This window comes from Rhipicephalus microplus, chromosome 3 (assembly GCF_043290135.1).
Source record: "Rhipicephalus microplus isolate Deutch F79 chromosome 3, USDA_Rmic, whole genome shotgun sequence".
In the NCBI taxonomy this organism is placed as follows: domain Eukaryota; kingdom Metazoa; phylum Arthropoda; class Arachnida; order Ixodida; family Ixodidae; genus Rhipicephalus; species Rhipicephalus microplus.
This window is the reverse complement of record NC_134702.1, coordinates 221,500,479-221,572,567: the sequence shown is the minus strand read 5'-3', so window position 1 is coordinate 221,572,567 and position 72,089 is coordinate 221,500,479. Positions and strand designations below refer to the sequence as shown.

The following is a 72,089-nucleotide window of genomic DNA, read 5'->3' as shown; positions in this document are numbered from 1 at the left end:
GAACCCACGCCTTAGCATTGTCGATAGGTTTCGATACGTCCGATCTCTCTTAGACGACACTGCGGCAAAGGTTAATGCAGGCATAGTCACAGCGGAGACAATATAAAAATTGCCGTTTCACTGATGGAGCGGTTCAGGAACATGCGAAATATGGAGCAGAGGCACCAAAAAAATCTTTGCACTTGACTTGCGGTCACTGGATCAACGAATGCTACTGCCTTGAGAAGTGTTTATGACTTTCTCCAAGTAAGTATAAGAAGACTCAAAGGCCTCGACGTGTCGAAGTCGAACTACGCTGCGATGCTGTGCGACGTGCTTGTGAAACAATTCCACAACATGTAATTGTGAAATATCACAGACAATACGACTTTATCCATCTAATACAAAGAAGTGTCTGAACTTGAGAAGGAATACTTCAGCAATCGCTCACGTATCTTCGCATTGCGCCCAAGTGCAGATAACTGACCAACTTTCAACGACCGGTGTTGTACAGCAATGAACAACAGATATCTAGAAGCTAGAACAGCCAATCAATGGCAGCAACGGCCGTCATAAACAGAACCGCACAAAGGTTGTGTGCCCTTTTTGCCTTCTGCCACTTTCTACCGACGAGTGGTCGCTGCTTCAGGTGTACAACAAAACGAAATTGGGCAAAACGCTGTCGACGTAAGGTGAGAGGCTCGCATTGCCAAGGGAGGCACCCTTATTCGATGTGTTCAGAAAAGCTGCTAAAACAGTTATAATAAAGACGCCACCACAACACGCAACAAGCAGTACATCGGTGTACGCGGTATCATATGAAAATAGGAGCAACCTTGATACCATACTTTTTGTAAACATTCAAAGGATGGGTAAATGGTGCGAAGGGTTTCTGCAATATAAGAGGCTATATGAATAACGGTATTTGGCGCACTTTTAACGAAAGAAGACGTTTCCCGCAAATTGACTTTTAAAGTGTTAGAAGAATTCGACATTACCATCAACGTACTTGGAATCAGAATTAAACCTGGTAGTCGACGTGCACATCGAATACTAGTTGAACTAACTTTGCAAAGCCTGAAGGATGATGTTCAGCATGTCATTTGAGCTATTAAAATACAGCACATCTCTGAAGTCGTGATTGAGGTACAAACGTATCAGAAAGCCATAAAAGGCTTTCAGAATCACTGTCAACAAGTTAATGCACAATGTTTTTCGCACATTGTACGAGAAGAAGGCACTAGTCAAATAATTGGCTCCAGAGCAATTTTGGAATATCCTTGTAGAGATCTCGCTAGGCATGATGCTTGCAACTGTGGTTGTTTCGCGGAAACTACACTGGTTTGAGCTCCTAAACGGTGAAACTATTCATACACACACAAACGCAAACGTTTGTGTACTTCGGATGAATTGCAAGATGCACGATGAACAGATGCAGGAACGCACAGACTCTGAACTAAGGAACTTTTGGCAGCTTGAAAGCTTAGAGACATGATATGCACATAAGCCATCCTCCAATGAATAAAATGTTTTCGAAGCTTTGACTGAAACCACCGACTTGCGAGGTGAAAGTTACGAAGTCTGCTTGCGTTGACCAGACCTGCCATCAGAGCTGCTGGAGGTGCGGTACTTGTCAAACAACTTCGCTACTCTTATATAGAGGTGGGTGGGTGAGTGGGTTGGTGGGTGGATGAATGAATGATTGGATGGATCTGGCTGTGCCCTTTAGATCGGGTGGGGGCTCACGCCAGCTAGCCATAAAGGGAAGTCCTATCACTGTGCATAAGGATCGAATTTCACTCACACTTCATTGTAACCACCAATCAGTTCACCAGCTCCTGGTTATTTTGTATCCGTTTAAAGTCTATTTTGCCTTATCTACACTTAAACCATAATGCTCCAAAAATTTCGTGCCACTATCTTCAACTAAAGGGTGAAGTCGTCTGCAGAACATAATCAAATGTTCAGCTGTTTTCTCCTCCTCTCCACACGCACTGCATACCGTGTTTGTGTCTTCCTATTTGGCTACGTGCGTCTTGGTCCGAAATAGTCCCGTCCTGGCCTCGAACAGCAGAGAACTACCCCGAGAATAATCGTAGATCTTTTCCCTTACAGTTTCCTGCTTGAAAGTTCAGTAGGTCTCTAGTGATGATTTTGTAATCAGGAATTCCAATATTGCAAATGTCTCTCTCTGTTTCCTTCAACTTCTTCTTAACCGATGCTTCATTTTGACTTGGTATTCTGCTGTTGTCTAAATGCTTGCTTGAAAACTTTTGAGTTCGCTTCCTGCATTTATTATTAACATTCTTCATGTACAAGTAGCTGAAAAGTTTTTTTAGCCCAACGCTCCTCTGCCATTTTTTTCAATGGCTCCTGAAAGTCTATTTTGCTGCTAGTTTCCCTGCTCACAAAGGATGTCCATCCCATGTCTGCCTGTACCCCTGATTCGGGTTATTCTCTTGCGCTCCAAACGCAAGTCTACCTATGTCACGTTGTTTATTTTCCAATCTTGCTTGAACCTCTGATTTCATGCACAAAATCACATTGTCGAATGTCAAACCCGGGACCATGACACCTGCGAATCCATCTCACAACGTCATACCTCATGTAGGTAAACAGTGCCATATTTTTCATTAAAACTGCATTCCTGTAACCATCAGTGACTACGTATCTTTTGTGCTTCTTAGGTACCCAGTCCCGTTATTTATCCATACGTCCAAATATTTCTATTTATCCACTATTCCTAGCATGACTTGCGGTGTCTTATGCCCACTTCCTTTGCTATCATTGAAATCATGATTGCCGATTTTTACCTGCCGTACTTCCATTTTAACCTATTTTCTCTTAAGCACCGATGCCTATCGATTCCTGCATATCTTTCTTGTTGTCGGCTATTATTTCTATTACATGTGCATACATCAATGCTGGTAATGATTGTTCGATGCTTTGTACTTGCTTGGCGAAAGAGAGGCTGAAGCCGAGTCGAGTCCCCCCCCCCCCCCCCTCTAACTTGGCTTCTAGTACCTGTAGATACAGCTTAAGTACCAAAGGCGACAAGGGACATTCCTGTCGAAGCCTGCGTTGCATATCTATAGGTTCACATACCTGTTCTTCTCACTTTACAACTACCTTGTTATTTTATTACATATCCTTTACAAAAAGTTATTCCATCTTCCACATTTAGTGCGTTCAGTATTCCCCACAATTCTTCTTGACTCGCACTATCATAAGCTTCCTTGGTATCTAGAAATGCCAGCCACAGTATTCTGTGTTTTTTACACTATTTCAAAACACTTCATCAATGAAAACAGGTTGTCCTCCAAACTCTTTCCTTTATAGAACCCGTTTTGAGGTTCTCCCAGCACCCCCCCAATGTCCACCCATGTATATAGTTTTTTTCTTTACTGTTTGCATCAACAGCCTGTAAACAAGTGAAGTCACTGCTATATGACGGCAGTTGTTTATATCAGTTTTTTCCTGCTTTCTTTTATGATCATGCTCATCCACTTTAGTTTCCACCCATTGGGGGCTTCACGATACATCATAACTTTGCTCACTGCCTCTCTTACTGTTCACTTAGAGTTTCTGAATTATCGTATATAGCACGTGGAGAAGGGTGTGGAATGTGCACTCTATATCCGAAAATCTCGCCAATCTGGTAGGTGTTTTTTCTTTCTTTTTTTAGCACGTTGAGAGCAGCGGTGGTTGCATGTGCAGACACTAACGTGGAGGAAGAATAACGAGTTGACGATTTCTGAAGGGGCGAAAAGGCACCTGCGTCCTTACACTGTTGTGATCAAGAAAATAAAACAAGAAAAGAATAATTTATGGCTTTTAACAATGGGTTATGGAAACTTGGAACTTAGTTCGCGAACAAGCTTCACAGTATTAGCTGCCAGTTCCACCCGTGTGAAGTGTAACTTTGAGGAGGCCGCCTTGCGCTTGTTGTGTATCCCTTCACACGGCACTTCCTTTTTTTTCTTTACAATCGCCCACGGGATTCACACGTGCAGCTCGTGTTCGTCACTTTTGATTTTTCTTGCTCTGAGGTCGGGGAAGTGAGAGCCACAATTTACGTAGACTATCTGTTTAAAAGTGAAGAAGCTACTCCGCTGCATGTGATGCAGTTGGTGCGGTACAAGGACGTTTGTGTTGGCGGAACAGCTGTTTATCAGACCCTGCATTGTAGCCTTTAAGCGGAAAAATGGACACCTCACTTGCGTGCGAGACTCTAGTGCAGCTTTCTTTCTGCAAACTGAAGAAATAGACGCCGTAACCTTGATTTCTGATCAACATTCACTATATTTGCTGGGTCTTTAAACCACGTGCCTCAGTTGATTGTTGTTTTTGAAGGTAACTTTGTCACTTTTGATTCCCTTTATACGTTCTGTTGGAAAGGCATGCGAACCGAAAAAATGTGCGTGGGATAATCTTAGAAAAGTCAACCGCGTAATTATACGGGTATACATTATTAAGCAGTTCCCTCCTAGATACTTTATTTTTATAACAAGTCCTATTTTTCTTGCATTTATCACGGGTGGACCTCACCCTAATGTACGGAAACAGGCGCTACAGCAACCAAACGATGCCAGTCGTCTCTATTGTCGTTTTGGTAAATACAAACAGATGCTAACACATCTGTATTTTACTGCTTGGGTTGAACTACTTATAAAACATCGCGCATCACTGTGTGCGTGTGTGTATGAAATTCATGTGAATTGTGTAACCATGTTTTAGTTTTTGAATATCGCCCAGCTATACTTTGTTAGAGGAACTGAGTGTGTTTTTTTATTGAAATTGGACACCAAAGAAGATTGTGTCACTTTGGTGAGCTTGGAATGATCAGCCTTCTTTTATTTCTAGCAACATTTTGAAGAATGCATTGATAGCTGTCAGTTCGGTACCGTTTTTAAAGCAAAATATTAAAATGCCAAAATTTGAACAAATCTTGCAACTAGCCCATGCGTTCCTGATTGTGAAGTCTTGACAATTTGTTAGCACGCTTGCATATCAGATGATTTTCACTGAACACCATAAGGGTTGAATTGAGACCCCCCTAAATTCTTTCCATTGAAACTTGGTACAGAAGGTCACTCGTTGGTCAATAATTCTATTTCACCCACTCAAAAGACGCTCAATTTATCCGCAAAAAATATACTTCATAAAAACAAGGTGGTAAATATTCTTCTGACATCCACTAAAAAGTCATTAGATAGATAGATACGTGGGGTTTAACGTCCCAAAACCACCACATGATTATGAGAGGCGCCGTAGTGGGGGCTCAGGAAAAATTGACAACCTGGTGTTTTTTTTAACGTGCCCCGAAATCTGAGTACACAGGCCTACAACATTTCCGCCTCCATCGGAAATACAGTCGCCGCAGCCGGGACTCAATCTCGTGACCTGCGGGTCAGCAGCCGAGTACCTTAGCCACTCAAGAGACCACCATGATGGGGCAGAAAAAGTCAATAGCTACCTAATTTAAACAAAAACATTTTATAGAGAAAAGTCAATACACTTCCCTAAATTGTTTCAATTTACACTCAGTACACACAGTCACTAGCTGGTCAATCATTTCTTTTGACTGACTGAACAAACGTTCAATTCATCCGCAAACAAATGAAATTCAATAGAAACACCGCGTTCAATCTCTTCGGAAATGTCAAAAGAAAAAGCCAAGAGACACTTAATTTGAGCACAATACATCTTATGTAGAAAAGTACATTCCCTATTGAAAAAAAAACGCCCCCCTTAGGAACGGTGGTTTTCACCATCCACCATTTTGGTGGATTATCGTGCTGGAAACGGTGCTGGCACATGGTGTATGGTGGCGTATGGTGTAGCGGATGGTGGATGGCGTGCTCCAGCGGCAATGCTGAAGTGCGAAGCAGCGTCAGAACCAGGATGACGAGCTGCCACTAAAGAAATAAAAAAAATAATTGTACGGAATTGATGTAGAAAGCATCCATAAAAAGGTGCGACAACGCGGAATTGAACCTGCTACTTTTAGAGTCCCAACCGAGCACACTAACCATTGTGCCACGCTGACAGATGCCAACAATCATGTTAAAGGAGTAAACTGACAAAATTACTGTTTAACTTCAGTTTTGTTTGTCGCTAACTCGAGATGGACGGCATCTGCACCTGCTACTAAAACTTCCACATTTCAAAAACACATACAACTGCTGCCTGTAACAATTGCCACTGCGATAATGGCGACAGCGCTATGTTTTTGTAACAAGCTACTGCCAGAAAAAAAACTTGGTGGACAGAGGAGTAGGTAGAGTTTATCGGCGGGTACTGTCAAGTTTAATATCCATTTCTCGCTACTTTCAAAGGGCGATATCTATTCAGGCTTTATGACGCTTCTATGCTCATTTGATAGATGCGCCCGCACAATTGATTGCGATGTGTTTTGCGCAACGCACAACGCAATCGTGCCAGTACACCGCTGTTGCTCTGTCATTAGGAACAACTACATAACAGCTTGGTCAAAACGAATGCAGTGCGCGAGAAACATTAAGCTATCTTATTTGTTCAGTGAGCACAGGAATCGATGAGTCTCTGTTCTCGCATAAGAGCCACTGAAGTTCCGGTGAGTGCGACCGGCGTCTGTCGGTGAGAGTTAGCGTACTATTGGCATCAAATAAGATGCGAACAGCGGAGCGCGTGGCACAAGCCTTAACAATGGCATAGTGCGCGCCGTCCACTAGTCATCGACACAGACAGGTCCGCAAATCCGGTGTGGCAGCACTGCACAATCCCCCTATAGTGCAATATTTCTGCTTGTGTTCAAGGTATGGTAGTTGAAAGGAACCAAATACAAAAAATACAGAGGTTAAACTACTGCAGCCGAAGGCGAGTAATGTAGCACTGTCTGTCATCACGGAGTCAATGATCACGGAATGCCTGGAGAATTCTATTTATAGAAGGCAAAGTTAAGTTCATAATGCTGGCAATTTCCCGTTGTTTCATTTTGTGCTGGTGAAGCGAAACAATTAGCGTGCTCTTTTCCGAAGAAACGCTTGGCATTTCCAGTCAAAATAAATATTTTTCGCGTCGTTCTCTCAAAGAAGGGTGTAGGAGAAGCAGCGCTTGTGAACGAGATGCGGGAGTCGTTTGAAAATCAACCGCAAACCGATTATATTTCTCTTTTTTGTTTTATCGTGCCAAGACACCAATTTCACTACGACGCTGAAGTAAAAGCAAGGAATTGCGAGTAATTCGATCAAAAGCGCTTGGCACCCCCACAATTTTCACCATTGTCACCATACGAAAACTAGAGCAGAAACAGAGATAACGCACTCTATGTGGATCGCGAAGCGCTGCCAAACCATATGTTCATGTCTGTAAATGGTGATGACTGGACGGCCAACACTATACTGTTTCTAATGCTTGAAACACGCGCTCTGCGGTTCGGGTTTCATTTGACGCCGATAGTTCATTTGCTGGAAGTGCTGCAAGCCCGTCGCATCATTGTTTTTCACTGATTGATTTGTGGGGTTTAACGTCCCAAAACCACCACATGATTATGAGAGACGCCGTAGTGGAGGACTCCGGAAATTTTGACCACCTGGGGTTATTTAACGTGCACCCAAATCTGAGCACACGGGCCTACGACATTCCCGCCTCCATCGGAAATGCAGCCGCCGCAGCTGGAATTTGAACCCGTGACCTGTGGGTAAGCAGCCGAATACCTTAGCCACTAGACCACCGCGGCGGGGCATTGTTTTTCACTTCTTGCGTGGACACAGTACAGAAAAAAAGGCTTCATTTAGGGTAAATGATGCCAGAGCTGTGCTGTAATATCAATTCCAGTCGTACAAATTGTGTATTCTGACACCAAGAAGCCCAATAGCACTTGAACGGGTTCTGTAAGTAGGACTAACTTTTGGTGGGAATTATGGTGGTAGAAAAGGTGAAAGTCAAATTCGCTGGGGCTCGTCTCGACGCATGTCGAAAGTGAAAGTTTATGCATAGTCGTTTGCACTTTGTTAACTTAAAAGTACGTCTCAAGCAATACAGTGTACAAAAATTGTCATGCTTGCGTTTCTAGCGTGGTGACATCAAATGACCGCTGTGTTCTGCTCTAACATTGAAAGGGGCAATTGTGAACACTAATTTCTCAAATTTGCGCGTCGATGTAAAACATTTATTGTCACTGTTCACTGCGGCACATTTAGTCATCTAAACATCGCAACAAAGAACACATCGCGAATGTCAAACTAATGTAAGTACATGCGCAAAATGTAAACATATTCATGGCGGCATATTCTACGCTCCACAAAAATTGAAGCAGTGTTCACACCACTAATATGAAAAAATAAACGTGCTGGAAAGTGTAATGAGCAGCGTTACTTTCTTTGAGCATCAACATATATCTCTGCGCATACAAGAATTAAACACTGCAAATAAGTGAATTCACATATTGTCATGTGCTCTTTCATCATAGCACCATTACCTTCCAAGCTTCCATCACGTCACTGTCATCCACCTTGCTCACCAAGCCTTCCACTAAACACGTTTTGCTTCGCCACCATTAGCCGGCACTTTACACCGTCACCACCATTGGCTTGCCACCACTACCACCACCATCTACCACCATTTTTTATATTTAGGGGTCATCAGCCGGAATTTTCCACCATCACCACTATTTGGTCGCCAGCACCACCAGCATCTGCCATCAATTTTTCTATTCTCGCCGTCATCAGCCTTTATGCCCATTACAGCTTCCGCCATATCCAGTAATATTTCCATCATATTCACCAACGATTCCAGCATTCAAAAAATCCAAGATTTTCAATGGGGTCGAGCCTCAATTAAACCTCTATAAGCAATTTTGTAAGGGGCATGCACCTAAATCTTAGCACACGGGCTGACAGCATTTTGGCCTCCAATGAAAATGTAGCCTGGCGTGTATTTCAAATGATGTCAAGTATAATAGGCTGCTTTCTGCTTTTGAAGAATTTGTAGCTGCTCTTTGAAAGTTTGCGAGTCATTACTTCTAATACTGTGACTGAAAAAGGGTGTTGGACTAAATGCTTTTATATATACTTAGAGAGAAGGTCGGTGGAGCGAACGTTTACGAGTTAACTTTTCTTCGTCATGGCAACGCCGTTTCCCTGACGAGGACTAGTCAGCTTGCCGAACCAGTTTAAAGCGACGTTCTTTCTTAAAATTCTTCTGATCGCTCCAAGCCTCTCCATGCCTCAACTATTTTTTTCATTTGGTAACAGAGTTTTGTCATGGCGCCGTCATAACGAATGTGTTTGAGTTAAATACGACGGGCCCAACTCGCAATTGTTGAAAATTTCTGCATTGTTCTGGATATTGTGTTCAATGTTTGCTCATCATTTCTGTATGTCAGTTGTATGTTAAAGCTGATTTTATAGATTGACACTTTCACACTACGTGTATGTTTTTTATTCAAAATGTCCAATAAAAAGTTTCTTCTATTTGTCTAGATTGAGTTTCTTTTAATACTGAGACATCAGTGGTCTTAACATTTGCCTCTTTAAAAGAGGTGAACAAAATTTCAAAAAAAGAATGATTTTAAAACGTTTACGAATATCCAAATCGGCCAAGCGGCCAGAGAATTTAGAGAAGGCACGAGAATATTCCACTTGTTTACGAAGTGGGGAAGAGGGCTTCCACAGCAAGCCTTCTCCTCTCGAGTTTTTATCCTTCCCCTCTATTTGGTGACCTCACCAGTGACGTCATGAAAGAAGTTTTGTGTTTGTGATTTATTTTTAATGGGATGCCCAGCACCCGCTAGCGTCAAAAGCGGCACTGGTGCTGCGTATGAGCATGTGGGAGCGAATAAAGGAGAGGTATACAGAGTTTGCACCCCCTGATAAAAACCCGTGGACCTAGTTTCCCGATGCCCGTCAGTAAGGCAAGGCCTCTTACTAAGAAGGATATTTGGTGGCAGGAACTAGCTTAATTTCCAAGAAATGAAGATTGTCTCAAACACTTGACCACCAATCCGACTGATGTTAAAGATCAAGTAAATGAATTCAAAAGCAGACACGGTTACTCGAAAAAAACGAGCCTGCCTTGAATTTGCAGCCCTCTAGAACAGATGACATCTACCCAACGCGTGAACAATGCTCTGTTTTAGCCTCTTTCTTGCCGAAGGGGATGCTTGCTGCGAATGTGAAGAAGGCTTAAGAACCTCACGCACCACGGCGTCATAACACACCTGATCCTGCTTCACGGTCACCACATCGCCATTTAGCTCCTCGTAACGAGCTTTCACTGCAGACGTCAAGACGCTGTAGTTGCAACAGCCACCACAACACTCCGACAATGCTTTGGGAGGAAGAGGGTGAAGCAGTGTGAGAATATACAAATTGAATGGTGCCCGTTGTGCGAGAAATCAAGGGTGAAGCCGGAGATTGATCCTACGGTGACGTTACTTGCTAACGAAGTGATTCTGTCAGAACTATTTGACATTAGTGCTGATTTCATTCAACCATCAGTGAATCTGAAGAGTTAGCCTGATTTGACAATCCCTCATCACACTTTGCGCTTGTGCACTGGTGCGTACTATTTAACTAAACCTAGTCTTGCACACCATAGAAGACCGTTTCTTCGAAGCTCCTCAAAGTTTCTTCTCACGTCATGTATATCCTTAAGTTATGTACTGTGACAATACCCTGTGCTTAGAATGTGCTCCTCCTTATGTTCTTGTGATCGTGTCACCTAAAGCTAGAAGACTGCAGAAGAGTCACGTGGCGTTAATATCAATTTTGTTTTCATTTTAATGAGCGCCGAGCGATTCGTGGGCCGCGAGCGTTGAAAGCAGCAGTCATAATAGCACTAGAAGAAGAGATAAACGAGGTATGAGCATCTGGTGCCTTTAGGCAGAAATAGTCAAGAAGTGAATTAGCTTAAAAAGCAAGGCACCATCAGATTCATGTCCTCTTCCACTGGTAAGGTTGCGCCAAGCTGCTGAAGAGCCAGCCAACCAACTAACCAAGCAGCAGCGTTGAGAGGCACTGCTCGATCTCTAAAGACGTATAACGCAATAGCGTAAGAGAGCTTGTTCCGCAGAAATGCTGGCATCATCGTCGAGGTCAGCGTTGTCGGTTGTCAGCGAAAAATCATCTTATCCGTGACCGAAAAATCGATAATGACGCGAATAAAATACATAATTGATAAAAACCCTGGAGCAGAGCAGGAACCGCCCCAGATGCTTTGAGGTGCGAGTTGATATCCAACCCGGGTCGTATGATTGGCAAGCAGAAGTTACACCGCACCGCCACAGATCTGCTTGTGAAAAATGTGAAAAGAACTTCCTCTGCTTGGAAATTCAGTGAAAGTACCTTTCATGCTTCACAATTACGCGCGTCCTGTATTTAAGCTTCACAATGCAACAATATTACAGTAATAATGCATAGTCAAGCGTCTCTTGATGATGATGTTCATCTTGCATTGGTGGCACTTGCCCGTAGAGGAGGATCGGCCAAGAACCGGGCGCCAGAATCTTTCGGTTAGTTCATTATGTATTTCAAAGCATCCAATAAAGCTTTAGTAGAACACAAAAAACAAATCACAAATGTTGTACGAAAGTGCCTATCAAGCTAGCGGTCAGGTAATCAGATAGTCTCGGAGCAAAAAGTAATATTATAAATATACTAACAAGGCAATCTTTTTGTTTCCATTAGGTACGCACACACATCAGAGCCAACCTTCCTTTAACTCTAGCCTAATAATATCCCTCCAAAAGATAAAATTACTGCCACGTTTATTTCTTAACCAAGCTTCTCAATTGGGTCGACAAGGTATCTTTTCCTTTGATAAGAATATCAATAACAGAATAAAGAAAACTGTTCTGTTTCAATTTCCTTGCAAAACAGACATAATCAAGATGCTGTGAGTCCAGCTATAAGTAAGCAATAATTCGGGAAGAGTGATTAGAGAGCGTAATCTGGAAATTGTAATTTCTAACCAGCTAGATAAGCACCATTGTTTATTCTAGCAAAATCGTAGATGTACGAAGTCTCTGAGTTTCTCTATTGATATTTTGTCTATTTCTTTGAATAAACAAGCATTTATAAATCTTACGTAAGCGAAATCAGCTAAAATAGGGAAGAGTGGTCTGCTTAAAGATGCTTTGAGTAACGAGTCTGCTATCTCACTTTGATAAATCCTACAGTCGCCAGGTGCCCATACCAACTAGAATTTTGTCAAGTTTGCTTGTAATTATCATACCCAATAATGTTGAATTTGTTGCCGAAGAGAGCGTTGTACACACTGAAAGAGAGTGAGTAATTATGTTCGCTTCTGATTCACATGCAGAAAGTTTACAAAATGGTAGAACCTTAGCAACTCATTTAGCCCTGAATATAGGAGTATATCCCGGTAATCGAACTGAAAAAGAACAGTAGAGGAGAGGCCTACTGCAGCCTTTTTGTTTATTAGAGATATATCAGGCGCAATAATGTTTTTTATGGACTAATGAGTCGCATGATCACGTAGTTGAATATTTAAATATTGAAAATGCAGTTTTGGCAATAGTATGAAAAATATAATCAATATCCATGTGAGCGTGTTTGTTGAGGTAATCTAAATATCTACATTCAGAGGATGTGGCAGTGTTTGAAGGAACCTAATCTGAGGGGAGTGATGTCTTTATTTTTTTCTGAAGAATGCGCTTGGTTCTTGAATAAAAACGTAGGACGCATGTCTCATAGGCGCATCGTATATTTTCAAAAAGTTTGCACTGTAACTATTTTCGACCGAGATAACAAAGGTGGACGACGCGCTTCACATAGGATACAATGTTTGCAACATACATTAGGAGTCTAAGACACAAGCGCAAAGTTTCTCTTTCTGGTATTATTTCGTATCTGGTTTTATATGCCGCGCTTTCAGAAAATAATGCGCACCCTAATTTTATATTAGGCCGGAAATACATCTTGTAAATCATTTTCAGTGAATTTATTCACAATCCTCTTTTTCTGTTTCCTAATTTTTGTAACCACCCTAAGGCACGTGTCGCTTTGCAGCCAACTACTTCTATGTGACTTTTCCAATTTAACGTGCTATTATGTGTGAGGCCTCGGTATTTAAGAAAATCGACCTTGGTATAACGAGCTCTTTACAATAAATCAGCGAAATATTGTACAATGTCGTGACGTCGACAAAGAAACAGACAGTAGGATGAAAGTTGAACTGTTTATCTGGGTGAACTTCTGCCCGGAAAACGGAAAGTCGGATCACAGTAGCAGACCTGCACTGATAGCGGCGAACGGATCGTCAGCCGTTGATCAACTTACAAGTGGCGAAGTGCGTCGGCATTCATACACTTGCCGTCGAATGTTCTAGCGTTATCGCTAGTGCTAACGTAGGCTCAAGAATAACCTGTATAGTTAGCGCAGTGGGTGGGATCCTATAAAAACGACCAACTACAGTCCTGAAGCTTCTCGGAGACTGCAGGCGTGGTTCGCGCTGAAAATTACGTAGTTTATTGGGGCGATAACGAAACTTGAGAAGAACATGGCATTGCCCCCTCTGAAAAAGGCATCGTCCCGATGCTTTAACAAAAGATGAAAGTAAAACAACAATGCAAGAAATTACAAGCAATAAATTAAAATACAGCACTAATACAGCAAGAAATTACACCGTTTCCGCTCGTTAACATGCATAAAACGGCTTGAGGAGCGCGACATGGATGACTTCAGGTCGCGATCGGCGTCGTTGAGAGTTCGTGATGCCGTCGGTGACAACCTCGTAATCAAGTGGGCTGAGACGTCGAACCACCCTGTACGGTCCCAAGTACCGTACGATACGCCGACGGGGACTGAGTCTCCGTCGGTGAATCGGCGTCCACACCCAAACACGTTCACCGGGCTGGTATTCCACGAAGCGTCGTCGAAGATTGTAACGGCGGCTGTCGCTCATCTGTTGGTTCTTGATACGGAGCTGCGCGAGTTGTCGGGCTTCTTCTGTGCGCTGAGAGACTCATTACCATCGAGGTTTTTTTTTTGTTGGTGACGTTGGGTAACATGGCGTCGAGCGTCGTTGCCGGGCTTCTTCCGTAAACCAATTTGTATGGAGATATCTGCGACGTCTCCTGCACCGCTGTGCTGTATGCGAAGGTCACGTATGGAAGAATGGCGTTCAACGTCTTGTGATCGACATTTACGTACATTGCCAGCATGCCGGCGACGGTCTTGTTCAGCCGCTCGGTGAGGCCGTTGGTCTGTGCGTGGTACACTGTCGTCCGGCGGTGGCTTGTCTGGCTGTATGCCAAGACCGCTTGAGTTAGGTCGGCAGTAATTGCCGTTCCTCTGTCGGTGGTGAGGACCTCCAGGGCGCCGTGATGAAAGACGATGTTTTAGATTACAACTTAGCTACCTCAGATGCACTGCCTTTGGGCGGGGCTTTTGTCTCAGCGTAGCGGGTGAGCTAATCGGTAGCTACGATCCACTTGTTTCCAAAAGTCGACGTCGGAAACGGCCCCAGTAGGTCCATACCAATCTGCTGGAATGGTCAGCGAGGTAGTTCAATGGGCTGCGGAAATCCCGATGGCCTTGTCATTGGTGCGTTGGGCCACTGGCAATCCCTGCATGTCCTCACATTATGAGTGACTTCGGCGGTAAGACGTGGTCGGTAGTACCTTTCTTGTATCATCCCGAGCGTGCGGGAAACACCGAGGTGCCCTGCTGCCGGATCGTCGTGCAGGGCCTGCAGGACTTCTGGTCGCAGAGCTGAAGGTACCACAAGGAGGTACTTGGCTCAAAGCAGTGAGAAGTTTTTCTTTTGGAGAAGACCATTCCGCAGGAAGAACGACGCAAGTGCGGCTTGAATACCTTCGGAACTTCGGCGGTTCTGCCTTCAAGGTATTCTGTTAGGGCCATAAGTTCCGGGTCGCCCAGCTGTCATTCAGCGAAATTGTCGGTAGTTATCGTTCCCAAGAAGTATTCGTCATCTGGGTCACCTGGTGGTGGTGGGTCGACAGGCGCACGACACAGACAGTCGGCGTCGGAGTGTTTCTTGCCGGACTTGTAAACAACAGTAATGTCGTATTCTTGAAGGCTTAGGCTCCATCATGCGAGGCGACCTGAAGGGTCCTTCAAAGTAGCAAGCCAACACAAGGCGTGGTGGTCGCTCACAACCTTGACGGGCCTGCCGTAGATGTAGGGTCGAAATTTCGACGTAGCCCAGATGTTGGTGAGGCACTCCTTTTCTGTTGTGGAATAATTGAATTCTGCTGCGGATGGCGATTGGCTGGCCTAACTAATAACCCTTTCCTGTCCGTCAGCCCTTTGCACAAGAACGGCACCGAGACCTACGCTGCTTGCGTCAATGACTGTTTCTAATTCGTCGAAGCTAATTCATCGAAACCGGCAAGTACCGGAGGTGTCTGGAGGCATTGCTTTAGCTCCTAGAAAGCCACTTTCTGTGGCTTTTAACACTTGAACTCCACGTCGACCACGGTAAGGTTAGTGAGTGTATCTGCGATGCGGGCGACGTTTTTGATGAACCGCCTCTAATAAGAGCACAGTCCCACTAATTGGTGCACTGCCTTCTTGTCAGTGGGTGGCGGGAATTCGGCGATAGAGGCTGCTTTTGTCGGATCGGGACGGACTCCAGACTTCTTGATCACGTGCCCCAGGAACATGAGCTCCGCGGACGCAAATCTGCACTTTTTTGGCTTCAGGGTGAGTCCGGATGTCTTGATGGCTTGAAGTACAGCTTCAAGGCGCTGAAGACGCTCGTCAAAACTCGAGAAAAACAAGGCAAGTCTGCCATTTCAATCCTGCCAGTACTGTATCCATAACGCGTTGAAAAGTGGCAGGTGCCGAGCAAAGACCGAAAGGCATCACCTTAAACTCGAAGAGACCGTCCGGTGTTATAAACGCAGCCATCTTTTGGTCTCTCTCGTCGACTTCGATTTGCCAATAGCCAGTCTTGAGGTCCATCGACGAAAAGTACTTCGCGTTATGGAGCCGATTCAGGGTGTGGTCTATTTGTTGAGGAGGATAAACGTCCTTTTGGGGATTTTGTTGAGGTAGCAATAATTGACGCAGAAACGCAGGGTTCCATACTTCTTCTTCAATAACACCACGGGGGACGCCCATAGACTTTTTGACGGCTGGATGATGTCATCCCGTAGCATTTCATCAACTTGTCTTTTTACGGCTTCGCATTCTCGTGTCAAAACCCTGTACGGACTCTGACGAAGTGTTCGCGCATTTGCCTCGGATATAATGCGATGTTTCGCGATTGGGGTCTGCCGAATTTTCGACGACGATGAAAAGCAATCTTCGTTTTGTATGAGCAGGGTCTTGAGCTGTTCTTGCTTATCGTTCGGAAGGCTGGGATTGACATCGAAAGCTGAGGGAGGAGCTTCGTTCCTTTGAGCAGGTTCCGCAGAATCGGTGAGGGCGAAAGCAGTGGTGGTTTTCTCAAAGTCTACGATGTACGCGACCATCGTCCCTTTTTTCACGTGTTTGTACTCATTGCTGAAATTCGTGAGCATATCCGTCGCTTTGCCTCCACGCAGCTCTGCAATTCCTCTTGTAACGCAAATATTGTGGGTGACCAACAGCTGCTGACGGCCTTTAACGACGCCTTCCAAGTCACGTGATTTCGGAGTGCTGACTGAAATAATGACGCTGGAGCGAGACGGAATGGTGACTAGTTCTAGCACATTGAAAGCGTGGTCCCTGACGGCATGCGCGGCGGTAGTGCTTTTTCTGGCGATAACGTTATCGACTTTGTTCTTAGGTTGATGACCGCACCATGTAGACATAAGAAGTTCATGCCAAAGATGATATCTCTCGAGCAACGCTGTAGGACTACGAAGTCTTCCGCATAAATATGGCCGTTTATGGCAATTCTCGCTGTGCAGATTCCTGCCGGTGTTAATAGATGACCTCCAGCTGTGCGGATTCCGGGGCCTTCCCAAGCTGTCCTAACTTTCTTCAAGTTTGTGGCGAACGACCCAATGATGACGGAATAGTTGGCTCTAGTATGGATGAAAGCGGTCACACTGTGGCCATCAAGAAGAACGTTGAGGTCGCTAGTTCGCCGTATCGCGTTGCAGTTAGGCTGTGGCGTTGGGTCACGGCTGCGTCTGCTTGTTCTGCTGCTTCCATGCTGCGTCGTCAGGTCAGCTTCGGTAAGTGAGGTTTCATTGTCAGGACTTTGCCTAGTTTGCGTCATGTTTGGAAAGCTCCATCACGGCGTCGTCGTCGTCGGAGGATCATTAATTGCTCATCGCACAGCATCCGCACCTCCATCGGTTGCTGCCCTTAGTTTTCTGAATACGGGCTGGGAGATCAGCCCCGCGTTGGGCCAAAGTACTGCCGGTGGTGTGGTGACATGCGGCGGCTGGGTGACGGTGAACGAGAAGAACTTCGTGGTGTCCATTGCGTTGCTTCCAGGTAGTCGGCGATGTCCCGTGGTGGTTCCCCTGGCCGCGGGCGTGGTGCATTGACAGCGAAGCCACGAAGTCCCATCTGTCGGTACTGGCAGTGGCAGTAGTTGTGCCCGGCTTCACCGAAGTGGTAACACATAGGGCGGTGGTCAGGGGTGCGCCAGACGTCAGTCTTCCTAGAAGCGTAGCGCTGGCCGGCCGGCATCCAGCATTGTAGTGACCTCCCTGCCGTGAAGTAACCGGAATGGTGTGACTACAGTTGTTTTTCGCACAGCGGTGTTGTAAGCGAACGTGACGTCTGGGAGGATGTCATCCCAGTTTTTGTGGTCTTGGTCAACACACATGGATAGTATGTCGGTGATTGTCTTGTTTATTCGCTCTGTAAGGCCGTTGATTTGTGGGTGGTATGCAGTAGTTTTCCGATGTGCTGTGCCGCTAAGCTGCATGACGTCTTTTATCATCCGGGCGGTAAAAGCTGTGCCACGATCAGTTATGACAACTATTAGTGCTCCATGTCGGAGGACGATGTTCTTCATAAAAATTTGGGCGGTCTCAATCACGGTGCCACGTTGTAATACCTTCGTTTCGCAGTGGCGCGTCATGTAACCAGTAGTGACTACAATTCAGCGGTTGCCGTCACAAGACTTGGAAAAATGTCCGAGCAGATCCATGCCAATTTGTTGGAACGGTTGTGTCGGAGAAGCGACGGGCTTCAAAAAGCCGGCTGGGCGCTGATGTAGTGCTTTATGGCGCTGGCCCTTGTCACACGTTTTCACGTAATGCTTCACGTCTCGATTGAGCTTAGGCCAGTAGTGGTGTCGGTGATTCCTTTCCAAGGTACGTGTGAATCATCAGTGACCTGAGGAAGGCTCATCGTGACAGGCGGACAAGACATCGTCTCGTAACGCTGGCAGGACGACGAGCAGGTACTCAGTCGCGTAAGGGTCGAAGTTTCTTTTATAGAGGATATTTCTGCGAACGCACAACGATGATTGCGAGCGGGCGAATGATGGAGGTAGATGTGGCGTACGGCCTTCCAGATATTCGATGAATCGTCGAAGCTCGGAATGGTTCTTCTGCTGTTCAGCCAGGTCGGATACACTAACGGCGCAGAGAAAACGGCCACTGAGATTGTGCTCACCTTACGTTGTCGTAAGAGGAGTTCGGGAAAGGCAGTCTGTGTCATTATGCTTCCGGCAGACTTGTACGTGACTGTCAAATCGAACTCTTGAAGGCGTAAGCTCCACCTGGCCAGACGTCCAGAAGGGTCTTTAAGGTTCGCCAACCAGCAGAGTGCATGATGATCGGTAACAACTCTGAACGGGCGACCATACAGGTATGGTCTAAATTTAGCTATTGCCAAGACAACAGCTAGGCACTCCTTTTCAATAATTCACCTCCGCAGATGATCGATAGGGCGTTGGACGCCGCCTTGCACTGGACGGGGACTGCACCAAATAGGATGTTAGTGGTGTCTGTGTGTAGTTCAGTGACGGCATCTTCGTCGCAGTTTCCGAGTAAGGGCTCAGCCTGGAGACACTGCTGGAGCTTGGAGAAAGTGCGTGTTTGCTCAAGGCCCCACACGAAGTGAACATCTTCTTTCGTCAGACGAGTGAGGGTTTTGGCAATGTTTGCGAAATGTCGCACAAAACGTCTGTATATAGTATGCGCAGAGGCGTAAAAATTTACCCATATCACGTTTGTTGACAGGTGGTGGAAAATCTGCGACAGCCAATGTTTTGTGTGGGTCCGGCCGAATACCATCATGGCTAACAAGGTGGCCGAAGAACTTTATTTCGTTATAACCAAAATGACACTTTTCTCCTTTCAGTAATAGGTCTGCCGTGTGAATCGCAGCAAACACACATCTAAGTCACTGAAAGTGCTGCACAAACGTTTGGGAGAAGACAACGACGTCGTCTAAGTAAACAAGGCATCCTTCCCACTTGAGTTTGAAGAGCACTGTATCCCTCATTGTCTGGAATGCCGCGGGAGCAGAACATAGACCGAAGGGCAGCACCTTGAATTCGTACAGTCAGGCGTTATGAATGCTGTTTTCTCTCGGTCGTGCTCATCAACTTCGATCTGCCAGTAGCCACTGCGTAAATCCATAGAGGAGAAGTATCGCGCGCCTCAGAGGCGGTCCAGTGAGTAGTCGATGCGCAGAAGAGGATAAACGCCTTTCTTTGTCACATTGTTGAGTTTGCGCTAATCGACGAAATATCGAAGAGTGCCGTCCTTCTTTACTAGTACAACGGAGGACGACCATGGACTGTTAGAGGGTAGGATTACGCCATCTTCGAGCATCTGTTTCACTTTAGAACGTATTGCCTCTTGTTCCTTTTTGATACTCGGTAGGCGTGCTGACGTATGGATTGTTCAGTGTGGTCAGTGACAATGCGGTGCCTTACGGTTGGCGTTTGCTTTATCTTGGATGTAGGCGCAAAACAGTTGCTAGACATGCGGAGGATACAGCGGATTCGCTCTTTCTGCGCACAAGACAGCTTCGGATTGTCATCGACTGTATCGGCTGCCGCGGTGTCACTTTCAACGGCTGCAGAAATCGGGGCTATTGTCGTACATGCTTCATTGTAAACGGTATCGAAATGAGCGATAGTTGTTCGCTTGACCAAATGTTGGTATGCTCCACTAAAATTGGTGACCGACAACTCAGTCGTCCCACGATTAAAGTGAATTATGCCGGGGGCAACGCAGATCTGCTGAGACAAGAGCACCGAAAGGTTGGCTTCAGTGATACCACTACTGTCATGATCTAGGTCGCCCTGTACCGTAACGAACATGCTGGTGCGTGGCGGAAGTGTGACGGTGTCGTCGACAATGCGAAGCGCAGTGTTCTGCGGATCGGTATCTCTAAGCTTCGGGCCATTGTCGTCAGCAAACGTTACGAGGCAGTCTCGAAGATTCATAACAGCGCCGTGCTCGCGAAGAAAATCCATGCCAAGGATAACTTTTCGGGAGCACTCGGGAAGCACAACGAAATAAGCAATGAACGTCGACTCACAGATTTACAGCCTTGCGGTGCATCTTCCGATTAGTGTCAAGACGTCACCACCTGCTGTCTGAAGGTTTGTCCTAGGCCCAAAAGGAGTCGTATTTTTCCTGAGTTCAGCCACAAGTTCAGCGCTGATAACTTAGTAGTCGGCGCCGGTGTCAACCAGAGCAGTTACTGGATAGTTGTTGACAATAACGGCAATGTCAGCACAAGCGGGTATGTCAGCGATGTGAGGGGTCGGCTGAAAGGAATCGTCGAAGGTCGGCGGATGGGTCAGAGGAGGCTGTTTTGACGATAGCTTAACAGTGGTCCCACACCCGGAGACCGCTGATTCTAGTTTCCTGGCATGGACTTGGGGACCTAGCGGATAGTCCTGCTACAACATCGGCGAAAGTATTGATTTGAGGACGTGGAGCGTCGAGGAGATGGAGAGCATAAGTGGCGTCGATTCAGAGACGGTTCACTTGACAAGTATTCTGCAATAGCGCGAGGTCGTTGCCCAACCCTTGGCCGATGAGCGTCTGGCCGAAATCAAGGTAGGTGCATCTGTCTGTACGAGCACTTCCGGTACAAGTGGCCTGGTTCACCACAGTGGTAGCAAGGTAGCCGATTGTCAGAAGCACGCCACACGCTAGATTTCCGCACATTAGGTCGTGGATTCTCATAGTGTGACGGGCCCGAGAAGTACTGCGGCATCTGCAGGCAAGTTGGTCGTGGGTTTTTATAGTTTGGCAGGCCCGAGAAGTGCTGCAGGGTCTTTAGGCTGATTGGTCGGGGAAAATAGTGGGCTGCCGGTGCAGGAGTGCGTACAGCTTCCCCATACGTTAGCAGAGGAGCTTCGGTTGGACGTGGCACTAATGGTCCTTCCAGCTGCCGCATCTATTCACGGACGATGTCTGTCAGGGCAGCCACTTGAGGCTGTGAATGCACTGCACGCCGCTTTTGCAGCTCGTCGCGTACAATGCTGCAGACTAGCTCAGCAAGGTCTCTCATGCTCGTGAGGTCAGGTGTTGCCAAGGGTTCAGGCAGACATGCAAGGCTATCGGACCATTCCTACTGCGAAGACTGCTGTCTTAGCATTTGCTCCATTGTTGTCGCTTCACGTAGGAATTCCGCCGCGGTAGCTGGGGGGTTTCGTGCAAGTCTTGCAAACAGCTAATCCTTGACACCCTGCATAAGAAAGCGTACCTTTTTGTCTTCCGTCAAGCGCTTGTCTCTGTCTTTCTGTTCGTGTCTAAGTAGTGCGCTCTCATTTCGAATTAGTCATGTATCACCAACTCGCACAATCAACCGTATTGCAGAATCAGCTTGACGGAACAGACGAGACATCTCCACAACGAACCTGGCCACGCTTTCATATGGTCTTCACTTGCGAGGTTGGAGAAGACGTTCTGCTTATTTTTTCCTGTCGGCGCTACCATACGTGTTCCGTAGCTGAGTGCAAAACACCGACCAGGTTGTCAGGGTAGCCTCATGGTTATCAAACCGAAAACGCGCTGAATCCTCCAGGTAGAAATAGACATACCACAGTTTCCGGTGCTCGTCCCACTTGTTGGCGACGGTGACTCGATCGTATTGGTCCAGCCAGTCTTCAGCGTCTTCGTAGGGCTCCCCATGGATGGGCTTTGGGGTTCGAGGGGCTGGTTACTATGGACCTGGTGGAGTCGTGATCTTTTCAGTCTGGCTTGCGGTTGTCGCATTTGCCATGGTTCTGTAGCGCACCGGAAGAGGGCCGAATTGGGGTGGTAGGCCTAGTTGCCGCCGACTGCGTTGAAGGTTGGCTGCTTTTACCAAGGCGTCTATGTTGGGGCCTAGATCTTCCTCGTGGTAACAGCGATAAACTATTACACAGTGCCTCCACCAGTGTCACGTTACACCATAACTGCAACCTCTAGATAATTGCACACAAGAAAGTCAAACTGGTTCGAACTCCGGAAATACGACTTCATCGTTTTTTTCTCTGCACGCGCATCTTCGTCCTCTTTTGAAGAGCGACACATTCAAGCCCGCCAGCATCCATGTAAATAATTCTTGCAGAACTTGTACTAGTGGCAATACGCTCTTGTGATGCCCCCGTTACAGGACTTAAGTTGTCTCACAGAAGAGGATCGCCACTTCACCTTACGAAGTTCAGAGTTACTATATACCACAACTACGGCCTGTCCAAAGGGCCTATGATGTGGCGCTGAGGCTAAGCCTCCCCATTCCTACGTGAGAGCGGCCCGACGATGCTTTGAAAGAGTAGACCTTCTCAGGACCCATGAGTGTTCTGTGTCTGTCTGTCCCACAGAATCTCTATGCTGTACTGAATTAAAATACGAGTACCGCCAAAAAGAAAACCTAACAACGCGAGCGGCGACTCACTTTTTTGAGCCAGAAACCATTTTCTCGTAAACGTGATTTTATTAGGAGCTTGGGTCTTGTGATGGATGTCACTGAATGTAATGCTGTGAATTCGGCTCATCTAGCGACTAAAACAGAAAACATAATTAGGCTAATCATGAGAGTTTCTGAATGACGCAATTGGGAGGACATGCTGCTTAGGGTTCATCATGCTTTTCTTACGCACCACGTGAAATATATAGTATGGACTCTAAATTGGACACAATCAGAAAAAAATAAGATAGATAGATTCATGCGCAAAAGTATCAAGAAAGTGCTCGATATCCAAGTAAACATTCGTACCGAAATGCTTTTTATATTAGAAGGTTCATAATATCTTGGATGAGCTAGCTGAAGCACAAAGGATGGCACAAATTACCAAATTATCCAGTATCAAAGCACAAAGAGACCTGTTAGCGCCACAGACCTTTAACCTCACATTAACAAAGGTGAGGGAATTCAGCAGGACAATAATGTTAGGGCGTTGTTCATTGTTGACCCGAGCCCAAGAAACATAAATCCTCCATTTACGAAGGGTTGAAAACTCGCGAGAGCATGAGCATTCGTAAAAATGATGTGTACAGAAGCCTTCGTAGATGGAGCCATTCAGAAAAATGCTGGAAGATTTTCAGTTGCTATCAGGAACCACAAAGGTTATCTCCTCTCGTCCGCCTCACTTTACACCTCAATGCAGAAGTAGCTGAAGAGATAGCGGTCACTATGGCGCTGGAAGAACCTAAATGCATCACCATTTACACTGACGCCAGACTGGCTGTCGGGCCTTTCAGTCTGGTCTTGTCTCAAAAGAGGCAGCTAGGCTCCTTAAAGACAAGTCCTTGCAAAACAAACTTCACCACATCATCTGGTGCTCAGCTCACTTAGGTTCGGACATAATACCGGGCCACCCAAACTCCCATAAGATCGCTCATGGTCGTGCGCTAAGATTTATAGGCCGCAGCGAACAGTAGCACTCCAGTGGTTCAAAACAGCTCGAGTTAGGTGATCCGCTCGCTACCTTTCACAGAAGTAGCTCACAATACACGGGCATTAGACCAGTGTTCCCATTCCCTCACCATAAACCTAATAGAGCGCAATCTATCATGGTGCTTCATGAGGATTCTTCAAAGAGATTTTTACCTGTAAAAGAGCTCCTTGAGTGTGGTACATGCGGAGATAGACTCAACATGTCGAGACTGTGGAGAAGTTAACTCGTTAAAACATATGCTCTTGCGATGCCCTGCATTGCAGGAATGCTGTCAAGAAGTCTGGCGAAACGCTGCTATCAGCGACCCCAGCTGTAACGTCCAGTTTCTGGTTGTGCGGAAGGCCCGCAAGAGTGCGGAGAGGTTCGGGCTTCCTGTTTCGGCCTACGTCTACTTAGGAGTCGCATGTATACGCATCTCGTATCTCATCCTCTTCTTTCCGTGCCAAATAAATGTCTTTCTCTCTCTCGCAAGCGAGCTCAGCAGCAATCCAAACAGTCTTTTTTGTGTCAAGCAATCTACGAAAATATTACACGAAGGAAACAGCACAAAAAACCTCACTGTGCCAAACAGCTCAATGCGAGAAATGTTAATTAAGACTTCAGTAACGTATGATTTACGCACTTTACAATGTAATTATAGAGGTCGCCATCTTTCAGTGTTTTGCCCCGCCGCGGTGGTCTAGTGGCTAAGGTACTCGGCTGCTGACCCGCAGGTCGCGGGTTCGATTCCCGGCTGCGGCGGCTGCATTTCCGATGGAAGCGGAAATGTTGTAGGCCCGTGTACTCAGATTCGGGTGCACGTTAAAGAACCCCAGGCGTTCAAAATTTCCGGAGCCCTCCACTACGGCGTCTCTCATAATCAAATGGTGGTTTTGGGACGTTAAGCCCCACAAATCAATCATCTTTCAGTGTTTTGATTAGGCTGCCAGCGGAGCATGGCAGCCTAATGCGTATGGCAGCCTTCTGTGTATGTTTATATATGTCGGTCCCAATAAAGGCGGGGAACACAGTTTTGTCTTGGGAACCCGCTTGTGCGTGTCGGTTCTTGCGTGTCCATGATCCTACGAGACACTAACCACGCGACATTCTGTCAGACGTGGGATAGCGAAGAACGCCCGCAGCATCAGGCCTCGCCACGACTGAATGGCCGCACGATGTTCCTCAACAAGACAAGCAAGCCGCCGCAACTGTCGTTAAACCCCACAAATCAATCATCTTTCAGTGTTTTGATTAGGCTGCCAGCGGAGCATGGCACCCGTAGTACCTTCTGTGTATGTTTATATATGTCGGTCCCAATAAAGGCGGGGAACACAGTTTTGTCTTGGGAACCCGCTTGTGTGTGTCGGTTCTTGCGTGTCCATGATCCTACGAGGCACTAACCACGCGACATTGTGTCAGAAGTGGGATAGCGAAGAACGCCCGCAGCATCAGGCCTCGCCACGACTGAATGGCCGCACGATGTTCCTCAACAAGACAAGCAAGCCGCCGCAACTGCCGCAACTGCAGGCGTCAACGTCCAGCCACTGGATCCGTTTGATTTCGCGAGCCTGGCAACATTGTCGAGTCGAACCTGGCTCCTCAGCCATGAAGACTGCATTGTGGTTTCGGGGCTCACAAAAGCGTCGGAGGACGTGCAGGTACGCTCGTTACTTTACTGAGTGGGCCCCGACGGGCACCCGCTCCTCGAGACTTTTTCGCTCGACGCGCCAGGTCGTCATAGTTTCACCGACGCGCCCAGATGCCGGAACAAAGCATCAACACTTACTACGCAGAGCTATGTAGTATGGTGAAGCGCTGTAACTATCAGTCAGCTCGACCAAGTCGACAGCTTGCTCATCAGCCCTGGAGCACAGCCACATCGCGTGCTAGGCTCGCATTTGCCAAGATTTCTGTGGCAAGGAAATAGAAGTTGCCAGCACCTCTACTTATACAGTATCTCCCTGTACCATTTCTCGCACTGCCTGCACTGCAGACCCTTCAAGTAGGAAGGTTTCTTGATCAACTTAGAACTCTGAAGGCAACGCTGCACGCCGAGCTCTTCGAAGGACTGGGTACCCTGAAAGACCAGTAAATCATCTGGCTGAAACTTGATGCCGGGCCCTTCTCGCTAAGTGTCTCCCGAAGGATCTCTATGACGTTGCTCGAGCTGATCCGCCGATGGCTAGACAAATTGGAAAGCGCCGGCATGATTCGCAGGGTCGACAAGCATATATCATGGTGCTATGGTCTCGTTGTAGTACGGAAAGACGATGGTTCCTGCCGGCTTTGCTCTGACTTGACAAAGCTAAACAAGGTCGTCTATCGTGAACGCCATATTCTCCAAATGTGGAGCAAGGCCTTGACCTCCTTGGTGACGAAACAGTTTTTTCAAAGCTCGATTCGACTGCAAGCTTCCACATGGTTAAGCTTTCGGCTGATTCCCAAGAGAACGCGACGTTCAGTACGCCATATGGCCAATACTCCTTTTCCGGCTCCTCTTTTGCATCCCCTCCACGCCCGAATACTTCCAAAAACAGATGTCAAAAAACCTGGAGGGCCGAGATGGAGTCACCAATATGATAATGACATCCTGGTTTATGGACGCCGCCGCCAAGAGAACGACGCTGGACTGAGCCAGGTGCTGTCTCGCCTTGCCAAAGCAGGGATCACTCTGAACCAGAACAAATGTCGTTTTCAGGTATCTTAGGTTTCCTTCCTCGGGTTGGGCATGTCAGCAGAAGGCATCAGGCAAGATGCAAGTAAAATCAAAACAGTCAAAGCGATGGAAGCTCCAACTGGCATCGTCGGCGCTAGAAGACTGCTGAGAATGTTGAACCCCCTTGCCAGAATTTTATCACACATTTCAGACGTCACAGCACCCATCAGAGCCTTAATTAGCAAGTCAACATGTGGGGTGTGGCAAAAGAAGCAAGAGAATGCATTCGAGAAAATTAAGGATCATTTTACATCAGACAGGTGCATTAATAAGCATCATCCGTCGTACGCCCATACAGTGTCTGCAGACGCCAGCTCGTTCGGACTTGGTGCAGTCTTGCTACAGATGCAACCCTCGGGAGAGCACCACCCAGTCGCATTCGTTTCGAGGTCACTGACTGACACTGAAGAGCGTTACAGCCAGACCGATAAAGTGGCTTTCTTAACGACATGGGTTATCTAAAGGTTTCACGAGTTCGTCTGGTACATCAAATTCGTCATCAAAACTTTCCACCTGCCGGTCGTTTCACTCCTGGGCAAGATGGAGCTGGACATGTTGCAACATCGTATTGAGAGACTACGACTCAAGACAATGCAATACAAGTTTTACATGCTACACGTGCCGGGAAAACTGCTAGTGACAGCACATACTTTGTCTCGAATCGTCAAGACATCCATCCACTCCCCTTAACAAAGTCAAACTCTTCGCAGCCCAAGTCAAAGATGCTACTGCACATTTTGAAGTGCGCCTGTGTGGTAGACGAGTTTTCAGTCTGTGATTGTGTTTTGCTCAAAGGCCCCCGTATAGTCTTCTCATCATCTCTTCGGCCTGCGGTCTTGACACAGTTGCATGAAGGTCATCAGGGCATCAACAGGATCAGAGCCCAAGCTCGGGAATTGGTTTGGCGGCTGGGCATCTCTCTAGACATCGCCCATCTCGTCGCCGATTGCGAACAGTGTGCCTCCATCAGTGTGAACCTCGATGAGCGCCTGGTCTCCACGGTCCTACCTGGACGTCCCTGGGAAGTTCTTGTAATTCATTTATTCCACCTCGATGGCCAGACATTCACCCTGGTGGTGGACTTTTACTCGAGATTCTTGGAGGTGGTCACTTTAAGAAATACGACATCTCACGGAATCATCGACACCCCCAAAAGCATCTTTGCTAGACATGGAATCTCACAAAAGGTCATGTCAGGCAACAGCCCAGCGTTCTCGACGCAGTACTTTGCATAATTTGTAGCATCACACATCTTCAAACATGCGACCAGTAGCCCACAATACGCTGAGTGGAATGAAGAGGCAGACAGGATGATTCGTACAGTCAAGGACTTGTTCCTCAAGTCGAAGGACCCTTATCTGGCCTTGCTCAGTAATCGGGATACTCCAGGAGTCAATGGCTTCAGCCCACGCCAGCTGTTAATCGTACACCAACTCAAAACCAAAGTACCGAAACAAGAATTGAAGCTACGTCCTAAGTGGCCATCAGGGAAAGACGTCACCATTATTGACGTAGCTTACAAGTGGAAGCAGACAGACAATTTCAACGCCCATCACAGAGCACGAGACCTGCCACCGCTCCAAACCGCTCGGCGTGTCCGGATGTGACCTGAGAAAATGCAGAATGTAGTCCTCATTCCAGGGCAAAGTCATGAAGCTGCGTGAACAAAAAACCGAGGTGGAATGCTGCAGCGCAATTGCCGGCACCTAGTGCCTTTCACACCTGCTGTCGCCAGAGAGGAACCATCACAGGCAGCTGGACAACAACCACCACCACCATCACCGCAACATGTTCCCGCTCAGGAACCTCAGCCTGCTGACCTCGCAGAATCAACAACTTGCCACGGGCAGTCGGCGCAACGGTCTCCTGTGGTCAGGGACAGCAGTGTGACACGAACACGTTACTGCCAACGTGTTCCGCCGCGCTGTCTAAATTTGTGAAACTCTTTGTGTCAGGCTTCCTCAATCCTCCAAACACGCATCTAATTCTTTGATTCAAAGGGGGATAAGTAGAGGTCACCATATTTCAGTGCTTTGATTAGGCAGCTACCAGAGCGTAGCTACCCCTGCACCTTCTGTGTATGTCTTTATATGTCGGACTCAATAAAGGTGGGGAAACCAGTTTTGTCCGGAGAATCAGCTTGTCCGTGTTCGTTCTTGCGTGCCCGTGCCACTTCGGGGCAGTAACCACGCGACAGTAATAATGATGTTCGTACCTAGCAGCACCCTAGCTGAGAGAATGCCTCGAGCCCCTAGTTGGTTCATTACTTCAAATGAAGGCACTCAACCTGAGTTCTTCATTTGTGGTGCCTTTTTCTTTAGTTTCGCAATTTTTCCCTTGAAGCGGAGAGGCAGACCAAACAAGTGCGCGACGCACGCTTTGCACGTTATCGCACATTTTTTATGGCGTCTGCCTGCTGCTCTATGACTTCTTCATTGCCCTAAAAGCTTATGAGCGTGAAGCATAACGACGCCGCCGACGCGTCAACGTCATGTGCACTTTTCTCGCATTCGATTTATGCCTGATCCTAGCTCGACAATACCACACCGTACAATCGCAGACAATAAAGACAGATACCGGCCATAATCACAGTCACAAAAATACTTCGACATATAATGCACTATAAATTTTACTGCAGTAAGTACGGAGTTTTAGGGTAGCGCGCGCAACGGGCTAGAGTGCTCAACGTGCCAGAGAAAGAAGGGTGCTCTTGCGGAAATGTTGTAGGCCCGTGTACTCAGATTTGTGTGCACGTTAAAGAACCCCAAGTAATCAAAATTTATAGGGCCCTCCACTACGGCGTCTCTCGTATACATACGGTGGTTTTGGGACGTTAAACCCCACAAATAAATCAAATCAGAGAAGGGTGCTCATGCGCTAAACCTAAACGTGATGCGTGAGTAGGCGCACGCACGAGATGCACCCGCTAGATATCGGCGCTTACGTTGCGCCCGCTACGGCCATTGTGTACTTTACTGGCAGCTCTCACGATACCTCAAACAGCCGAGACCGAAACAGGCAGGATGGCTGCGACCGACAGCACTACGGTCGTCGCACCGGTCAACGAAGTCCGTGTGAATTTCGGTAGGTTTGGAACCTAAATAGGAGATCTGAAGTCAATAGGTGAACAGGTTCAACAAGCAAAAACCCGATGATGACGTGAAGCACCGCGACGGATTTGTGAATTGTCTGCGCGGCGTCGTGTGTTGTGTGTGATCGCTTTGAACTGTGGTGGTTGCGAAGTGAGTCTGAAGGATTGCCTTCTAAAGCATTCCGAGTGCTGGGAAGTAGAAGTTTGTCCTAGTCAAGCATTTAGCGTGCATGTGGAAGCATGCCCGTGTTCTACAAAGCTCTGGTGATTTTTCACGTTCATGGTGCCCTCATTATCGGGAGAGAAGGTTTCATGGCACGTGAAGAATGACACGTCAAGACGCCGCTGCCAATGAGGGCACTTTTTATGGAGCGTTTAGCAACCCAAATTTGGCTCTTTTCTTTCTCGGGCTCTGGAAAAGTGTCTGTGGCAAACAATAAATGTTAAAATGGCAGTAAGTGATAGTAATCGTGGTATCCGTCCCTCAATTGCTGTTGAGGCTTGTTATCCTAGCCTAAACACCCCCCGACCAGCACTCGTCCTTGGAAAAGATAGCTTGTCTCATTGCATGACTTGTGTGTTGGGTCAATGAACGATTAGTTATACAGCTTCTTGCTTCTCCACAATATTGTGTGAAACAACGCCCAACGCCGTCCCGTCCTCTTGACGCTCAGGTGCAGTAAATGTTTCAGATCTTGCACCCGGTAAACTAATGCCAAAGAATATCCCGCCGCGTTGGTCTAGTGGCTAAGGTACTCGGCTGCTGACCCGCAGGTCGCGGGTTCAAATCCCGGCTGCGGCGGCTGCATTTCCGATGGAGGCGGAAATGTCGTAGGCCCGTGTGCTCAGATTTGGGTGCACGTTAAAGAAACCCAGGTGGTCGAAATCTCCGGAGCCCTCCACTACGGCGTCTCTCATAATCATATGGTGGTTTTGGGACGTTAAACTCCACATATCAATCAATCAATTAGGATCGAAGTCATGAGTTGGATTCCCGCATACGTCATGGCTGCATTTCCACGAGAGTGAAACACGGTAACAGTGCGCTCAGATTTTGGTAAGCATAATAGAGAAGGCATGTTGGCGTGTCATATTTCAAGCGCTTGGTGGAATGACGCCCAATGTAAACAGAAGTGACGTTCGGAGTGTGTGCACTCTCTTGTCGTTGTCGTTGCGCCGTATACACTTGAAAGAGGCGTCTCTCATAAACATATGGTGGTTTCGGGACGTTCAACCCCACATATCAATCAATACTGCTATAAGAGGCAGCCTTAAACGTAGCGTATGCAGGGCCAAGCACGTTGTGGACGTATAGCCTTGCGTACAATAAACTATAATTATCGTTAATACGCGTGTTTCCTTGAAGCAATGAGTGATGTGCTGCCATCTTTTGGCCAGCGTGAAGCTGTGTAGCCTGACCACTTTTGGCATGAATGACCACTCTTGTAATTTTATATTACCATAAGGCACCATTAACGGTGACACCCTTTCTCAAAATACGGTATCTTTTATAGAGCCAGCGTGACTGCAGCATAGCCAACGCGAAGAATGCAAGACCCCACTCCATGGATCTGCACCCAACTGAAAAAAAAATTACATAATATCATTTCAATCATGAGGCACTACAGTAGGTGCTCTCCGGCATGGCTGCAAGCAAACGCAAAGGCTTGACTGTGGGCGAGAGCAGGAAAGAGGTAGAGGAGAGGGTGGTGAACGACTGGATTGGGCGCATCCGGCTCGCATTGATAAAATACACGTCAGAAAGTAAAGCCTCCATTTACGGCAAAACAAGCTAGCAGTACGTTGCCGGAAGCCTTTCCGTACTAATAGTACGATGAGCCGACAAATTTAAAACCTGACCGTATAATTATCACAGAACATTGTGTTCTGCTCACAGACATCCCAATGATGCAGTACGAAAGCTTCTGTCATCTAACTGGCTAACCTCCCTGTCCTTCCTCTTTCAATCCTCCTCCTCCTCCTTCTGTTATCTGTATACGAAATTTCCATTAACTATCCACACGGAGAGCGTTTTGTTACGAGACATTTCAATAAAGAAGTAAGGAAGGTATTATTTTTTGTAAACAACATCGCCATTAACTACTCGCATGAAAACTCTTTCGTTACGGAGTGTTTCATTGTGATTCTTTAAAGCTGTCAATAACTTTCATGGAATGCAAGTGAAGAGTTTATTTTATGCATAAGTATTAATAATGATATACATAAAACTTGTAAAAAAGAAATTGCAGTGCAGTTTTAACCTTGCAAGATAATAATGTATTTGCCACATAACTAACTTTCAAATAAATGAGAGAACTCTGAAATAGGACACCACAGCTGATGTCTTTTTAAGGACACTACAATGTTATGTTTTCTATTCGCAGCAGTTCTATCTTAAACAAATGCAGAACATCTCTTCGTGCACTGCTGGCATCAAAATTACCTTGCATTACAATGCACAGCTTACACAGGCGGTGAACGACTGCAATAGGTCTTGTGTACTTTTACCCCATTGTTTTCAATGTTCTGTTTTTATGCGTGATGGCTTAGCGAGATGTAGGGATGAATAAATCCTGTGAAGGAATATTTGAATTAATGCGAGCTTGATCACCCAAAACTACTAGTATTTACAGATTACAAGTGTTTTGTCTTGGCGTCTTAGCTTTCGGTGCATACCTGTGAAAGAAACCAAATGTTTTAAAGTAGGGCGTTGATTATGTAGTTTATCACACATTCATCACTAAATATAAAACAATGAAGATCTGTAGCACATTAACTTACCTATTATGAACCTGTACTATATACATGACGTTTTATCTAACATTTAGGTCTACTTGGTAAATCCCAAGCAGAAAGACGGTATTTAAAGTAATTTTTAATGCTATTTAAGGTGATGCAGGCTCTAGGCATAACCTATCTACTAGCATACATGTTAGATTGAATATGACGACAGTGCTAACGGCCATGCTGCTCAATCCGAGAATGGGCATCGAAGAGCTGAACTCTACAGTTTTAACATTACTGTGCGCTGCATTCAAACATGTATTTTAAATGAGTGTTCAACATCCAAAAAAACAAACCTACATTGATAAACAAATTAAATTGCTTACAGAAGAACTTAGCAATGATTCATGGTGTTTGCTCCTGCAGTGCTGAACCTTTTTATATATTCACTTGTGGTTGCTTTTGGTTAATGTTTCAAATTTAGGAAGAAAACTACTTTGCACGCTTACACATATAGAGAAGCTGCGCTTGAGCAGTTATGGCTGCAGTGGCGGAAATTGTAGTGTGCAGATGGAGTGCTGGGCTCTACACTGACTGAGGAATCAGCAGAAGTTGTCAGCAACAAGTTATCTATATTTCTTTCCTGTATGCATATACATCGTTGCTGCGAACCAAACATTTTGAAAAATACCCTACTTCACAGTCAAAAGAATACCCTACTATACGCTGCAGAGCATTTTCAATATACCAATTGCCTAAAAATGATGCAGTTTATTTCCGATGGAGGCGGAAATGTTAGAGGCCCATGTACTCAGATTTGGGTGCACGTTAAAAAACCCCAGGTGGTCAAAATTTCCGGAGCCCTCTACTACGGCGTTTCTCCTAATCAAATGGTGGTTTTGGGACGTTAAACCCCACAAATGAATCAATCAATGATGCAGTTTAGCAATATAAAAGAACACAACACGCTTCACTGTACTACATGCAAATGTGGCAATGAAGTGGGTAGTGACGTTGAACAAAACTACAGAGAGAATCAGCAGTATGGAAGACAGAAGGTGGAAAGAGAATGCTTTTCAGTAATTGGATGGAAAGTGGTCTGATGCACAGCTGTGAAAAGGAAGTAGGAGACTTATCAGGAAGTATGCAGCTTGCTGTGTAAGTTTACGGAGATAAAAAGCATCAAGCTAAATTGAGAGAGGCAGAAAAGATGCGTTTGATGAGTGATTGAAGGAGTGTAAGGTCTAGGTAACCATCAAAGGGGTCCCCGCAGGGGCGCCTGCGCAAGTAGGCGTTTGGTGTGTAGTGACACCACGGACTCGAGCTAACGGGGGAGTTTTGACTCCCTCCCACACCTAGCCGTGCGTGGCCTTGCCGTGTCCGGGGAAAATGGGATCCTGGGGGTTGAGCCAACGCTGGGTGATTGGACCTTTAAGGCCCCCCGGCATAGGCAACACACTCCTTTGGCCCCGGCTTCACGTAGACGGCACCCCTGGGCTGACCCACCCAGGGGAAATCGGCAGTCACCTTATCCTATCTCTCTCCACTACAACTTCGTCTTTATCTCTCTCTTTTTAGTCGGTCCTGTCTACTTCTCTCTTCTGTTTAATTCCAATTTTCCTGGTGGCAAGGGTTAACCTTGTGTAATTACTCAGCCTTGAGTAGTTATATTTGGTTATAGTGGCAATGTACGGTTGGCGTCGGCAGCCTTATGCTATTAAGTGCTTCAGCGTCCCCTGGTTGGACTCTATGGTGGGTGGTCGCCATTGCTGCCGAAAATAAAGTACACTACTATGGGAACACCTGCATTTCACCATCTCCTAGATTGTCTTCCGCTTAAGAGGGGACGCACCGATGAAATATCGGTTTTCAGCAAACCCAGACAATGCTTTCCAAAATTCCATGTTGTGCACAGCGAAAATTCAACAAAACAAGCCAGAGTCATATCTCTATTTTTGTTGCGAAATCTCTGACTGAGGTCTTTGGCCCAGGATACAAGGTTACAAAGATGGCTAGTGGAGACTTTCTCCTTGAGCTGCCTGAAAAACATCACTATGAAAAACTTGGCAGTCTCGTAGCATTTGGTGATATCCCAGTATCTGTTTCACCTCATAGATCAATGAATACCACACGCAGAATTGTTTCAGAAGCAGACCTTCTTGAAATATCTGAACAGAAACTGCTTGAAGGGTAGAAAGAGCAAAATGTCACAATTGTGAAACGAATCGTCATCAGACGCGACAACAAAGAAATACCTACCAAACAAATAATACTCACTTTCGCATCTAGCACACTGCCTTCATCTATAGACACAGGCTACATCAAACTCTCTGTCCGTTCCTACATTCCCGATCCAAGACGGTGTTATAAATGTCAACGATTTGGTCATGGCTCGCTGAACTGCCGGGGTCAGGAAACTTGTGCAAGATGTGGTAGCCACTGCCACCCATCTGATAACTGTGTCACTACGCCTCACTGTGTGAATTGTGACGGGGAACGCGCCGCATATTCACGTTCGTGTCCCAACTGGAAGAAAGAAAAAGAAATAATCACTTTTAAAGTCAAAGAAAATATCACATTAAAAGAAGCAAGACGAAGAGTGTCGCCATTTTACGGCACAACATATGCGGATGCGGCGCGTCATGGGGCAACGCCGCACCAGCCCTCGCCAACCCTTCGGCCAGCGCAGAGCGAGCCATCGGCTGTGGCGCCTGCCCTCAAGGTGGCAGTAGTTCAGTCTACTCCGCCTCCAAGCAAAATGAGGCCGGAGACTCCAGGGTCCTCTGGTCTGAAGGCCTCACCTCACCAGGCGAGGCCTAAAATCCAAACCACCAGCTCGCATGTGCGGGCATCCAGTGCCTCTGAGGAGGCAATAGATACAACGGTACCCTTGGAACCGAAAGAGCCCCGCGCCTCCTTGGAGCGCGCCAAGAAAAGCAAAAAAACCAATAACGGGGCCGGACGACCATCCTGCCACCGGAATTAACGAGCTCACTCCAACACAGGATACACTTTGTACACACAGCAGCACCTCTCTTGTTTAAATATGCAGACAGAAATATTATAGTGGAACATCCGAGGCCTTCTTCGAAACCTCGATGACTTACAAGAACTCCTTCATGAACACAATCCAAGAGTGCTGCGTGTACAAGAGATACACTCAAAACGAACAAACACAAGCTTTTTACGTAACTACGTAATCTTCCGAAAGGATAGAGATGATTCCATGCCACCATCCGGTGGTGTAGCGGTTATAGTTAGTCAAGGTATAGCATGCACACAATTACCCCTTAAAACTTCCCTCGAGGCAGTGGCTGTCCGAGCAGTTATTCTCAACAAACTTGTCACTGTCTGCTCTTTGTACATACCTCCGCACCACCGTATTTAAAAACTTCAATTCCAGTCTTTATTAGACGAACTACCTGAACCTTATCTGGTCCTTGGGGACCTGAACGCACATGATGGTCTGTGGGGTGACTCTCGCTATGATGCACGAGGTCGTCTCATTGAACAATTCCTCATTTCATCAGGTGCTTGTCTGTTGAGTAGGAAAGAGGCAACATACTATAACCTTGCAAACAAAGCTTACTCTTCCATAGACCTCAGTATCACATCTCCTTCACTTGTGCCATTACTTCAGTGGAAAGTCATAAATAATTCATACGGAAGTGACCATTTTCCTTTAGTTTTGAGTACACCAATAATATATGAATGTCCTCCACATGTCCCCAAATGGCTGGTAAACAAAGCCGACTTTGAACAATTTCAAAAGCTTACTCACTTAAATTGGACTGACATATGTGGATTAGGCATAGATGAAGCTGTGCAGTACTTCACGGCCTTTCTTACTGACGCAGCAGCCAAGTGCATTCCACAAACATCTGGACTGCCCGGCAAACGACACGTCCCGTGGTGGAACACTGAGTGTCAGAATGCGCGAAAGGAACAGAACAGGGCGTGGAGGTTGCTGCAGAATTCGCCGACAGCGGAAAACCTTGAGAGCTTTAAGAAAATAAAATCTCGAGGCAGGAGAACGCGTCGGAAGGCCAGAAGAGAAAGTTGGCACAAGTTTTTATCAGAGATAAATTCATATACACAAGAGGCCAAAGTCTGGAACATGGTTCGTAGGGTAGAAGGAAGAAAAGTACACTCACTCCCACTCGTAAACACTCAGGATGATATCTTGGAAGATCAGGCAAACTTCCTCGCTGCACACTTTGAACGGTTATCCAGCTCGTCCCACTATACTGACACTTTCCAAAAATACAGAACAAGAATAGAAAAGCAGACACTCGAACACAAATCCACTAGATACGAGGCATATAACCAAGCTTTCTGTCTAGCTGAGCTCTGAACATCTCTGCACTCCTGCAGTACTTCTGCCCCAGGTTATGACCATGTGGTGTATGAAATGTTAAAAATCCTACCAGCAGAAACACGAAAAACCTTACTTTGTTTGTACAATGCTATCTGGTTTTCTGGAACTATCCCTACCTCCTGGAAGGAGGCTATTATTATTCCCATTTTGAAAGAGAGCAAGGACCATTCTTTAGCTTCAAGTTATAGGCCTATTGCACTTACAAGCTGCTTGTGCAAAATGTTCGAAAAAATGATAAACTGCTGACTTGTACATAACCTTGAAACAAACAGTTTGCTCGACCCATTTCAGTGCGTGTTTCGGAAAAGTAGATCCACCACAGACCACCTTTTTCGTATCGAGGTACAGATCAGAGACGCCTTCGTCCATAAACAATATTTTCTCTCTGTGTTCCTCGATATCGGAAAGGCCTATGATACAAGATGGCATTTTGTAATTCTAAGAGACCTGTCCCACCTTGGTGTGCGCGGAATAATGTTTCACATAATCGAAAGTTACCTGTCAAACTGGACATTCCGTGTCCGTGTGGGCAGTGTTCTCTGCCAAACATCTGTCCAGGAAACAGGCGTGCCACAAGGTGGTGTACTTAGTTGCACACTTTTTATTATCAAAATGAATTTCTTGCACTTGTCCATCCCCCGCAATATGTTCGATTGTACATATGTCGACGACATTCAGCTTGGCTTCAAGTCATGCAACTTGGCAATGTGTGAGCGGCAGGTTCAGCTGAGTTTAAACAAGGTCTCCAAATGGGCAGATGAAAACAAATTTCAACTTAACCCACAAAAGAGCACGTGTGTCTTGTTTTCTCAAAAGAGAGGCATGCACTCCGAACCTGACATTCGACTGAATGGGCAACGTCTGTCTGTCAAAGCCGAGCATAAATTCTTATGCTTAATCTTGGACAACAAGTTGACCTTCGTACCGCACATCGAGTATTTAAAAACAAAATGTTTAAAAGCCATGAATGTTATAAAAGTGTTGTCACGTACTACTTGGGGTAGTGATAGGCAATGCCTCATGAATATGTATTGAAGCCTCATTCGCACCCGCTTAGATTATGGGGCTGTTGTTTATCAGTCTGCAACTCAAAGTGCTTTGAAGATACTGGACCCCGTGCACCATTTGGGCATCCGCCTTTCTACGGGTGCTTTTCGCACCAGCCCTGTAGAAAGCGTTTACGTTGAGTCAAATGAATGGTCGCTTCATCTACAGAGAACTTACATGTTCTTTGTATATTTTCTCAAGGTGAAAGCAGACAAGAAGCACCCCTCATACTCTACTATTAACGATCTGTCGAGCTACATTCTGTTTCAAAACAGGCCTTTGATGAGGCAGCCCTTCTCAGTTGGCCTGAAGGGTCTAGCTGAAGAAACTGGAGTGTCACTTGAACACAGTTTAATGGCTCCTGTAGCATACCCGCCACCGTGACAGTGGCAGACCATAGACTGCGATGTGTCTTTCCTGGAAGTTACAAAACATGCGCCTATTGCCCATATCCGAACATACTTCCTGGAACTTCAACACAAATACACACGTCCTCAGTTCTTTACAGTTGCCTCCAAGTGTAACTTCTCCGTGTCCTACGCTGCCGTCGGCCCATTCTTTTCGGATGCTGGCCCTCTACATCCAGGCACAAGTATCTTCACAGCGGAATCTTACGCGATACTTGTGGCAGCTAAACACATGAAACAATTACAAATACAAAAAGCAGTAATTTATACAGACTCCCTCAGTGTGGTAACGGCTCTGCACAGTCTTAAAAAACAAAAAACCCGGTCCTTGTCTCACTTTACTCCATTTTGTGCACACTATACACACTCAAACAACATGTTGTAATGGGCTGGGTGCCAGGGCACCATGAGATCCAAGGCAACGTGAGGGCGGATAAGCTTGCTGCATCCGTCCAGAAAAGCCCTGCCCCTACACCCAAGATAATCCCGGCCCTTGATCTTAAGCCGTCTCTCAAACGAAACCTCAGGGACTACTGGCAGAGCAAGTGGGATACACACACACAAAACAAACCACACATTATTAAGCCACACCTTGGTCATTGGCTGCCAGTATCAAAATCGCGTCTTACAGAGGTAATACTAACGAGACTCAGGATAGGACACACATACACGACACGCACATATCTTTTGTTCGGTGGCGATCCACCATTGTGGGACAGATGTGGTGAAGCATTAACAGTCCTTCACATGTTAATTCATGGCAAACACTTAGAAACTACAAGAAAACAGCATTTTCCCTTACCCTACCGACAACATATACCTTTACACCCTGCAATGTTCGTTGGTAGGCAACCGCTTTTAAGTCATAAATCATTGTTAGCGTTTTTAAAAAATATTAATAATTTTCATATCATATACCCGGGCATCCCGTAGCACGACCTCTCCAGGGAGGTTTTTGCTGCGGTGGCTACACAGGAAGGCACTTGCCTCACGGCCCTTGGACGCAAGGGTGTGAACAAATGAGATACTTGTGCTAATGCCATACATGTCCACCATCGTTTCACATTATCAGCAACTTTTGTCACCTATTCACACCACACACACCTTTCACGGCTATGTCATGATTTCATTACTTGTATGTTTTTACCCGTCTTACTGCGAGGAATTTTATGGCCCTTATACAGCCGCTAATCACAATCATTATCCACATTCCTTGTCCCATGAACTGGCGCTCTTTGGCCATCAAATGGCCCTTGCGCCAAAAAACACCATATATCATCATCATCAACCATCACCAAAGGGGTAGAGAAAATGAACAAGAGTGCAGTTAACAGTTCAGAAGGATGTACTTTGCTGTTCATAATGTGGTTGGGTCACATTAGTATGCATAGTTATAAATCGACATTATGTGAAGCCATCTACCCGGGTGCACAATAGGGCACTAGCCTACATGAAATTTTGGGTTTTAGGAGCAATATTTAAAAATAAACACGTGGACAATGAAAAAAGTAAAAGATAACTGAGAGTTAGGGTGCAGAAGAAAAATAAAAAAGCAAGTAAACTAGTGGCACACTGTGGTAAGGTTCGGAAAGAGGGGCAATGAATTCTTAAAGCTCTTTGCGAAAGATAGCAACCCGACGTACTCTGGGCTACATTAAGGCTGCACTTGTATGAAATCAGTGCGGAAAAAGACATGAACAAAAGGAAGACACGTACACACAGTGGAACTACTGACAGCAATAGCTCATTTCCTTCACTTGCCCATTGATGCCTGCAGCTGTTTTGTACATGACAGTTACGTGAACAATTTTCATGAACAACTGTACTGCCATTGGTACCAAGCTGAGATACGCCTCAAGGTGGTGGATAAAAATGGTGCATACAGAACTCAAGGATGAATTTTAACTTACCATGCACAAAAATGTAATTCGTTTGTACTCAAAGACAGTGAAGATTAGCTACGTATGCAATGCCGAATAAATCAATTTGTTCTGCTTCAATGATCAGCTCGGTGATTTGGTATCGGTTCTTCCTCTTGACAAGGGTTTTTTGAAAATGTGCATTGCGTGCGAAACCTACATTTTTGTGACAGGAAACTGTCAGGTGGCATTTTCTATACTATGTTACAATGCTCACTGAGCTCGACATTTAGGCAGGCAGCAGCTGGTCTGTCCAATGTAAATGCGGCAACAGGATAAAGAAATGCCATAAACAACACATCTCACGCTGAGAAAAAGCTTTTTTTTAGAATTCTTTGGGAATCATGACCAAGGTTTCCTAGCAGTATAAGTTTCTTCCCAATTAGTTTTTTTAAATGGGCAGGAAAGACATCATGACTATTCACTCTGGCTGCTATATTTGCAGTTTGTCTAAACCTTAAGCGATATATAGAACGACTTCCCCATTTCTACTCCAAAAGGTGAGTGACCACTGGGTGCTGGCCCCCCAATGCATGTCTTTCGACTGCCTCGGGAAACTTTTTGCTACAGAGTGAATAATCAGCTGGATACTCAATACAATCTATGGTATAATTACTGGAGAGTTAGCCGAAAATATCTCAAGTTTTAAACTGCGGGGCTAGCACCAATGATTACCGAACCTTGAAAATTGAACTGAGGCAGGCATTTTGTATATTCGTAAGTTCTCACAGAACCTAAAAAACCGGGAGGAGATCGGAATGATAGGGAGAAGCCAGAATGAGCCGTCGCGGCGTTTTTAGCTTCTTTAAAACTGTATAGTTTGCAAAAAAACAACAAAATCTAGCCCTCATAAGATAGCTTGGTTAGAATGCCCCAAAAAGCACAATAAAGAACCATTTGTGTAATGCAAGACATGCGCTGTGTAAAGCGCTTTCGTCCTGTGGCTACTTTATGTTGAACAGACCAACCACTGCAAACTGTCTCGCTAAAGTGAGCATTTAACTGAATAAGAAATACACCAAGTGAGGCTTTATTGGCACAACAGTCAGAGTTGCGAATGCAAACCTGGGTCATGAGGTGGGTTGGCGACCCGCAGGACGCACAGTTGTTCCTTTACTGGGCACGCGGGCCCTTCGCGGTCCGGAATAGCTAGTAACCAAAAACAAACAACCAGGTGGACACTCCTACATGTGGTATGGACAGATACAGTAACAAAGCGGCAGCAATATCTAAGACACGCAGAGTCCGTGGCAGAAATCAACGTAGCCACGAGGGCCGAGCCAAGTCAGTTGTAGGGTAGATTAACATGCAGGGTGGCAGGAATAGGCTGAAGTGGGAATAGGTTGAAGAACAGCTAAGAAAGGAGAGACTTATGGTATATGGTTTAGTAGAAACGCATTGTAGGGACATTGAACAACCACCTAACAATTCGGACTAGGCATGGTATATTTGGTAATAAAACAGAGGGCAGCAGAAAGGTGGGTGGTATTGGGACGTTCATTCATAAAAGAACAGATTGGCAAATGGTCAAGCAGGAGTGCAAGGAACATTTATGGCTAAAAAGAATTGTGGCAGGGCAAATGAACTCCTGAGTTTTGTATACTTGAGGGCAGGGGCGAAAGCCGAAAGGAAAGCCAAGAAATGGTGCAGTGCATAAAAAATGACATTGACGAACTAGGAGAAGAGTGCGAGGTAATTATATAAGGAGATATGAATACATACATATAAGGTATGAATGAATATACTGAGCCAACAGGCAGAATTTTAATGGATATATTTGAAAGGCATGATTTAATAATTTGCAACAGCACCGAGAAATTTGAAGGGTAGATAACTTGGGAGATGGGAAGGCTGCATTCGACGGTAGATAACGCAATAATGTCACATAGGATGTATGATCCGCTAAGTGTCAAGGACATGGATGAATAGAGGTCCAGAAGCTTTGGTAGTGATCATAAACGTATCAAACTGAATTTTGAAAGAAAAATTAAATTGGAAAGGTGGCATTACGAGCAACTACGCGGTAATATTAATTCAGAAAGGAATATAGAAAGAGCCACTGAAGAGATTGACAAAATAATCACCGAACATACTAAAACGGAGTGGAGGTAACCAAATATAACTCGATTGACTTGGAGTTTGCTACGGTATGAGCCAATTCAACCGGAAAAAGCAGACACAAAACCAAGAGCTGGTGCGATGACGAAGTTAAGAGAGCCATAGTAAAGTGCCAGGAAGCCTCCAGGGAACACAAGTATGATAACCACAGGTGTGAACTGGAAGATGATGCCAAAAGAAAGTGTGATAACTTTTTGAGCTGCAGAAGGGAAGCGCCCGATCTGATTAGTGAAAATATTAGAAGAAATGGGGGTAATGGCTGTCGGATGTAAACAATAGGAATAAGAAGCAGCTGTAATGTTTTGGAGCCACATGTATTCTCTAAGTGGGAGGACAAGCATGGAACAGAGGTTTATAACTACATTTCAAGCGGTCAGACTAGAAGGGCGTGAAAAAGGCAATATATATAAACAATGATTACAGAAAAATTAAACACCAAGAAAGAGCTGCATGCACCCTACCAGATGAAGATGAACCAATTTGCTAAGTGGCTCCACTAGGACAACGAGAATGGGAAAGGGATGAGAAAAGGGTTCTTAATAACATATCAACAGGCCCTGATGGCATTTTAATCATGCTAATGAAGAAACTAGGACCCAACTAAGAAACACTACGAGGGACAGCGAACAAACAATAATGTATGGTGAATCTCTCAATCGGTTGAAACTAAGTAGTATGGGCATGATCTACAAAAAAGAGGAGGGGGACAAAGCTGATATAAACAACTACCGTCATATAACAGTGACATCAGTAGTTTACAGGCTGGTGATGCAGATAGTAAATGAAAGACTACAGACATGAAAGGATAATGGGGGGGTCTGGGAGAACCACAAAATAGGTTCCGTAAACGAAGGAATTGGAGGACAATCTGTTTTCATTGATGCAGTGTTTTGGAATAGCGGAAAAAGAACACGGGCCCCTGTGCCTGGCATTCGCAGATATCAATGAAGCTTACGATAGTGTGATTCAAAAAGACTCGTGGGGAATACTGGAAACACTAGTTGTGAAAGACAAAATAACTAATCTTCTAAAGGATATCTATAATAGCAACAAGGTAGTTATCAACTGGGAAGAACAAGTATCTGAACCTATAGAGGTACTACGCGGGCTTCGACAGGGATGATCCCAGTCACCTTTGTTATTTATGCTGTATCTACCGGGACAAGAAGCCAAAGTAAAAGAGGATCGACTCGGCTTCAGCTTTTTATTTGCCAAGCAAAGAAAACACATTGAACAGTAATTACCAGTATTGATGTATGCAGATAATATGGTAATAATAGCCGACAACGAGAAAGATCTGCTGGCATTCATAGACATCTGAAATAACGGGGGAGATGGGTTAAATTTAAAGTTCATCAGGAAAATATCAGCAATCATGATTTTTAATGATAACAAAGGCAGTGAGCATGGGATTCAGGAAGTCACGCTAGAAATAGTGGATAAATACAAATATTTTGGCGTAAGGATAAATTGACGGTGCTGAGGGAGCACGAAGATATTGATAAGGAGATAAACAGCTACACATACCACTTTAACCTCAACCACTGTCTAACGAAGCTAGCGGATTGGTGGGCCAAGTGGCAAATAACTAATAATGTTAAAAACAGCAGCTATATATGATGGCAACACGTAAATGAAATCCATCCCAATTTATTTACACCGTTCATGGGTAATGGTGACTAATATTGTGCAGCATAAGCACTTAGGCATCTCAATAATATCTCACCCGAGATGGGACACACACATAGTGGAGGCCACTGTGGCCACACTTCATGAAATTATCTACCTAAAAATACGACTGAGAAGTGCCCTAGCGCCCGCAAAACTCTTGGCGTACACCAAGCTCGTAAGAGCGGAATTGGAATATGCCAGCGTAGTTTGGTTTCCTTATTCACAAAGCAGTAGTGACAAACTAGAGGCAGTGCAACAGAAACCCATATGGTTTCTACACAAGTTCAAACGTATAGATTTTCCCAATAACCTTCTCGCTTATTCTGGCTTTGATAAACTAACTACTAGGGCAAAAGAGGCATGCCTGATGTACCTGTACCAGTTTCTACATGGCCATCACAAAGTAGATGTGCCTAAGTATGTCGCACTTCCACAGTCGCGCTCTACTCGTTATAAACAGAAGTATAGTCTCCAATAATATTCCTCAAATAGCATGATTTTCGGGAACTCGTTTTTTCCACTAAGAATAAACGAATGGAAGAAATTGAGCAGGAGCGTTACTAATGCCCGCACTCTATTCGCGTTCAGCGCAATGTTAGAAACCATGTGGAACATACAGTAGCGCACCTATGCTTCGCATGCATGTCACATTTCATTTTTTTTCACAGTTCATTGTAGCAGGCCACACTGTCATTATTCAGGGTTCCTTTTCGCCTTCGTCAGGTAAAATGACGATCAAGGTTTTCTGTTTTTTTTTCTGTCTTTTTTGGCTAATTCAATATATCGTTAAAATGCCTGGAATGCTATGCGCAAATCAGCAGTTTTCTCAGTGTGCTGCTAGGAAACTGCGCATAATATTTATTCAGTCACTATCATTTGTCCTGTTTTTATGATATTAGGAATATAGAAAAATTTGGTGTTTTTGAAATTGATGCCTTTTGTTTTAGTATTTTTTGTTCATTTTTGCGCCAATAAAACGCGCAATAGTTCCTTTGATGCAATTACAGGTAATGATGGTTCACAAATATTGCAGATGCGCTACATGTATACACATTTTCTAACGGTGTACAACAAATTTTAGTGTGATTATTTTTTCGTTTTGTTGTTGTTACACAATTATAGTGTAAATGGTGTAGTTGAAGGTGTATGTTACTTATATTGTTACTATATGCTCTTCGAGAATGAATAACATCTGCAATATGCCCTCTGTATTAACTCCACAACTGACATCGGCAAAATTGAAGATAAATAAATACGCAATGACTGAGGGCACCAGGATTGCACTTGTGATGAAAAATAGGGACCTATAGAACTACAATAGGTATGACGTTGTGAGAAGGATTTGTAAAAGTGTCATGATCCAGGGTTTGACGTTCGGCATTGTGGTCACGTGCATGAATTCAGAATTTCACGCCAGATGGGAAATTAAACAACGTGGCTTAGGTAGGCTTGCTTTGGGAGCACACGGGAGTACCCCAAAACGGGGGGTACGGGGTGACACGGTATGGAAATCACTTGAGTGCAGGTAAGCTAGCAGCAAGATAGAAATTGAGGAGCGTTTGAAAAAAAAATAGGAGAGGATCGTTGGGCTAGGAAAGTTTTCAGCTACTTGTAGATCAAGAATGTTGACACTAAATGAAGAAAGCGAACTCGAAAGTCTTCAAGTATGTATTTAGACAACACCAGAACACCAATCCAAAAGAAAACACCAGTTCAGAAGAAGGCCAAAGAAACATAGAGAGACAGGTGGAAGATGAGAATGTTTACGAAATCATCACTTGAGACCTACCGAAGCAGAAAGTTTCAAGGGAAGAAATCTACGATAATTCTCGGGGTAGTTCGCGGCTCTTCGAGGCCAGAACGGGAGTATTGCGGACAAATATGTACCAAGCTAATTACAAAAGCACAGATATGGTATGTAGTGCTTGTGAAGAGGAGGGGGAAAACGGCTGAACAATTGATAATGTTCTGTAAAGGGCTCCGCCCTGTAGTCGATGATAATTGTTTTGAAAGGAGAGCGCACTACTTAGACGCGGACAGAAAGACAGGGTCAAGCGCTTACTCTTAACTGAAAATTTATTCTGAAAACTATGAAATATATACTGACAGATGAAACAGTGTCATGGCACATAGGATAAGACCAAATCATGGACCAACATAACAAAACGTATAAAATATGCGCGTACATTAAGCTACACCTTACTAACGCCTTCTGTGCCTCAGAGTGATCTATTAACTACCATGGCGTCTGCTACTGTCCAAAAACGTAAGCTCCTTATCGGACAGAGCTATTGATGGTTTGCTGGCACAAGTGAAGTGTTCACGCGCTATGTATGCTGCTTCAATTACAGGCCTTGTGCCCTCATCTTTGTGATTTGAAGGTACGACTTTGTTATCAAACTGTACTTCACAGCCACATTTAGTGACAAGCTGGGCCAAAAAAACCATCGTTGCCGCTGTGAACATTGCACGCATGCTCACGCAATCTGTCGTTGAGGCATGTTCCAGTTTGCCCAACATAACAGCACCATACAAAGTATGATCATGTAAACAACGCTGCTAATGCAATTGGCAAAACAGTTTCTGTGATTTGCTTTGCACAGCTGTTTCTTGTGCATAGCTGTGCACATCAGCCCAGCCAGCTGAGAAAGCCTGCATGGCGCAGAGGAAACTACACGCACTCCCATGCGTTGCCCCATCATTTTTAGGCGGTGGGTAACCTGATGCATGTAAGTCATAACAGATATTCTTTCTCTTTCTTTTTCGCGGTTGCCCTTGTCACGTCCCACAGCACCATTTCTATAGCTATCTCTTGATCTCCGTTTTCTGTGAATACTTTCAGCCACGGAAACCAAGGCTATCTCAGGATGCCCAGCTGACTTGAGCCTAGCAACCTGATTGTGAAAGCTGGCTTCCATTTACTGACCACAAGAACAGTCAAATGCATCATTGCAGCACGTGCTCACTATGCCGCTTTTCATAAGTTTGCCATGAGCCAATATGTACGGCAGCAGCAGTTTTACCACGTGTGACTCATACGCCTAGCAGGTGTCTTCTGCCCATAACGTAAGCCTAAAGTCAAGAAACCTGATGGACGAGTTTCCGGCATTTTATGGGCCAATACAAGTGGATCAAGGCATTTCATAAAGAGCGACAACAACTTGGTGGTCTGAGACAGAAAACCTTGCGGATCACACTTCACTATGACTAAAAAATCTTATAGAAATCTTAACCCTTTCATCACTGCAGTGCTCACTATTTCTAGATTAACCCCCTGTTCAACTTCGCCAACAACCAATCGCTCAAAAGTGGGGCCAGACACGCCCTAATCGATACGCCCTTTTTTAGCATACAGGTTGTGATTCCACTATACATATGTGGAGCTGAGGTACATAGCCAATAAGTCTAGAAAACTTCGCGCCCTCAACCCTGTGCTGTTCCGAAATGACACTTCACCAAGCTGGTCAATGCACTCTTCAATACAAGTGAGCAATGGATCATGAGGTAAAGAATAGTGAATGTCTTTTATATCTAATGAAAATGCCATGAGACCTGTTTGAAAGTCTTGTCGGAAAAATTTGAAAGCTTCATCCGAATTCCTAACTAACAATGGGACATTAATGGTGATAAGTTTCAGCTTATCTTGCAATAACACCCCTACATTCTTTTGCTAGGAAGCACACTGAAATACTATAACCCTAAAGGCTACATCAGGCTTATGTGTCTTACCTAAAAAATAAATTCAGCGTATGCTTGTCACACTTACACTGTTCACTAAACCTAGCTAGATAAGTTCTCGGTATAGGACCTTTGCTCTTGCTTCCACTTTTCACAAATCGGTGCCAGTGAAACTATCAAACACAGAACTGACAGCGGTCTGCACTTTTTCAAAAAACCGGCTTTTTTGGCCCTCCGAAACCTCCCTCTTTATCTGAAGGCACCACACACAGATCATTTTCGGTTAGAAAGTTTATGATGTGGCTTAAAGGCAGGTGACTACTGACAGGCTTACCGCGTAGAAGTATGTCAAGTCCTTCCGAGATACACCAGCCAGAGTCTTCTAGGGGAACATGAGGAGATATACTTGTAACAACGGATAACAGTTCAGGGGGTCTCGCTAGTTTACGAAGGCAAATTTTGGGCCTGGGCCTAACGTACTATGTACGAAGTCGAGAAGCGTGACATCACCAACCAAATGCACAGTTTCTCCAGATTGTTGCTTTCCTTTGACTTCAGAACGCAGCCTCCGGAGCTGATGAGCCCATAAGAAAGCAGAGCTATCTTTGATCCGCGTTGCGAATTCTTTAAGTCTTCTTTTCCTCCTGTGTGAACGATGTTCTTGAGGAACTCGTAGCTTAAGAGACCCCCGATATAGTCGAGCCTGGTGATTCTACTTGGAACGCAGGATTTTGCAAACCCTGATTCTATGACCAGCCGAAGGAATAAACCCACCAAATAGTGTTTCCATATCATGTGGTATGTGCCTATCACTTATGCAGAACGCTAAAGCTCTGGCTCGGCAGGTAGCTAAAGCGATGAGTGAATTAGAATAGCACGATGAAGGAACACAGACTAAGGAATACCCGAAGAACTAGAAACCTAATTTGTCAAAATGGTTGTCTGGGCGAGATGGTGATACATGATTGTTTCGAAATGAGAGCGGAGTACTTAGGCGTGGACAAGAAGACAGGGTCAAGCGCTTACTACCAACTGAAAATTTATTCCAAAAACTATGAATTATATACTGACAGATGCAACAGTGTCTCATTTCTCAACGACTGCTGACACAGCTTTGCCGACTTGAGGAATTAAGCCCAGGGCGAGCATTCCTCAGTCGCCTTCAGCGACGCACAGGATCGCGAGCTTTCGTGGCCCTTACACCCTTCGCCATCTTGGTATCGATTTCCCCAAACAAAAAAAAAACTTCGACAACACTCACCTTGGTCACATGAGGATGTCGACTGTCAAGTGATGATTCCACGGATGCGCAGCAAGCGTTCAACACCCACAGCAGAAGTACGTTCTTTTGTACTTGAATACATTAAAAAAAGTACACCGGTCATTTGAACGTTTTCACCGATAGACCAGTCAACATAGTGCGTAGAGCAAGCACTGCAGCGTTTGTGATCCCGTCTCTAAAGGTGTCCTGGGCAGTGCGACTCGAGTGCGTTTTTTCATCGACAGCATGTGAAAGCGTGCAATTGAGGCAGCCCTGAAGAAACTGAAGCTTTGTAGGCAGCAACAAGTCGTGCTAATTTCGGACAGTAAGCCCGCTTTGCAGTGGCTAAAACATACATTGGTTTTCAATCGATGCACTCAAAAATCAATGCGAATCTTTAAACACCTGCATGGTATTGATATAAACAATAAATTTCAATGGATTCCATCACATGTGGGTATAGCGGGTAATGAGGCGGCTGACAGACTTGCCCGTATGGCTTTGAAGCTTACACCAACGAAGAAGGCTCCCAAAGACAGTCTGCGTATCTTCCGAGAAGCTGGAATAAGCATTTTCACTTGTTATGGCTGACGTTGACGAGCCATGTGTGATAAAAGGGCGAACAAGAAAAGAGGCCTGCTTGCTTCATCGCATCCAAACGGGATCAGCGTGTACACCAGGATGGCTCCACAAGACAAGACTTTCCGCGACACCCTTGTGCCCAAAGTAAAACGGTGATATAAAACATAATTTGCTTAAATGTCGTGAACCTAAGAAGGAACGGCATAGTTTATTTAAGGAACTGCAACGGTTAGGCTCGCCATGTGACAGCGTGACTGATATTGTGTTTCCACGTGGTCACTCAATCTTCACAAAACAAGTGCCGCGACTTCTCTTGAAATTCTCGAATGCTACAGCTCTCGCATGGGGCTGGTGGCAAGTGACAATTATGTTTGGGGTATAGTGCAGTAAGCTAAAGTACCAGCTCAATACTGCATGTGTAATGGCACAGAGGCCACCGTCTTTTGCAGGCTTACGTCGCACTATGCACGACTTTTATTTTAAGAGCCTGCTCGTGCTTAGTTAAAAAACAAACAAAGGAGATTAGCTACAATTAGCAAAGAGAAAACCGGTTGGGGCAATTGCCTGCATTCTTTGCATGGCTAGGCCAGCCGGATACTTACTACATCCTTAACCTAAATCTTAACCTTGTCTTGGCACATCCGATAAGACCAAAACACGGACCAAAATAACAAAACCAATAAAAAAAACCTTTATACGTCAGCCCCACCTTACCAACGCCTATTGTGCCTTAGTGTGACTGCTTAACTCCTATGGCATCTGCTACTGTCCGAAAATGCTAGCTTTTCGCGGGATCGAATCCCGGCTGTGGCGGCTGCATTTCCGATGGAGGCGGAAATGTTGTAGGCCCGTGTACGCAGATTTGGGTGCACGTTAAAGAACCTCAGGTGGTCAAATTTCCGGAGTCCTCCACTACGGCGTCTCATAACCAAATAGTGGTTTTGGGACGTTAAATCCCACAAATCAATCAATCAAAATGCTGGCTTCTTATCGTACAGAACTATTGATGGTTGACTCACGCAAGTCAAGTGTTCACGCGCTATGTATGCTGCTTCAGTTAAAGGTCTTGTGCTCTCATCTTTGTGTTTTTAAGTACGACTGTGTTATCAAACTGTACCTCACAGCCACATCTAGCGACATGCTGGGTAATGGCGATGAAGTTTTCAAAGCATTGGGATTTATGGACAGTGAATGCAAAATAGACTTTAAACGGGTAGAAATAACGAGGAAGAAGCTAACGGATTGGTGGCTACAATCGAGGGGCGAGTGAAATTCAATCCTTAGTCACATAGTGACAGTACTTAGCTTTACGGCTTGGTGGCGTGAGCCACCACCCGTCCTAACGGGCATAGCCAGATACATCCATTTATCCATCGATCCATGGGGATATCACCAATGGCACAAGAAATGAATGAAAATGTGCAGTAGACAGTGCCATGCACAGGAGCTACACAAAGGTGACGTCACCCAAAAAACAAGCGTTTTGGTCACGTGTTCCCGATTTAGTTCACTGTTTGATTTCGGCAACTGGCCCTTGACCGAGTACGGCAGTTCAATTCGCATAAATATGGCAGTCACAGTGGCGGATCCAGCGACTCATTCAGGAGGGGGGATGGGTTCACCTAGAGTAACACAGAAGAGGGGGTCGGTCTTGACCTATTTATTTTTACTTGCAGAAAAACGCCGTCGCAGCATAAACACCTTTATTGTGTGCTACCGTGGTTGCACTCATTTGTCCCAATTGGTGGTGATAGGAGGTGGACTGTGAGCACTGAATTTAGGGAGGGGGGTGGAGAAAGTTCGGGAAGAAAAGCGATCACCCACTCCCTTCTCTTGATCCGCCACTGGGTAATCGTACGTGAAAACTTCAGTTGTTTTTGTTAGTGAACGCGCAAATGGTAAAACCCTCAATGCAGAGCCGCTTTTCCGACAGCGATGCGGCTGACCCCATCAATAGCTTCGTTATACCACGGAGGTGCACGAGAAGATCGGATTCGTGCAATTCATGTTATCGGCGCATGGTACAACGTCGTTGAAAATTGGCAAGTTTTATCGCAGCGCCTCGATTTGGCGCCTTATATAGTGCGATGGAGGACAAGACGCGCAGTGGACGCAAAATTGAAATAGAAGCGATGACGTGAGTGCCATTGGTACGCGGCTTTTACGGGGCGAACATGAGAACTAACCAGTTATTTGAAGTCAACATAAGAATCGTCGGACACCACACTCTAAGACCAAAGGGTGTTAAAAGGGTGCGTGGTTTGTTCTTTTGGGGACTAATGGGGCTGCCACTACCACTAATCCCTTTAAAGTCTAACGGCACCGGGTTCAACAGTCAGTCTCTTCAAGGGACTAACATTTAGTTTTTTCATTTACACCTTTGTAACTGTTAGTCCCAAAGTTCACCCCAAAAAACTAACAGTTAGTCGTCACATTTTAACCTTATAGAGAAACTGTTAATCCTTACATTTACACCTTACCAGGAAACCATTAGTCCTCACAGTTTGACCTTGCCGGACGAACGGTTGAAGCACTCAAATACTGCAATCGGATGAATTTTTGTCCCCAGTTCAAACATTATTTTTGTTTATTTTCCGCCAGGCCTAATACTTTTTTCGCCTGTTTTTCTGCGCAGTGAGCAACAAGTTAGGCAGAAAAGAACACGCGAAAAAGTAGTTAGCCACCTATGTGTAACTGCTTTCACAGTCACGGCAACAACGAAAGACAAAAGGGAGACATCGAAATCTTTTATTTTTCTACATACACAACAAGGTCCCCAATTCTTTTAGGTGAATTCATGGAGAAGTGTACAAGAGCAGTCTCGTTGTCAAATCTTGTTCACTCCTTAGGGAGCTCCTCCGACGGAAGCGATAGATGACAGGCATTGCAGACGCCAGCGCACGCAGGCTTCTGCCTGTTGTGTTCCCATGGCAGCACGTACATTAATATAGTAAAATAGTTAGACACACGTGACAGAAGATGAAGGTGCACCCATATGATAAGTAGGTGCACGTTAATATAAAAAGAAGCGTTAAAATATGACACACAATCAACTTTACCTTCACATCTCGCACAGTCCTTCTGAAGCTGCTCTGACGAAAGAGATAGATGACGGGCATCGCAGACGCCAGCGCACACAGTCTTCAGCACGATGTGTGCCCACGGCTGCACAATAAGTATGTAAAATAGTGAGTCACACGTGACAGATAATGAATGCAAATGCATATGAGAAATACGTGCAAGGTGAAATGAAAACATACTCGAGATGTAACATGCTAATAATTTCACCGCGATGTCACACATCGTCAAAGACTCATTTCGATCCCCGTAGCGCAACAGCTTAGGAGCGGCGGCCGCAGCCACAACTCCGCGAACCTCGGTGCCGCTAACAAGTCGGCGAGTCCTAAGCGAGCGACGTCGTTCAGCTCGAGCAAGCGAACGCGAGACCAAACACGGCGTTGCACGCGGAGTCTCTGCCGCCAGCGAACTGCGAACAGAAAAGCAAGCGTACGCTTTGCCGCCGCCACGAACAGCGCCGAGCTGGTTTGGAGCTAGCACCGAAGAAATCCACGGTAATGCGGCCTTTTTCCACAAAATCGAGCGAGTGCTGTGCGCAAACCTGAGTCCGGTGCCGCGGCCAACGGACGGTGCCGAGCTGCTTCTGACTGACTGACGGAAAAGCCAACTGTAATGGCGACCGATTTTCAGTGAGTTCCGACGCTAGCGAAAGCCCCGCCAGCCCCTGCTGGTGCACTTACCGCGCGCGACATACTACAACCAAGCTCTTTACGAGAACCCGCAACGTGTTTTCGACGAGTGCCAACACAGCGACGAGGTCTCAGCCCAATATTGTCAGCCCGGAGCTCATCGCGGCGGCGAAGACAGGCGAGAACTCGATGAGCGAGCGTACGAGAGGCCGACGACAATGGCGGCCAATTTCCAGGTAGTCGCAAAGCACAGGCGAACTGCAGACGCCGAAGCTGACCTTCGCGATGCATTTCGTGCGTGCGATATACAACACGACCGAGCCCGTTGCCGGCAATCGCGATGCGTATCGCACACGCGACACGTAGAGTAGAATAAAGAATGATAACCTACTTGCCTTAGAATCCAGCGCTGTTTTCTGCCCTCAGTCGGACTGAAGTATATATCCGATAGGCCTGTTGACTTCTCGGCCACCATATATGCCTCCCCAACTGTTGCTGTCGTATGTTGGTCGTGACTATCTTGAAGCCAGAGATATACAGTGCGGCGTGGAGACGTGTAGAGGCTTGCTCCTGACTTCAGGGGAGCAGCAAAACGCAAAAGCAGCAGCCCACGCTCATCCGAGCGTACACACAAGCACCACGTCGTAATTCTTAGATCGTCGAAGCAGGCGGCTGTGGTGGAGCACACCGAGCACCACGCACCGCGAACAGTCACCGGCAAAATACAGGGAAAGACTGAGCCAGCAGAGGAGGAGAAGGACATGTGTTTAGTGGAGAAGGATGGTTGGTCACCTTGGCAATGCTTTTCGCGCTGCCTGCAATCCCCGGGCGGTTCATCGCTTTGGACACTAAGTGGTTTCGCGCCGCTCACTTCCCTTTGTGGTTTTTCTTCAACGGTCTATTCGTTCTTAGCGCGCACCGATTGGGCTGTGTTACTTCTTTTTCGGGCAATGTTGCCTTAGAGTGTAGATGTTATTGCAAAAAGAAAAAAAGACGTTCTTTGTCATAACCCTGGAGAATAAAATGGCGTGAACTCTCTAAGGAAGTAAAGGGGCAGGGCAGAACTGACGCCCACTAGAAATGAGTATGGGATGGGGAAGGAGGTTGCACACCTGTCTTTTTTTGGTTCCCTGCCCCGCTTCTTTGCCCATGCCCATTCACAAAGCCGCATAACAAAATTTTGCGCAGGGCGAAGGCAATTACTGAACATACTGAAATTTTGAAGAAATCTGACATCAACGTTCAACTGTGACAATCATCGAGGTGTGGCTATATTACACCAATAGAGGGTTTCTTCCGTTTAAGACGGAGTTCTATTGTGCACAAAGACGGGCCTTAAAGCATCTGTGTTTTTTCGGACACCCTGGTGCCAAAGCAATCTTGAAGTAAATCCACTGGCAGAATTGGGACGCTGTATGGAATCAAACAGGTGCAAGTAACTGAAGCGGAGTGCTTGCGTTGAATGAGGCTATTTCGAGCCACTCTGCTCAAATACATCTCAATAGGTCCGTTTCGAAAAATAAGGTGACATTGCTAAAACATTGCCTATAGGAGATTTTAAAAGTTGCTTTTTACGTTAACAAGCATTGCAGCAAAGCTTTTGGAAATAGTACAGAGAATCAATATTGAAAAGAAATCTTGTAAGCGACACGGTAGCTTTGTTGGAGCAACTATGCTTGGTTTCACCTTAGAATTCTTCCCTCCTGTTTATCGTTCAGTAAATTAAATTCCTGTAAAACTAAAAAAAATATTTTTGTAGTTCCATTAGGCTTCGTGCAATCAGAATGTGCAAATACCGAAATGCACTGCGCCTTATATTTTGCATTATCATAAAGGTTGAATTCCACCATTCATATATCCTCCCCACCAGGCACGTCAAATCTCCGCGCGTTCATCTAAGGCATCCAAAGTGACATAACTACAACGCGGGCCCATCTAAACTCACTGCACTGTGAATTCATGGCGGTAAAGTCTGTTCTTTATGACATTATGAAATCTTATTTGCTGTGCCCAACTCCAATTACTGAGTGCATCACCATAGGTGCTTGCTTATACGGTGCCTAGTGACCTGATTGGGGGAGACGGGGGCAAAAAGTGTGTCCCGTACTTTGACTTAGCAACGAAGCACTATATGGACTTTCTTTCTCCACCGCCCTGATGATGAAGCTAGCGCCAGCCCATTTCAGTGAGAGCGTTCGCTTAGTGAAGTCATCTAGAGCTGCGCAGCGCACAATAAAAGCATGGTCGTCACAGACGTATTTGATAAAACGTAAATGATTTTTGTTTTTTTGCGTACAATAGGCTCGTAAAAGTAGGGATACAATTTGCAGTGTAGAGGAGGCGCTGATTAGACGTATGGATGCACGTAATGATTAATTTTTAAATCCAAGAAAAAAAATAATGAAATGGTCATTATTCATCAACAAACAGCCGTCATTTTCTTTTACTGGCCACGTTTGTATCGGGCATATATAGCGCGTTGAAAGGCACTATAGGTAATTACTGATGAAAGTGCCTGTAACTGTCAAGCACCAGTTATCTTCCCGGAGGACTGAAAGTAAACAGTGTAAGGCATGGAGACAGAAAGCACATAAGCGGAACCTGTGCCATTTCTTACAGATTTTCATCCCCATAGTTTTGTGCTGTGAACGTCAATCAAGGCGTTCAACAACCGGGCCAAATCAACGTCGAGCCAAAAACACTGTACTTCTGATAAAGTTACCGTTGCAACTCCCTCCCACCCAAATACCTAATAGAAACTGCTTGACGGTTCACTTACAAATTTAGCAATTGTTGCAAGTAAAATATACTTAAGTCGCCACATTATCGCCTTGACATCTCTTCTCTTCAAAAATAAAACAATCGCACTGAACTAACAAGCTGCCGATATCGAGAACAACTGTTACGGTAGTAGTAAGTATTTATTTATCTGATATATGCAGATAATTTGCCACGGAAACTAGTATTTATTGGGTCCACTGCCTCCTAGTACCAGGTTGAGTCCCCAGTAAACAATGCTGGTGCCTGGAATCTCCATGCGCCTCCGGCACTGCCCTGGCACACCGAACCATGGCTTGTTGGGCAAGAAGATCTCAGCAGCTGAGCAGTGCTAGTTCTATTGGGTCTCGTTGGAGTTAAGAGGTAAAAATGACACATTCCTGCATGTTCAGTCGACGTGGTAGGTGTCAGACACCTCCACACAGCACTGGCAGAGACACCAGGACAGGAAATGCTTAAGCACTGCCGGGCACTGTAGCGTATTGGTGAATCCTAAGTCTTATGCAAGGTCCAGGAAATCGGTGGTGGAAGTCTCGATAATGGGTAAATATCTCTTTAAAAGACGGGAGAGGAGCGTTCTCTTCTAGATCATAAGGGTCATCGGTGGGTGAGCCTGGGAAATGTGTGGGTGGGTAGCAACGTGGGTCGCTACATTGCCTTCGAGGACCTGATGGCCAGGATTCCAGATTATTGGGCGGAGAAATAAGCAACGAACGCACGGACAGGATTTTATCATTTTCGCAGCTAGTACCCTATTGCAAAAACCAGCGCCACTGGGTACCAGCGTCCAGCGCCATGCCTGATTATGGGCCCAGTATGGCGCTGGTACCAGCGCCTCCCAGCGCAGGTACTGGGACGCTGGAGCGGCAGCGTCCCAGTACTCTGCGCGAACTGCCTTCCCAGGGATAAAACGGGGGTGCCCATTCGCCATAAATTACTAATTGTATAAATAAAATAACGCGCATTCACAAAAAATAAAAAAAAATTAAAAACAAAGCACCTCTTGTCGGGATTTGAACTCGCTACCTTCTGATCTCAAACTGAGTAACTACTCACTACGCCATGCCAGAATTTTTTTTCATGGTATTTATTAAAGTACTTGGGCAATAAAGACAAAATCAAGCAAACAAAAGTACAATAAAATCGCGAAAGTGAGCGTTCAAGCGTTACTCCTAAACACTAAATGGCTAACACAGTGCGAGCTCCTCACATGGAGAGTTCTTCACATCGTGTTATACAATCAAAAAAGGGGTGAGGTCAAACAGTTCTTTAAGACGGAGTACCAGTCCGGTCTAAAGTCTAGCTCGTCGTAAATGTTTTTTAGGTGGATAGCCATTTGAATGAAGTGTGCACTTGAAGAGGTGGTGGGCTCTGCAATGCGGTCTTGCATTCGTGTCTTCCACAAGCTGTGCAACCCCATGAGGATAAACTTATCATATGGTACTTCATCAAGCGTTGCTGGTAGAAGATAACGTTTTGTGTGAGAATTAATGACGAAACGCTTTTTCAGTGCTCGCTGAAAGACATCCCAAAATAGTATGGCAACTTTTCAGCTAACAAAGCAATGTTCAATCGTTTCCGGCACATCACATAGACGGCAGTTAACAGACGGAATGAAAATACCTTTTCTTTCTAACCATGTGTTTACCGCCAATGTTTCAGAGTGGAGTTTATAGAAGAATGTTTTTGAATTCGGTGGAATGTATATTTTGCGCACTCGCTTCAACACATCGTGACCTGGAAGATTGGAGTACAGTGAACGGTACAATGGAGGTGGGAAGAGTGTACTCAGTAGGTCCTTATACAGCACCTTGCGCGATACTGTGTACAGGTATTCTGCAGAAAAGCGAGCTTTAAGGAACTGAACTGCGAGGTAAACTTCCTGCATGAATCCCCACAAGCATGGGCGTTCGGGGAAGTTGGATGAAACAATAAAATCTGGTAAGCAATCAACAAGTGTAACCTGCAAGAAGGAACGGATTACAGGATGGGAATTGTCTCGAAAAAAAGAAGAATCGGGACACTATTTGCCATAGATAAAGGTGTTTCAGTCCTAACCCACCCTCACTAACTGGCTTGAATATATTATCACGACGCATGGTCTCAAAAGTCGAAGACCATATGAAAGTAGTGAAAATCCGATGAAAGCGTTGTATATAGAATCTTGCGCAATGAATAAGTTGCAATACATAGTAAAGCTTTGTCGCTAAGAAAGTATTGCAAGCTTCAGCTCTCCCAAATATCGAAAGTCGATAGGGAACAAATGTCTGGGCCTGTCGTTCAAGCTTAGGGACGCGTTCCTTCCAGTAATGCGCACTGAATCTATATGCAAGCAATGGTACACCGAGGTATGTTGGAGGAGTTCTTGTCCAATTTATCCCTGCAAAGTGGTTCGGTGTGCTACCCCACAAGCCAAACCACAGTCCTAAACTTTTAGAGGCATTTAAACGAACTCCTGATACTACGCCAAACTTTTCAATAATATATACCACATATTCGACACTTGGTTTATCTGTGCAAAATAATGCCACATCGTCTGCATAAGCCAACTTTTACCCTCAATGCCTAATATTCTAAAGCCACGAATGCAACTCGACTGTATTATGCTTAAGCACAGTGGTTCTATATAAAGTGCAAATAAAAGAGGTGACATCGGGCATCCCTGTTTTACAGAAGAGCGAATAGAAACTGGCTTGGAGAGTTGACCGTTAACTATCAGATGAGTTGAGCATTTAATATAGCATAATTTAACGCCTTTAAGAACAACTTTGCCAACATTAGCTTGTTCGAGAAGAGAAAAAAGGAAGGAATGACGAACACGATCAAAAGCTTTTGCAAGGTCTACCTGTAGCATTGCAAGATGTTTTTGAGAACCATGACAGTATTGAAGCACTGTTCGAGCGACATGTATATTGGTTTGTATTGATCGACCTCTGATCCCACATGTCTGATGAGACCCAATCAGAATAGACATAGCAAATTGCAACCTGTTTGCTAATACTTTTGCGAAACTTTCGTAGTCCACGTTTGACAGCGATATTGGTGTGTAGCCCTCGACGAAGCGAAGTTTTTTCTTGTCAGTAGTTTTCGGTATTTACACAGTGTGACTTTTGCAAAAAGATTGTGGGAGTGTATCCATGTCATAACTCATCTGAAAAATAATCAGCAATATAGGAGCAAGTGTTTTCGTGAAAGCTTTGTAAAATTCGCCTGAGATGTTATCAGGGCCCGGTGTTTTCAATAAAGGCAAGTTGTCGATTGCTTGCTCGATTTCTTGTATAGTATTGGGCCCATTAATAACTGCACAATCATTGTCCTTCAAGGGGTTCACAAGAGAAACAAAACTAGCCTTGAGGTGAGCGTCAAGATCATCAGAGGGAGAGCTAAATAAGCTGTTATAGTACGTTTCGAACGCAAAAATAATGTCTCCGTTATCTTTTATGAGCACATCGTTAAAGTACAAGTCTGGAATAACTTTAGAAATCGCATGGCGTTGCTCATCAAGTAAAGCTTGGCGCGTCCGTTGCTCAGAATTTAGAGTGCGCTGGTTTCTAGATCTAATACGTGCCCCTTGGTAGCGAGAAGCATCATGTCTCTGCAGTTGGCACTTAATATTCTCAATGTCTTTGATGTACTTTCCCGGCATTTCACATTTCATCTCATAAAAATTGCAAAGACTTTTAACAAGTATCTTTTCATCATTCTTTCTATAGAAAGACTTAACAGCTCCAATTTCTAAAGCTATAGCACGAACTTGTTTAAAAAGCTCCCAAGCAGCGAAGATAAGAAAACCAATCAAAAAAGATTGCCTCAATGCCATCTGGACGCAATTTATGAATTCCTGATCACAGAGGAGCTTCGCATTCATTTTCCAAAGGGCCCACTGGGGACGGAATTGTTTGTGACGATTTTCACCAATTTGCGCTATGACAATACAATGGTCTGAGAATGATACCGCTTCGGGGCTGCAGAAAATTTTACGAGATAGGAGTGATGAGGACACGTAAATCCGGTCAAGGCGAGCATGAGAACTGCCTTGTACTCTTGTATATGCTGTTGCCCGATTCGAGACCCCGATGTCAATTAGTCCTGCATTTTCTACAATACCGAATAAAAGCTCACCACTCCTGTCTCTCTTTCCAGGCGAATTATAACGATCAATAGCTTCACATACGCAGTTGATATCTCCCTTAAGTACCATGCATCTGTCGATGTCAGTTAAATTACGCTCTTTTTCAAATAACTCAAGTCGTTTCGGAACATCATTAAACGCATATAGATTGATAATTATCCATGGCACTCCTTGCAACAAAAATTCACAGCATATATACCTGCCCTCTTCATCAACACTAGTGCAGAATGCTGAACAGGGTAGGCGTTTTCTCAGAAACAACCAACAGCCCGCAGATAAACCTTTAGCATGTGAGACACACACATTAAACTGAGACAAAAAAGGCCGCAGGGCCTTCTCGGTCTCTTCCTCGCTCTCGATCTTTGTCTCTTGGATGGCGACAAAGTCGAGACGCTTCCGATTGAGAAGTCTACGGAGCTGTGCTTGTTTCTGCGAAGACCTAAGGCCGCGTACGTTCAAGGTGGCAAATATGAGTCGCTCAGACTGCGCCATGGTGACTACCTTCCAATTCGCTTATCGTCCCACTTGATCAATCTCAAGAGTTGGCGCTGAGGCTTCCCGTGAACCCCCACCAGGCCTCCTAGATCGGGATCAGCGACACCTCCCCTTTGGCATGGACTTTCGGCGACGGCGTGACTCCCTAGTCACTGACACTGGGTCACTCCCTTTGCTTGAATCCGAGCTGAACGATGCGCGACGTTTCTGTATTGCTGCATCCGTAGAGATCTGCATAGCATCTTCCGACACTGCACCATGATAAAAAAGCTGCTGCGGAGCTGCAGCGCAAGCAGGTGATGAACTCTCTGCGGCATCCAGCCCTGAGTCTCTATTTTGTACTCGTGGTTCTTCGGCATCTTCATGGTTCAGCGCAACAGCACTCTTCATAGGAACTCCTACTTGTGCTAGGGGTTGTGCGGAGTCATTTTGGGTATGCTGCTTGCATGATTCACTTGGCTATTTGCACGCAGAAGTTTCAACTGTGTCAACAGCGTGTGACTTTCTTTCCTCTTCTGGATTCCTTGTGGTAGAGCCTGCAGCATATGACATTGACGGAGTGTCTGCCGTTGCGTCCAAAACCTCGGTGGCATCCATAATATGCTCTTGTAGGTTATCATCTGGCTGTTTTGTGTGCTGTCGCAGCTTGTTGACGTATGTCATAACACAATCTTCGGCCGAATGACCGAAGCGTCGATAGTTGTCACAGCGAGGGGTCCTGCAATTTCGACGGATGTGTCCAACCTTACTGCACCGATGGCGAAGTGGTGGGCGGCCAGGTATCAGGACGAGGCTTTGCACTCCGCAGACAACAAGAATATGAGGAATATCCGCAACGCGAACTCCATCAGCAAGGGACAAAACAACATCTCTATTTAGCGTCCGCATTTGTTCCATGTCCGCTACTTTCCAGCTTTCTTGTGATATTTTCTTGACCTTCCCAAAAGCTTGCAGTGCCTCGCACACATAGACGTCCTCCAAGTGCTCAGGAAGCCACATAAGCTTCAACTTAACTTCCGTGGGCTCCGGGTCTATAACGAGGCATCGACGACTTTTGACGAAAAATTCGCTTCTTGTGACCAACTTTGTTTTCGTCAGCGTTGACTTGCATGTGACCATCCAAACATGAGACATTTGAAATTGACCTATGAAGCTTATTTCCTTCAAGTCAATGATGTCGCGAAGAGCATCTCTAAAATCTTGAACCCGGTAGGGGCGACCAGCTAAGTCCGCATGTAGAAAAACAGAGTCCACAACAAGCTTACCGGTGGGAAGGCGAGGAAGTACAACACGGTAGTCATTGCCGCTGGCTGAAGCCTGAGCAGCACCTCGGCCCATGGCCGATAAATCCTTCGAAGCGGAGAACATGAAAAACGCGTCCGTTCAGAACGTCGTCTTCGTCTTTCTCCACTACGCCATGCCAGAACGTGCTTGCGGGGTTGTTAAACCACTATTTATCCGAAGAACGCGCCGTTCAACTTCAGGTTTTCAAATTGCAGTCAAGACTGACACGATATTCCTTTCCAAATAACAATTGCGTCTTGATTCGACAGTGACGAACGGCTTCCGGGCACCGAATGACGTGCAGATATTAGCAATAGCGCAAAGCTTTTTGAAGCATCTACATCTTAACTCTCAAAAATCTCAAATTGACTGGATGAGCAGTCACAGATTGTCAGCTGTTGCGGCCGATAGTTTTTTTTCCTTTGATAGTCGTTTCTAGCACTTGCAACTGGTCAACAAGAACAGATGATTTACATGTCTTGTTTGGTAGATATCAACGCACACGAGTGAATATTGTGTATTTTTTTTGCGCAAGCGACGATGTAGCAGTACATATCCGGCATGCCAGGTTACATATTTGCAGTTATATCGATACCTCCAACTAAGAAACTGCCGAAAAAAATGACTAATGCAATCCGCTTAAAAAGTATGCCAGTATTTAGGTTCACTAACGCGTACCAAATCACCAACTCGAAATTGCTCGTTCTTATGTACGAGACAGAGAAGTACCAGCTCCTGCGCTCAGAAGGAAGCTTTCGGTGACAGCCTACGTTGCTGAAAGCACGACACATCGATCATCGCCGCTCCTTGTGCGGGCACCGCACATTCGGATAAATGGTTGATTTAGGCTCAAGGATGTATAAACTGTACTTTACAGTCAATTTTACACTTTATAATTGTGCCTATTTAAAGTAAAAAGCGCCGGCAGCAGGTACACCAACGCGGGCAGCACGATAGGCCTCGCTGGAACGTGGCACTGGGTCAGGCTGCTTTCGAAGCAGCTGAGTTGCGATGCTTGAAGTTTCTGCATTTGAGCTTCGCAATTTTTCTAACTGTTACCTAAACTGTACTTGAAGTGAGTGGAAGGTCAATGAATGCCAGAAATGCAATTACGAAGTGGCGATCACGAACGACAGCCGTTTTTCTGGCCTCCACTCGCAGAATACAGCGGGCGTTCCAGTGTATATATATATGCAGTTATATCAATGCCGACAATTAAAGGAAAACACCCATAGAAATACCAATGCAATCCGCTGAAAACGTATGCCAGGGAGTCAGTTCACGAAGGCGTACCAAATTACCAACTGAAAATTGTGTAGTGTTACATATCAGTCAGAAAAGTACCGGCTAAGTGCAGCCCGCAGCTTTCGGTGACAGCCTGCGTAGCTTAAAGCGCGACGTTCGATCGTCAGTGTTCCTTGTGCGAACACCGACACAAGAGAAAATAGTTTATTTAGGGTCATGGATGTCTAAACTATACTTTACAGTTATTCTCACACTTTGAAGTTTAACTTACACGAAGCAAGATGCACCGGTAACATGTATACCAACGTGGCTGGCAAGACAGGTTTAATGCCCACTGGGTAAGACCGCTCTCGACGCGTTAAGTTGGTATGGTTGAAGATTCTGCATTTAAGCTTCGGAATATTTCTAACTCTTACCTGAAGTAAGTAGAAGAATAAGCATGTCCAGACATACATTTATGCGGTGTGGCAGAATCGAACGACAGCTTTTGTTATCGCCTCTGCTGGGAAACCTTGCGAAGCGATCGAGAGAGCTTATTTACATTTCCTCAACTTTGCGGCAAAAACAATTTCCTGTTGCTATTAGTAGTGGCGTGCAGCTCCAGGCTTAAAAACACTCAAACTTACAAATGTTGCAGCAATACGCGAATGATGCAAATATGGCTGGTTTACGCGAGGGCATATGCTAAAAAGGTGCATTATAATTGCTGCAATACGTGCGTGCACCGCAAAAATTACGTATGCTCGGTATCTGTTAGGGTAGCATCTCTCCTTACCGTTGAATCAAGCGCTTTATATTTAATGACACCGAAGCATACCATGGCACCTGTTAGAATAACATACACGTTGTGCTGGTAGAGACAGCATGTGCTCCAGTATTCATCAGCGCTTGCCAGTGAAAATAACGCTTCCAGCGCCTCGCAGTGCGTACCAGCATCACATTGGTTAAGCCAGCACCCCTACCAGTGCGACACACCTTTTTCCCAGTACGCACAGCACAGTGCCAGTGATTACAAGCGTGTACCAGTGCCAAAACACATACTGACATCACGCTGTTTTTGCAATAGGTTAGTGAAATTAATACCAGTTCAAAACCACTAAACCGTTCAGAGGTGCTCACAACGGACGGGCACCGCTGTGTTATGCCGGACAGTAACTTTTCGTAAGGAAGTGACGATATTCGAGTCAAGGTGTGTGAGACCAGTATACTGTCGTAGAATGCTGTAAGTACCACCAGTTGCACTAGACGATTGCCTTCTCTTTGTGTGCACCGACGTTTTGGTAGTTATGTGTTTTTTTGCGCACTGTTTGCAAGAGAAGCACTATGTTTACCTCTTCTTTTGCTGCACTGCGCACATTACAGGGCTAGCCCATTTGATACTTCTAGCAAGTTTTGTGCCAAGCATAGGGGCCCACCATTCTGCCTGTCATTCTAAAATTTCGGAATCCTAAGCCACAGCATGACGTAATGCAATGGCTGCTTCTATACGGGAACACTTTTGATGACGTCATTAAAACAATTTCGAATATTCCTGATGATTCATGGAGTTTAACGTCACAAAACTACTATATCTATATCATAGATATAATGGTTAGATATAGACAGATAGACACCAGCCCCCTAGGGTTTTTTACCCTGCACGAAAATCTGAGCACACGGGCCTAGAACATTTTGCCTCAACCAAAAATGCAGCAGCCAAGCCGGCGCTCCAACTTCCGACCTGTGGGTCTGCAGCCGAGTACCTTATTCACTAGACCACCATGGCAGGCCTTCGGAAGTATTTACAAGATATAGCGCGATACATTAGAATGTACTCGAACTATTATAAGGTGATTGTGAAAAATAGCTAGCAAAGATTTGCACGTTTTTTAACTAGCGTCGGCAATACCGAAGTACATAGACTTCGAAACAAAGCTACTATTCAAAGAGCGCATGTGCATATCATTCATACCTATTCGATATTATTGTGAGTAATAGTAGTAATTCAGGGGCGTTGCTTGCCAAAACCAGGATGTTATATGAGGCGCAGAGCATTAAAGCACACCCGATAAACATCAACCCCTGTGGGGTTTTTAACACCCAGTTTATTCTAAGCACGCAGTTCTTTGTGTTTCGCCTACATCAGACAGATAAAAAGTTATCCCGTTCGGCACGGCCAGATGAAGGGCTGAGCTCTCGCGAACTGCACAGCTGTTTGCCAACCGAAACTGGCATAAAGCATGTTCAAAGACAGTTTTGACCTGGTCATACGAACGACCACAATGTGGTCATTCCTATCACCTGAACCGTGTACAGCCCACCGACCAACACAAATGCACCTTCCAGTGGTGAGAGCGTTGAGCTATACGAACAATAACAAGACAGGTTGTGTATGTTGAACCCATTTTTATTGCCTACAACTGCCATAAATTATGAGCGCTGTTCTGCATTCTTGAGCAGAAAAAAGAGAACAGCGTCATAAAACCATACACGACCTTTTGGCATTGCCTTGCATACGATTACAAGTACGAAAACACCGTAGAGAAGGAATTGATATTTACATTACAGCCACGGCTCATCTGCCTTCAGGAAAGCCCAGTCCAAGCCATACAATGGCGGTGAATAACCGCGGCATATATTGTGCGCCGTCCACCAGTCGTAAGCATCAATGTGCGCCTGCTTACGGGGAAACTTCTCATGAAGAGCTTGGCAGAGTGGGCATATATCCTCGCGGTACGGTATAAGGCAGCAGCGCTTCTTCCACTCAAAGTAGCGCTCGTATTCGGAAGGATTGTCTATGAGGGCACTCAAAAAAGCAGCCAACTGACCGGGCTTTTGAATGTCCGCCGAGCTAACAATGGAATTATAGGGAACTTTGAGCGTCGTGTTCGGTGGCGCCAACACGACGGGAACGAGGTCGTACTCGAAGGCATCGTAAATGAGCTCGTAAACGCTGTGGAAGCAGTCGGGCTGTATCCTGACAACAATGAAGTAATAACGAGCCGCTATTTTTCTCACGCAATCGCGCGTGGTTGCGCATGTTCCTTTTCCGCATTTGTCGAACACGTCTACATCTACGAGCGTGTGTCCCCACTTTTCCGACTTGTCATAAGACAGATACCTATCTCTTGCCCGCATTCGTCGGTAGGCATCAGTCTCGCACCCACTCGCAATCCACGCTACTTCTTTGGTTCGAGTAGGATGTCCGAGAGCATTGCGGTTATCCTCTGCAGTGTTAGCCACCACGAAGTCTCCAGGAACGTCGCAACGCCACACTTTGTACGGCACAACAATATCTGCGTCATCCCGGCGACCCATCGTCCAGTTGAAGCGTGTGCGGATGCCATCGGGGAAAATGCCATATTTGTCAGAGCCACCAATATTCAGCGGCATTGGGCTCTCGGGCGATAGGTGAGTCACCACCCACAGTACCCACATAGGAAACTTAGTACTACGACGCGGCAGATCCAACATATTGAGCCGACCTGCCTCGAAAACAACGGCGTCACTCCACTCGAAGCGTGTGCGGTTGTCGGTGATTTCGCACATCGCCTCGCCTGATCTTGCATTCTCGTGCAGGCAGTGAATGGTGTGGGACGACCAGCGCTCCTCGATGCCTGGCAAACTGACATCGTAAGACAGCGGCCTCATGATGCGGTTCCATAGGAGAATACGCGGCATGCCGTTGTCGTTCTTGCGCCATCGCCAGTAAGCCCACGGTTCTGGCGAGTCCTGTTGCGCCAGCGGATCCGTCTGGGAATGCCAATAGAATAGATACGCCAACGTGCTAAGAAGAGCGAAGATACAGAAACCTATGAGTAGGCAACGTGAACCCAGTAGTGGGGCTCGAGCATGTCTTTGCCTGCGGCGACGACGGGTGGGGCTCTCTTGCTTTGGCTTAGAAACTTCACTTTCCGTGGGGCTCGGCGTTTGAGGGAGCTCCGCTGGGTCGGTCTTCTGTGGATGGTGGGCAAACTCACTGAGTGGATGTCGGAAGGAGACCGTCTTTGAAGATGGTCCTGGCAAATTGTGTAATGGCACTTCTTCCATGAGACCCTAAAAGATAAAAAGGCAACATTGAAGCTCCCATTGAAATAAAATGCACGCACAGACATAGAGAACACTCCGAAGCTGAGCTATGGCATTGTCGAAACATTAAAGAGATGTGAACGCGCATGTTTGCACTCGAATTGAGCACAATTTTTCCAGCTAGGCAAGTGCAAAGTCTTTTTTTCGACTTATGCGGTGGATCAGTGGCTCCGCTGCTCGGCTGCTTACGCGAAGGTCACAAGTGTGAACCCCGCCGCATCGATCGCCTTTAAGAGCAGGTGAAATGGTAGAGGCCCATGTGCTGTGCGATGTCAGAGCACATGAAAGAACACTACATGGTCAAAATTTCCGGTGCCCTCCACTTTAACGTATTCTATAACCATATCATGATCTTGGGATTGAGCACCCCAAATAATATTATTACAAGTTGTCTTTTCGCTATCAAAAAACTATATATAATGCTCGAACTTTTTTGCACATTACAGAACACGCAAGCGTAGTATCAAAAAACCTACACTTACCATTAAACGCATTCAACACAGAGGGTAAACATGGTATCAATCGTTACGGTTTCACGCGGCCAAAACAATGTATGATTATGAGGCATGCCCTAATGTGGCGAAGCCAAAAAGATTGTGGGGCGGGGGAGGGGAAGGTCGAGCCATACTTCATGTGTGTTCGCGCGCGCATTTGTGTGTGTGCGAATGCGCAAGTAAAATTTAAAAATTTTTGAGTGGAGCCCTTAAAACTCTCTTTGGCTACGTTCATAATGGCCTAGATGGAATTTGTGGATTTCCTTCTTGTAACACGAACTGTATAGCGTGAAATTGAATGCAACTGCACGAGCATTTGTCATACTTTGCCCAGTCGCAACGCCTCTGCCGTTGCCGGGAAGCAATCCGCGCTCTTGAACTTCGAATCACGACAACCTGTGCGCCGAGCCATCACGGCGCTTATAATAAAAGTTGAAGTTCACGTTCAATTCTTCCGGCTTTAAACGTCGTGTGTTAAAAGGAACATTTGTTGTTGTTAGACGCTATAAATAAATAGTGCCACGCAGCGGCCGTGTTCCCCGAAAACAAGACAAATAAAAACTTCCAAGGAATTACGATCCAATACCACGATACATGTATGAATGGCGCCGTAGAGGAGAACTCCGAAATTTCTTTCACCTGGCGTTTTTTAATGTGAACCAACACCCCACAGCGCACAGGCCCTTTATTTAGCCTGAACCGAAATGTGACCACCGTGGCCCGGAACAAATCTGCGACGCGAAAACGATGGCGACCCCTCTTATAGAGGCTATTCGCACAACGACATCGCATAAGGCAGTACACAAATTAAATAAGAGCAGGTCGAGAGATCGTCAAAGCAGCTATGAGAATTACTGCAACCGCGGTAACGGGCTTCATTCTTACCTTGTACTGCTGTCGAGAGGCCACTATTAACGAATGCCAAAACGCCCCGCTTTGATTCACGGCACATGAACAAATAACAATCCATGCTCGGAAGCAGTGACATTACCAACTTTACTACGCAGTCACGACAGCGGAAGTCAACCATCATAACGCGTGTAATTGTCGCACGTGGCCACTTACAACACGTGAGAGATGAACAACAGCAACTTCAGATTTCAGTGCCGTGATTTCAGTCTTTTCCTAAATCATCATCAATCTTAAGGCGTCACGGAACGAAAGGCATATAAAACTAACAAGTCGTTAAGCTGCTCGGAATCACGAAACACTCCTAACTCAGCGCTATTTTCAGTTTCGAATAACATGCAAGCTCGTAGTGTTTTCTGGGCATCCTAAGATCCGGTTGAACGGAGTGAGGTTGATGTGAATGTGCGCATTATTCGGCTTACACAAGTTTTTACAAATTAACAAATTCAATACTCCCCTAAAGAGCTTCTTTTTTGTTTAAATATCTTTTGTATACTTTATTCGGTGAATTTTATATCAGGGTAACGCGGGAAGTGATTGATTGCGTTTGTAGCACTTGATGCCACTCCTCCTCACCGTTGGCTCAGTGATATTAGAAGTTGGATCGCGCTCAGTTATCTTTCTCCGTTGGCGTGTCAACTACGGGAATGATAAAGACAAGTTGTGGCAGGCAGAGAATGGAAGCCGCAGTGGGCTACGCCGTACGAGTAAACCATGCATTCGTCAAAAATGGCTTAATCGGGCAACACAAGTTTTTAGAGGCTCCGCGGTGTGCTAATCGGGGGATTTCTTTTTCCGCGAAGGTTTTTCAGCATTTCCTTAAACCAACGGGTGAGCACAAGAATTTTAAGCCTAATTTTGAGCAGTTTTGATTTTTTATGAGTACACGTGAGTAAAATCTGTTCTCTGCCATCCTGAATGGAACGCCCCGCCGCGGTGGTCTAGTGGCTAAGGTACTCGGCTGCTGACCCGCAGGTCGCGGGTTCGATTTCCGGCTGCGGCGGCTGCATTTCCGATGGAGGCGGAAATGTTGTAGGCCCGTGTACTCAGATTTGGGTGCACGTTAAACAACCCCAGGTGGTCAAAATTTCCGGAGCCCTCCACTACGGCGTCTCTCATAATCAAATGGTGGTTTTGGGACGTTAAACCCCACGAATCAATCAATCAATCAATCCTGAATGGAATGACAGAAGTGCAGTGTCGCTTGGCTAATTGGTGAAGACGGCAGCCAAGCTCCTGTCGGTAAAAGGCGTTTATTCAAAAGCTTGAATTCAGGTTGGCTTGGCTACATTCACTTTGCTTCTTTTATTTTTTCGGCGTAGGTTTGAAATATTATTAGGTAATCATCAACTGCTTCCTGCTCATGAAATTCTTGTATCCGTGGTTCAGAAATTTGTGAACATTTTATTAGTATTACACAAATACACGTGATGGAATAAGTGCTTCCAAAATTTATTACAGAGAAGGTCGATGCAGCCAACGTTCTGACAAGTGAATTTTTCTTCGTCGAAGCAAGGCTGTTGCCCTGACGAAGACAAGCCAACTTGCCGAAACATTGTTTCCAGGGACGTTCTTTATCATCGCTTCAAGCATCTCCGTGCCTCTGAACTTCAGCCTCATTTGATACTCAAGTTCTGTAAAAAAACTATACGTGACGTCATAACACACGTGATTGAGTCCAATACGACGTGTCTTACTTGCAATTGTTGATAATTTTTGCTATGGTTCGATGATTTTGGGTTCAACGTTGGCTCATTATGTCCATATGTCGGTAGTATACTATAGCTGCGTTTATATATTGACACTTTTGCTCTACCTGCATCTTTTATATATATCCAAACATGCTATAAATAGTGCCTTTCATTTTGTGTCGATTTCGAGTTTTGCCTTACTGAGAAATTAGTCAGCTTAACTCTCGCGTCTTCAGAAAACACGAAAACATAATAAAAATGGTTAACAACCTTTTATGAGCACATTGTCCAAGCGGTCAGCGGCCATGAAAGAAGGCACGAGGGGGAAGGCTTCCGCGGGAACCATTCTCCTCTCGCTTCTTCGTCCTTTCTCTCTATTTTGGGACGTCACCAGTGACATCAGGAAAGAAATTTTCTGTTCGTGGTTTATTTCTAGTAGGATGCCAAGCACCCGCCAGTGGTGAAATTGGCGCTGCCACGGCCCAGAACAAATACATGGGAGGTATAGAGAGTTTTCGCTCCCAGGTTAGAGCAGCGCTTAGTTGAGAAAGAAAGAGAAAAATGTATACGTGAAAGCTGTTTGTTGGTATCAAAAACTAATAATTTTTTCACAATGATTGCCTTGACCACAACCTAACTACGATCATATATAACCACGTTTGCTGCTAATTACAGAGCAGAGAAATCCAAAATTATACCCTCCTATCAGCTGTTATGGGGTGACCGGCGGCGCTTGATAGGTGCCGCACCGTAAAAGGGCACCTTGCCGAGAGTCGCCAAACAACTCATCTGCTCACGCCCAGGCGAGCAGCCGATGAGAGCACGCGCGTGCGCCCCTGCTGTGCTTCACTTTAGAACGGTCAACTCAAAAAGCCATTGCGCCAGTAATAATGCACTGCGGTTTAGAACAGTACCTTTGTCCTAAGGCTACTCTCGCATAAAAAGCACTAAAGAAAGGAGAGAATGCCTGCAAAGCGGATTGCGTCTGTGTATATGACATCGAAGAGACAGTGCTGTGACATGATGGCGACTCTCTCGTCCTCATTTTCTGGTCGCGTGCAGGGTTTTGTGCCAAGCTAGTGCATGTTGACATGCCTCCATTGATAAGTCTGTGCTGCGACGATTATGACGCTGCATGCTAACATCTTTCGTTAACCAAATGAAACAAAGACAGAGAAAGTGGCAGCTATGTCTTTTTTTCTGGCATCGTACTTACGTCCTGTAAGCGGTATGTATGCACGGGGTTGTTGACCAAGCAAACCACCGTGCACGTATGGCATGGTGGTTTGCTTGATGACGTGTGGTGCCAAGCTGCTATGTGTTAGGGCACGCGATAAATTCCCGACCACGGTGGCCGCACTTTGAAGGGGGGGGGGGGGGGGGGGGGGTTAAATACAAAAAACAGCCGTGAAGCAGGATAGATGTGCGCATTGGAAAACCCCAAGCGGTCACAATTAATTTTGATTCCTCATACTACAGTGGCCCGAAATATTATATTTAGTTTGTCACACGAAAGCCTAGCAATTACCGATGCTGAACATTATTTTTAGCAGACACCGGCAAGCGCAAAAATGAAAACTGTGCGTTAGTAAAAATCGAAGACATGTTACACTTCTTTACCAAGGTAGAAATTATGTTTTTACTAAAGACACGGCCGCCACTGAAAAACAAACTTACCGCATCGGTTGGCAATAGAAGTTCAAGCTTCGAGTAGTCCACTGCTTTTTTCATAACAAGAAACTTCTATTTAGCACAAACTAACTTAAACAGAGGCACCTCAGCATCCAGTAGTCACCACAAGAGTATCTTTTGTAAAAGTTCAAAGGCATAGACGAACGTTTCTCCGCACAAATATTGTGGACAAGGCAGCTTTCTTTTATACGCATATATGTACAAATCCATTGACTACCTGCCACCGTATCAATAACTTCACGCTTCCGCCGCGGTGGTCTAGTGGCTAAGGT

At 45.5% G+C, this 72,089-nt stretch overlaps 2 protein-coding genes across 2 annotated transcripts; both read right to left on the bottom strand.

The window, feature by feature from the left end:
- Window positions 1-28,078: 28,078 nt before the first annotated feature.
- Window positions 28,079-61,843, bottom strand: LOC119167282 (uncharacterized). Its single transcript, XM_075888247.1, has 3 exons — window positions 61,002-61,843; window positions 28,169-28,312; window positions 28,079-28,102 (listed from the first exon to the last, which is right to left on the bottom strand). The coding sequence occupies exons 1-3, from the start codon at window positions 61,800-61,802 to the stop codon at window positions 28,079-28,081; spliced, it is 969 nt and encodes a 322-aa protein (XP_075744362.1). The 5' UTR covers window positions 61,803-61,843.
- Window positions 61,844-65,328: 3,485 nt separating this feature from the next.
- LOC119159869 (alpha-(1,3)-fucosyltransferase 7) lies at window positions 65,329-68,532 on the bottom strand. Its single transcript, XM_037412690.2, has 2 exons — window positions 68,411-68,532; window positions 65,329-66,998 (listed from the first exon to the last, which is right to left on the bottom strand). The coding sequence occupies exon 2, from the start codon at window positions 66,990-66,992 to the stop codon at window positions 65,505-65,507; it is 1,488 nt and encodes a 495-aa protein (XP_037268587.2). The 5' UTR covers window positions 66,993-66,998; window positions 68,411-68,532; the 3' UTR covers window positions 65,329-65,504.
- Between the last annotated feature and the right edge of the window lie 3,557 nt (window positions 68,533-72,089).

What these genes read in the sequence shown, in the direction of transcription:
- LOC119167282 (XM_075888247.1), bottom strand. Translation starts at nt 61,802, where the DNA reads ATGTTCTCCGCTTCGAAGGATTTATCGGCCATGGGCCGAGGTGCTGCT. An exon ending in CCGAGGTTTTGGACGCAACG is followed by an intron (nt 28,313 to 61,001) that starts GCAGACACTCCG and finishes CCCTGACCACAG; the next exon opens with GAGACCGTTGCGCCGACTGC. An exon ending in TTCCTCTCTGGCGACAGCAG is followed by an intron (nt 28,103 to 28,168) that starts GTGTGAAAGGCA and finishes TTGTTCACGCAG; the next exon opens with CTTCATGACTTTGCCCTGGA.
- LOC119159869 (XM_037412690.2), bottom strand. Translation starts at nt 66,992, where the DNA reads ATGGAAGAAGTGCCATTACACAATTTGCCAGGACCATCTTCAAAGACG.